Here is a 66,916-nt window from a genome sequence, read left to right on the forward strand (position 1 = left end):
ATCCTCTGGACGCTGGGTTGGATCCAAGCAGGATTAGCCGGGATTGGTCTGAGGTGGGGGCGCCGAGGCTGGCAGCTCCCCAGCCCCCAGGATGCAGCTTCTTTTGGTCTCCTGGGGCCCTGGAGGATGGGCGGGCCGGCCGGGGCCTTCTGGGGCTGCAGGTGGCCATCGGGCCAATGCAGCGGGGCCTGGGGATAGCCTGGGAGAGACTTGGGGCTCTGAGGGGGAGGAGGAAGAGGTGGGTCAAGATCGACAGCACAGAGGAGCCCTCCTGCCCAGCACTGCCTCTGCCCGATCTGCTGCCCGGGCCCCTCGGGCCTCCGCGAGCCAGCCCCCACCACTGCCATCGCTTGGGGATGTGCTGGACCATGGGAGCCGTGGCCCACCTGGCAGAGGTGCTTCTCTGGGTGGGAGGGAGTATGGTGGTGTGGCCATGGGGCAGGTGGACCCACGAGGTGAGAAGGGCCAGGGAGCAGTTGCCCTGCTGAGGCCTGGCCAAGCTCTACCGGGCCATGGGGCTGTCCAGGTGCCTTGGGGCAGTAGGGGCTATCTTGGAGGTGCAAGGGGCCTGGGGTCTCCCATCCCATCCTGGGGATGAACAGGGTCCTGCAGTGTTGGCTGTTTCACTCTCGGCCACTCGGGCAGCCTGCTGGGTACCCCGGCCTCCTGGGGGCTGAACCCGGGGTGGGAAGCCGGCAGGGCCAGGGCTAGGGCCTGGAGGAATGTGCTGGGGGCAGCTTGGGTGCTCCAAGCTGCCTTCCAGGGGGACTGGGGCACCTTCTGCCCAGGCAGGGTGGGCTGCTGTGCTGAGCTGGCCAGGAGGGCCCCTAGGGAGGTGAGACTGAACGAGGAGGCGCGCTGTGCTGCCCGGAAGGCCTGGCATCGCGTCCTGTGGCCCCCGGAGGCCGCGGTCAAGGCTCTCTGCCTCTCCAGCCTGCTCTGCTGGCAGAGGGGGTCTCATCCAGCTCAGCCCTCCAAAACCCTGTGGTGGCCTCAAGGACCTGTGTGTCCCCTGTCCCTGCTGCACCAAGCAGTCACACCTGTGTCTTCCTGAGCCTCGCTCCCTGTGAGTGCGGAGCCTGCGGCTCCTGTTTGCTTGTGGTCAGCACTAGCTCCCTCCTCAGAGTCCCCAGGTGGAGCTGCCCAGGTCCCCTGCAGCACCCACCAGGGGTCCCTCCCTATGTGCCTCTCACAGGGTTGGACACTGTTGAGCATCAGCAGCTGTAGCTCTTAGGGCTTGGGCTTTCTGTAAGCAGGTATGCAGGGCTTGGGGGCAGATACTGACCTGTCCCTGGGCCAGGGCCAGCTGACCCTGGCCTGGACTCCTTAAAGCCTATGGCCCCCTCTCCTTGGACAGAAAAGGGAGATTTGACTAGTCCCTCCGACCTCAGATCTGTGCCCTCATGCTTCTGTGGCCTTGGAGAGTAGACAGTGGAGTGTCCTTGCTGCCCCCTGGGGAGGAGGAGGTTCCTGGGGATGCCACAGGAAGGGGGTGCTGGCTCTCAGGTGTGGCCTGTGGGCATGGGTAGCACCTGCTGGGTCTGCCCTGTGCCTGGCTGAGGGGTCTCTTCTGCTCAGTGGCTCCTGAGAGCCAGGCTAGCCACGGGGCCCTGTGTCTAGCTGTGGGCTTTCCATGCTCCTTCAGTCTGCGTGGTGGCCCCTCAGGGTCCAGACTGACTGCAGCATTGTCCAGGTGTTTCTGGGATGGGCCACGGCCCAGCAGAAAAGGGCAGGTCCCCCCTGGGGTCTCGCCTGGCCCCAGCCCTGGGTGGGCTGCCGCAGCTCTCCCGGCCCTGAGGTCTGTCTCTGCTGTGTCCAGTGGAGCGGTGCATGAGCAGCATGCAGGAGGGGACCCAGATGGTGAAGCTCCGAGGCGGCTCCAAGGGCCTGGTGCGCTTCTACTACCTCGACGAGCATCGCTCCTGCCTCCGCTGGCGGCCCTCGCGCAAGAACGAGAAGGCCAAGAGTGAGTGGGCAGCTTGGGGAGCGGGGGGGACAGTCCCAGGGCTCAGGAGCCCTTCCAGAGCAGCTGCTGGACAGTTGGGTGCCGAGCCCCTGCGTCTGGGGTATCTCTAGACTCAGGTGGCCTTGGAGTTCCACGGTGGCCTCTGGACTGCAGGGCGGGAGGGGCTGGGGCTGCTCAGGGGCAGGGTCCTGGGGTGAGGTGGGCTGGGGGCAAGCAGCCCAGGGGGGGGAGAAGAGCAGCCAGAAGACAGGAAACCAGACCTGAGCCCGGCGCCCAGGGTGGGCCTGGGGCACCGAGCACTGGCCCAGGCAGCCTGGGTGGGAGCACGAGGGGAGATGTGGCCAGCTTTGTGCAGGGGCAGATGGGAGAATCCGGACACTGAGGGCCAGGTAAGAGGCCAGGGTGGAGGGACACTTGGGCCTCACAGACCAGGGGTAGGTGTGTCCAGTGCCTGCTCTGGCTTTGCTGAAGGGCAGTATCCAGGTGTGCCAGGGAAGGGCCTCAGTCTAGTGGTCGCCAAGGACACCACCACCGAGTCCCAGGAGGGAACACGGTGAGGAGGTCCTGGGTTGGATGGCTCCTCCAGACCCCCAGGGGCCAGCATGAACTGTCCCTTGGGTCCTGGGAGGTCGAGCCTCCCGAAGGCTGCTCAGATAGGAGAAGCCCCAGCGGTCTTAGATGTCCACTCTGTGCTGGGCACTGTTCCTGGCACTGGGCTTCCTGTGGGAACTGAGGCGTGGAGCTGGTGTGGTCATGGTGGGGTGGGCCTTTGCTCACCGTACTGACCACTGAGAAACCCAGGAGGGGCAGGGGAGCAGGCAGACGCAGGTCAGGGAGGCTGCCGGGGAGCAGCAGGGGCAGAAACCAGCAGACTGGGCTGGGGCCCCGCCAGCCTCCCCTACCCCAGAGACCCAGCTGGTGCTTGGAGCCCCCCTGGCCATGAAAGCCTCCCAGTGGGGCAGGAGCAGCAGGGGCCAGCTGTCCTCTGAACTGATATCCCGCCACATGCCAGGGATAGAGAAAGGCCAGCAGGCAGCGGGTGGCGGGGGCAGCAGCTGTGCTGAGCCCGGGGTGCCTGGTGCCCAGAGGGGCTGCCTGTGGCCTGCACATCTGGGAGGGTCCTGCCGACACCTGACAGGGCCTGAGCCACGCGGCTTCCCTCTGCACCACTCCACACCTGCCAGGACTGGTCTCAGAGGCAGCTGCAGGACTGAAAAGGAGCTGGCCTGAGCTGGACGGGTGGACGGGCTCCTGGGAGTCCCGAGTCGGCCAGACGCCTCTCAGGAGGGAGGAGGGGCTGCGGGGCCAGAGCCCAGCCACAGGGGGTCCTCAGCCCAGTGTGTCTGCGCTCCTACTCCTGAAAAGGCTGGGGCCCCGCAGGCTCGGGGCGTTGCTGGCGCTGGGCCGGTCCGTGAGCGGAGGTCAGAGCCCCAGGGTGTGCAGCCCGGGCAGGTGAGAGATGCCTGGCCCCTGGGAGGCCCTGACCCGCCCTCCCCACCATCCGCAGTCTCCATCGACTCCATCCAGGAGGTGAGCGAGGGGCGGCAGTCCGAGATCTTCCAGCGCTACCCCGACGGCAGCTTCGACCCCAACTGCTGCTTCAGCATCTACCATGGCAGCCACCGGGAGTCGCTGGACCTGGTCTCGCCCAGCGGGGAGGAGGCTCGCACCTGGGTGACCGGCCTGCGTTACCTCATGGCTGGCATTAGTGACGAGGACAGCTTGGCCCGCCGCCAGCGCACCAGGGACCAATATCCTTGGCCACTGGAGTAGGGACAGAACCCAGGAGCAGACCCTTGACTGTCCACCTGGGTGGGGCTCCTGCCCCTCTCTGGGTCGTTGGAGGAAGGAGGATGGGAGGGGCGCCTGGGCTGGGGTCCTCCCTTCGGGCTGCCTCGGCGGCAGGGTGGGGCGGCGTGTCCAGGCCTGGGACCCTCTTTGGCCCCTAACTCGGTGCCCAAGTGGCTGAAGCAGACGTTCGATGAGGCGGACAAGAACCGGGACGGCAGCCTGAGCATCGGCGAGGTGCTGCAGCTGCTGCACAAGCTCAACGTGAACCTACCCCGGCAGCGCGTGAAGCAGATGTTCAGGGTGAGCCGGGGCGGGCCCTGCCGGACACCACGGGGCTGCCGCCGGGAGGGGTCCCAGGTGCACCAGGGGAGCCGCGCCCGCCAGGGTTCTTCAGCAGAGGAAGGGGAAGGCACTCCCCCAGCTGGGCCTCTGCCAGCTCCGGGGAAGGGGCTGGGCACAGAACACAGGCCCGGCTCCAATTCTGGGCACTCGGAGCAGGCATGCAGGGCCTCAGCCCCCACAATCCCTGGGTCTCAGAATGCCTGGGCTGGGGCAGGGCCCCCACTGACCGAGAGGCTCCGGTGAGCTGACGCATGCTGCCTTGGACAACCGCCTGGTGCTAGACGTTATGAAAATGCACCCCACAGGGAAGCGGAGGCCTTTACTGTGTGTAATTAGTTCTTTCCGGAACCTCTTCGAGCTGAGGAACTCTGCTGTCAGCAGGTCCTGTTTGGGGCAGGAATGGGCTGAGCCAGCGCCAGGCCCTGGGCCCCCTCCCCTGACTGCAGCCTGGAGAGGGGCTCATGAGCTTCAGCACCACGCCTCCCCCCAACACGTATGTGTACACGTGTGTGGGCTCACACATAAGCGTGCTCACACACAAGCACGTCCACGCTCTTGGCCTGACAGCACCGCTCTGTCCGGTTTCCTGTGCTCTCCTGCTAGACAGGTAGTCATGCCTGGCTGGAGTGGGCAGCAGATCTGGCTGGAGTGGGCATGGCAGCAGATCTGGCCCACGTCTGTGAGGGGCTGGTGCTGTCAGACTGCCCACGGAGGACTGCAGAGGCCCCTTGGGGACAGAGACTGCCTGGGCAGTGGGACTGGCGCACGGCTCACGTCTGGTGTCAGCAACCCCCTCCCCCTGACTGCTTGGGGACGGCCCAGCCCCACCCCTTCTGGGCCTCTGGGGGCAGCTCTGGGGGCAGCTCTGGGTGCAGCAGTCCCTTCCTCAAGGTGAGGCTCCTGGGACCAGGCAGCAGAACCCCAGGGGAGCCTCACAGGTAGGAGGAGGAGGAGGAGGGTCGGCCCTTGTTGGATGGGCCTGCTGAAGGTCCAGCTCAAGGTCACGGTTTGACCTGTGGCGGACCTCTTGCGGCCCGTGCTTGCCCACCCTGTCACGAGCACCCTGGGCCTCTGGGCACTCGTGGGCTCTCAGGGTCCCTCTGTGCAGTTCCAGGCCTGGCTGTGCCCTGGCACCACCAGATTGTCTGGAGGAAGTCCTGGGCTGGCAGTGGAGTGGGTAGGAGGGGTCAGGCTCCAGGGCTCTGGAGAGGAGCAGGTGGCACCTCACACCCCAGAACCCACGCAGTTCAGACCCAGTGGCCATTGTCCATGGTGGTCAGCCAGCCGGAGATGGCCCCAGTGCCTGAGCACCTGCTCTCCCAGCCCACCCGTGCAGCAGACCTCTGCTGGTGCTGGAGCCACAGGAAGGGAGCGTGGCTCCAGCCAGGCTCAGGTCACTCTGATAATTAGCATCAATTTGTAAGAAAAAAATCTTGGTATTATTTCCAGCTGCCTGGAACTGCCCAGTCAGAGTGGAGATTGATTAGACTCCAACATAATTTCATTAAGCCCAGGAACGCTGGAATGTGGGGTGACCAGCGCCCACCCTGTGCCCGGCCGCCCAGAGCACCCTTGGCCTACAGAGACCTGGCTCAGCAGGGGGCTGGGGGAGCGCATCAGCCCTGTGGCCGGCAGCAGCACTGCCCAGGGTGGCCATGTTGCTGGGGGTGGGGTCAGGCCCTCTTTTCTTGGGGGGTTGAGGCCTTAAGAGCACTTCACTCACTGCCGAAGGACAGAGCTCTGTGCTCACTGGTGACTGGCAGATGTCCCGCCTGGATTTGAGGCCATGCTGCTCAGTCCAGTGGGCAGTGAGTGATGCTCGCCCTGGGATGCGGCTGCTCGACAGTGGGTGACCAGCCCAGCTCCTCTCTCAGAAAGACACCTCTGGCCTGTAGTGGGCATGGTCTGGCAGTCCCGGGTGAAGCCGTTAGCTCTCAGACTCAGGGCCGCCCTCCTATCTAGGGTCAGACACACGAGGTCCTGTCTGTGCCTGCTGGGCCTTGGGGCCTGTGGCCTTGGGCTGTCCTGGCCTTGGCCTGGGACGCAGCACGGGCACTGGGGTCCCGCTGCACACCCATGTCTGGGCCAGGCCTCAGCCAGGGAGTGGGCAGCAGGGAGCACGAGCCAGGGCCAGCTCGCCCCAGAGCCCTCTCACGGAGGAGGGGACTGCTGGGCTGCCGGGCGAGTATCCTGGCATGGAGGGCTCCTCGGGGACCTGGCCTCATCTCCTGGCCACACTAGGCTGAATGGCCACACAGGGAAAGGCCGTCCTGTGGCTGGCAAACCCAGCATGTGCAGCCGTCCATGGTGATGGGCCTGCCTCCCTTCTGGCCCCACCTGTGGACATGGTCATCGCCTGGGGGATGGCGCCTGTGGTCTGCTCCCTCAGTGCCCACATGGGCTCCTCCTGGCCTCCCTGAGAGCCCTGGATGGGCTACTGAGAACCTAAACCCCCTCAGCCCACTGATGGCTCTGGGCAGGGGACCCTGGGCTGTCTGAGTGCCTGCCCAGGAAGCCTCAGGTGGCCACAGCTGTGGAGGGGCAGACTCAGTGCACTTCCCTCCAGGCTGTCCACTTCACAGAGGGCTGGACCTGGACGTTTTGTGCAGGCCCAAGGATTCCGAGGACCTCTGGATGCTGCTGGTCAGGCACCTGTGTGCCCAGGCCTGGGGTGCCAGGGCCCAGGACAGAGCCTGCCTTTGGGCAGATGGTCAGTGGAGGGCCAGGATTGAGGCAGGAGGCTGAGCCGTGTCCTGGGCCCCCAGACGTCCTGTGCTGCTGAGCACCTAGGCAGGCACGTGTCCAGCCCAGGGCCACCCCAGCCCAGGCCATGGACACTGCCACTCTGTGAAGTGCAGGGTCCCTCTGGCCAAGCACTCTTTGGTGAGAGGGCTGGTCTGGGTGCCACACCAGGGCCCCTCACCTCCAGGCCAGTAGTGGGCTTGATCTGCCCACCCACCCCACCCTGGTCACCCAGGCTTTGCAGGGCCCCAATTCCTAGGGAACGAAGGCCTCAATTCGCCTCTTCCACTGTGGCCTTTCTGGCCTTCCCAGGGACCCCGTGGACCCTGTGGTGCCTTAGGCCTCCTCTGGGCAGCCCAGCTTTCCACGAGGGGGTGCCCTGGTGCTCCGGTCTGCCCTGGGCTGACCCTTGCAGGGGCAGGTGCTCCCCACGCCTGTGGAGGCAGAGAGGGGGCCCCGGTTGGTCTCCCTGGGCTCCCTGGCGGGATTGCTCATGGCAGCCGTGGCGCCTGGGGGAACCCCTCCGGCTTCCTGGGGTTGTCTGGTGCGTCCCTCTGGCTGCCGAGGGCTAAAGTGACCAGCCATTTACCTCTACCCCGGAGACCCGAGTCGGGACGCTGCTAGACCCCGGGCCCTGGCATTTCTGATCGGGGGGCAGCCAGTAGGAACTGTGGGCTGTGGGGCCCAGCCTGGGGTGCAGGTTGGCCCCAGTGTGAGGTGTGGTGACTCCCGTGTGGGGTGGCTGGGGCTGACCAGGGACGGTGGTCAGATCTGTGTCTTCCAGGGTTGGGGGCAACAGGGAGCCCTGTGAGCTGTGTGCCCAGAGGGTCTCTGGCCGTGCTGCGGGCAGGGGAGGAGGGAGGCTGGGCCTGGGGCTGGACTGAGGAGGGGGTGGGCCTGCAGGGCCCCCCTGAAGGCAGGGGCTTGCCTGTAGGAAGCGGACACGGATGACCGCCAGGGAGCGCTGGGATTCGAGGAGTTCTGTGCTTTCTACAAGACGATGTCCACGCGCCGGGACCTCTACCTCCTCCTGCTGACCTACAGTAACCACAAGGACCACCTGGACGCTGCCGACCTGCAGCGCTTCCTGGAGGTGGAGCAGAAGGTGAGGCCTGGCGGGGCGCCGCGTGGCCGGCTGTGTGGCCGGGCCTTCAGCTCCGCTCAGCGTCTGGGCCTGGGGACAGCAGCTGAGGCCAGCAGATTTGCTTCGGGGTCAATTTTCCAGGGTGCAAACCACAGGGGGGCTGCCAGGTGGGCGGGGCCTCCGCCCAGCTCTGTCCTGACAGAGGACCCCAAGCCTCCAGATGGGGCCCACAGCTGGCCCATGGCACCAGCTTCCTGCCGGGTGTCTTGAGGACTAAGTTTTGTGGCCCAGCCTTTAGAACTGCCCCTTAGCCACAGCGGTCAGCCACAGAGGCCCGACTGGCTCTGGCCCATGTCCACCTGTACACACCTGTGTGTCCAGCAAACACCAGATGCTACCTCTTCATCTTGACCCAGGAAGTCAGTCCACATAAGAGACCATACCAAGCTGAGTGGTCCCTGGGAACTGCCCCCCTGGGTCCTGATACTCCCTGGGTGGCAGGACTGCAGGTCCAGCCCAATGGGGCAGAGTGCCCTGTGGGAGGGCTCAGACAGTGTGGGGCCCTGCCGTGCTGGCCCTGGGCACTGTGAGGACCATTCCTGGACCTGCCCTCCTGCCCCCCCATAGCCCCTCTCAGGGAGGAGGGCAGGGCAGGGTCAAGCCTCGGGGCGGCACAGCACCTGGGGACAGCTCAGGCCTCTGCTGTGCCTCGCGTCCTTCTTCCAGTCAGGCTGATGGTGATGGCCACGGGCAGCTGCCCTGGGAGTGTGGCAGGTGGGTGGCAGAGCAGCAGGAGGGGACCCCAGGCGGGGCTCGCGAGGGGCCACTATCGGTGCCCCTCCCCTGCCCCTGCATGTCCTCCCCCCTCCTGGGTCAGCCCTAGGGGCTACCCTGGGCCTGTGGTCCCAGTTCCCCTCCCACCTCACGGTTTGCTGGGCTCCGTCCCATGGAGACCACGTGGGACCCCTTTCCCGTCCTCCTGGCAGGACACTTGGTAGTTGTGTCCAGGAGAGAGAGGCTGGCTCCTGGGGCTAGGTCCTACCGTCCTGGGTGACCCGCTCCCGCCTACCACTGTGGGTGGCATTGGTATGAGGCTGTGGGATGTGACCCTGGACAGCAGGCCCTCTGTCCTGCCCAGATAGGGATGGACAGAACTGACTCTCTCCCTGACCTGAGCTCCAGGCTTCCCAGAACTTTCCCTGCAGCCTGGGGCCCCCTGTCCTCTGGGCAGGTGGTTTGAGCCCTTGGCTTAGCCTCCTCCAACTCTGGGCTTCCCATGGGACATGGCTGGCTCAGAGATCTGGCCCCACTTCGCCCACTCTGCACTGTGGCCTGGCTCCCGGGGACTTCCCAGAACCCCCCTGGGCTGTCCTGGCGGGAGAGCTCCCGGTCTTGACTGACGGCACAGGCTCTGGAGGCCGCTCAGCCTCCGTGCTGGGCCTTCCTGAGCCGGGCTGCATGGCTCAGCTTCCCAGGGGGGTCAGTGGGCAGGGATTGGCTGGAGCAGGCCAGGGAAGATGAGCAACCTGTGCCCATGGGCCCTGGCAGGTGGGGTATGTCCTCCCTCTCCCGTGCTGCCCACGTGGGCCTTGGCTCCACACCAGGCCCCAGGGCACAGCCAAAGACCCCTTCTGGAAGAGACCTATCAGGGAAAGCTCTTCAAAAGTCACGTGACCCTCCTGTCCTCTGGTCCCTGAGTCCCAGGCTGTGTGACCTGGGTTTGTCTCCAGCCCACACGTGTTGCTCCCACTGTGGTCAGTCCTGATGTGACCAGAGACAGGGGCAAGGGGGGTGGTGACGGTGGTGGGTGGAAGGGAGAGCTAGTGATGGGCTAGCCTGGGCTCTCGCCCCTGCTCTGGCCTAGATGAAGGGTGTGACGCTCGAGAGCTGCCGGGACATCATTGAGCAGTTTGAACCCTGCCCAGAGAACAAGAGCAAGGGGGTGCTGGGTATTGATGGTGAGTGGGCATGGCCCCGAGGCCAGGGCACTTGGGAGGAGGACGGGCACTGGAGGGGTGGCCTGCAGGCCTGGACCATGGCTCTGTGCCCTTGAGGTGGGGCAGGAGGTGATGAGAGGGGCTGGGAGCAGCGCTGACCCCTCCCCTCCTCCCCGCACTGTGTGACCACAGGTTTCACCAACTACACGCGGAGCCCGGCGGGCGACATCTTCAACCCGGAGCACCACGGCGTTCACCAGGACATGACGCGGCCACTCAGCCACTACTTCATCACCTCCTCCCACAACACCTACCTCGTGGGCGACCAGCTCATGTCCCAGTCCCGGGTGGACATGTATGCCTGGGTCCTGCAGGCCGGCTGCCGTTGCGTGGAGGGTGAGCCCAGGCCTGCCCTCCCCGGCCAGTCTGGGCCTGGCCGGAGCGTGGCGTCTCCTGTGGGAGGTGGTGGGCAGAGTCTCTGGGCAGGGGCTAGAGTCCAGGGACAGCCCACCCTGCTTGGTGGCTGAGCCCCAGGCCTGACTGGGGTCTACCTGCTGCAGTGGACTGTTGGGACGGGCCTGACGGGGAGCCCATCGTGCACCACGGCTACACCCTGACCTCCAAGATCCTCTTCAGAGATGTCATCGAAACCATCAACAAATACGCCTTCGTGAAGAATGAGTGAGTGGCCATGCGGGGGTCTGGCCCGGCAGTGGGCAGGGGAGGGACTCCAGGGCCAGGGGCTGTAGGGGCCAAGAGGCAGGCCTTGTTTTCGGGTCTGTCTTTGAGGAGAGAGGGCAGGGAAGTGAGTCTGGGGAGAGGGCTGGCTGGTGCCTGCAGGGGCCCAAGAGCCCGAAGGCCAAGGCTGCGCAGGCAGGTGTGTCTGCAGCCCGTTGGCACACTTGGGGCACCACCCCCTGGTCTCAGCCATCCACCTGCGGTGGCCGAGAAGCCACACCGTGTCCAAGCTAAATTTGCTGTCGCTCAGCGGCGGCTGCAGAAACTATTGAGGAAAATCCAATTTAGTTTCTGGAAATAGAAGGCCGCCTCCCTGCCAATGAACTCTCCCCAAGTCCTGGCCAAAGAGGCTCAGGCGAGGAAGGAGCTGATTGAGTGAAGGAGGGAAGCAGGAGCCCAGCTGATTTAGGAAACAGGAATGGCGGGGCCCTCCCAGGAGAGCTGGCCGGCGGTCCATGTCCAGCTGCGGGGCAGGCAGCAGCGAGGAGGCCTCTGCTGGCAGCGGGACACCAGGGACTGCAGGCGAGGAGAGTGCTGCAGGGCAGGTGGTTGGACACACAAGGGTCCAGTGTCTTTGCAGGAACCAGACATCTCTGCAGCACCCTCCCCCAGCATCAGGCTTCTCCCCTGAGGTCCCTGTGTGCCCCTCCACATCTCACCTCTGCCCATCTCTTGCTCTGGTCTGTGCCCTCTTGGCCTGGGTCACCTACATTTTCTACAAGGTCATGATCACCTTTTGTAAAATACAAGTAAAATGGCTAAAGGCAAATAGAGCCAAAGGACTTGGCTGGAAAGTTACGCGCTGTCCTCCCGCTCCGCGCTGTGCTGGCAATAGCCCTGTCCAACAGCTGGTGCGTGCCAGGCTGTGTCCCCTCCTTTATGGAGCACGTGAGGGCCTCGGGCCCCCTAGCCTCCAGTATCCAGGTCTCGCAGTCTGGCCTCTGTTCTGCATTGTTTAGCCGATGTTATTTTTAAACCTTGACTTTTTGTTTTCCTAGAGTTTCTCATTGCCTTTATTTATTTATTTTTCTAATTTGGGGAAGAAGCTCCTGCCTTCTTTATTTGTTCCAAAACCTCCAGCTCCTTCTCTATTAACTCATTGGTTTTTCAAACTTGAGGTGGGTGGCATTTTTTCTTCAGTACCAGGGACTAAACCCAGCAGTGCCTAACCATGGAGTCACATTCCCAGCCACACCCCACTCTCATTTTTAAAAAAATTTTTTTGAGATAGGGTCTGGTTAAGTTGCTGAGGGTCTCACTCGGCTGCTGGGGTGGTTTTTCACTCCCCATCCTCCTGGTTGGGCTGTACCTTGAAGCAGCTGGCAGACCCATCTTCCTGGGCTGGGTGAGGACCCTTCCTCCATCAGTGGCAGAGGTGCCCAGGGCCTCGGCCTCCACCTGGTGCTGGCCTCAGAGCCTGCTCCTCTTGCACTGGGGCCACAGGTATCCAGTGATCCTGTCCATCGAGAACCACTGTAGTGTCATCCAGCAGAAGAAGATGGCCCAGTACCTGACTGACATCCTCGGGGACAAGCTGGACCTGTCATCAGTGAGCAGTGAGGACGCTACCAAGCTTCCTTCTCCGCAGATGCTCAAGGGCAAGATCCTGGTGAAGGTGAGCCGCCTGCCACCAGGCCACAGAGGGCCTCTCACCTGGGCAGGCTGGGCGTCTCCCTGCTGCAGGCAGTTCCGGGGGGGGGCCGGGCCCGGCCGGGCCTCCTTCTCCCCATGGTGCCGGTCCGGTCAGGGATCTCACACCCAGGACGCTTTCCTTCCCACGGCTGCTGCTCCAGGAAGTGCCTGGTCAGAGCGGGAGGGCAGCTCCCTGCCCTGGCCGGCTGCTGCTGTGGGTGCAGGTGCTGGTCTGTCTCCCTCAGCGTGGCCCCTGCTCCCTCTGCCCCCAGGGGAAGAAGCTCCCAGCCAACATCAGTGAGGATGCAGAGGCCGGTGAGGTGTCGGACGAGGACAGCGCCGACGAGATTGACGATGACTGCAAGCTCCTGGATGGGGATGTGAGTGGCCGGGGTGGGAGCCCTCTCTGGCTCTGGTGGCGACTTAGGAAGACAGGCAGCTGAGGGGTGGCCACAGGCAGGGGCCGAGCTGGGTGCCAAGCTGCCCGACTGCAGGGAGGCCTCCCACGGGGGCTGGGGGCCCTGGTGGCCTGCCACGCCCCTCCCCATGAGAAACAGAACCCGTATTCCCAGTGGTGGGCCAGCCCCACGCCTGCTGGGGTCCTGTTTGGGTCCCCGCTTCTGAGTTGACTTGGGGTGATATCCACTACCCACCCGCAGTCTGCTTGGCTCTTCAGCAGGTGGGTGCCGAGTCCTGCCGAGCTGGACTCTGGGTGGCCAGCGGCCCTGCTCCGCCTCCCCCATGCTCAGAACTGGCCCCTCTCCAAGCAGTGCCAACCCCAGGGCCAAGAGCTCCTGCAAGACGAGGCCGCTGGCCCGGTGGGTCCTGCTGTGGCCCTCCGCAGAGTGCTCTGCACCTCTTTCTGCAGCCGGCCTGGCCGCTTGGCCTGGGAGTTGCAGAGGGAGCTCGGGTCTTTGGGGACTGTGGCTGTGCCAGGGCGGGGGCTCTGTAACTGGCGTCTCTCCTCTTCTGTGCCTGGCTCCCGCTGCGGTTGCTGTGCGGCACCAGGACTACTTCTCCCCCAGGGGCTGTTGGAGGGAAGATGTTGTGCAGGAGGCTTCCCGGCCTGGGCGGCTAATTGTCTTAGGAAGCCCCGAGGCAGCAGAATCCGCCCCACCCTGGGCCAGCCTTCGAGTCTGCCCACGATGGTGTGTCCACTTAGTGCCCACTCCAGCAGGACCCCCTCGAGGGGTCCAAGGGCATCTGGTCATGCTGGGGGTGCCCTGGTAGGGAAAGGCACCTGGCCAACCTGGAAGCTCCTCTGAATTCCACCCCTTGCCCCCGTCCACCTCCTCCAGGTTGGTGGAACCTGTGTGGGCTTCTAGATCCTGTGTTGCCCACCAGGTGCCCTGACCTGCTCCCCTGAGGCCCACTGGACGGGGCACCAGGAGCACCTGCTGCATCCCCAGGGCAGTCTGTACCCTGAGGAATCAGATGGACTTGGGTCCAAGTTCTGCCCACTGCTGTTAGCCCACGGGCCCCAGTCAGACAAATCACAGCCTTTGTGAGCTGGGGACAGGCCATGGGGGGGTGCTGGGGCTGTCACCTGCTGCTGCTTGCTGGGCTGGGGATGACACCCAGAGGCCGGCCTCTGGCTCTTGCAGGCCTCCACCAATCGGAAGCGTGTGGAAAACATCGCTAAGAGGAAACTGGACTCTCTAATCAAGGAGTCCAAGATCCGGGACTGTGAGGATCCCAATGACTTCACCATCTCCACACTGTCCCCATCTGGGAAACCTAGGCACAAGGCAGAGGCCAAAAAGGTGAGAACCCGATGCCCGCAGGTGCTCCAGCAGCCAGCCTGGGGTCTGGGTGAGGGCCCAGAGCATGAGGTCTAGACGCCCCCGCATGCGCCTACACACAGGTACCCCTGTGCACACACCTGCACACCTGACCTGAGCCAGACACACCACCCGTGGGTGTACACACACACCTGATCACAGGTGCACCTGCACACAGCTGCACAGGCCTTGCAGGTGCACACCTCTGCACATGGCACGCCTCTGCACACATGAATGCTGTTCCCTGAGCTGCTGTGCTTCTCCTTCGTGGGCTCCCAGAGCTGTTGGTCCTAGTTGGCTTCCTTTGTGAGGACCCCTACGCTGCCCTGGTCCAGGAGCAGAGAGCTGGGGCTTGGGCGGCACTGTTCGTGAGGCTGGGGTCCCGTCCTTCTCGATGCCCCCACTTGACTCTGAGAGCCACAGTCTGGCCGCTGACAGCTTGTGAGTGGGATTGAGCAGGTGGCCCCTGGGGGACCAGGGGCTCCCCTTGGAAGGGAATTTGAGCAATGCCACATTGGTGAGGGTCCCATGAGTGACGGGGGGGCATAGTGGGGTCTTGGACATAGTCATGTCCAAGTGGGCATGGCTCAGCCCTGCCTGGAGCGCTCACAGCTGCGTGGGGACGGCCACCAGTGACCTCATGGAAGAGGGACGTGTTTTCAGGGGTTGGGGTGCCAGGCAGGGTGTCCGGGATGGGTGGTGAGGTCCCTCTTTGGGGGCAGCAGGCCTCGAGGAACAGGTGATCAGCCAAGCTGCCTGAGCACAGAGGCCATGCACTGCTGGACAGTCCACGGCAGCTGGGCAGCTGGGCCCAGAACTGGGTAGGCCTCTGTGGGGACCCGCAGGCCCTCGGGAGGGGGAAGGGAGGGCATCCCCTGGCTGGGCTGGGCCCCCTGCCAGGACTAGTATTTTTGGAGGTGGGTGTTTGTGTTGCGCCCACGGCCCAGAGTCCACTGCGCGGGAGAGTCCACGGGAGCAGAGAGTCCACGGGAGCCGCGGACGCGCTCTGTGCAGGTGGCTCTTGTGGTCCCTGCACACAGTCCTGCCTGACGTTTCCTGCCCAGATGTCAAGGCAGCAGAGTGTGGCCCTCGTGAGGCTCTGCACAGCTGGAGGTTGATGTCACCCTCTGCTCTCCTTGACCACGGAGCACCTGGGGGCACTGTGGCGACATACAGCCCACCTTGGGCCTGGGTGGCCGCAGTGGTGGGGGCTGTGCTCCGAGAGGACTTCCTGGGGGAGGGGAAGGGGCTCGGGCTGAGCTCCGAGGTGGCAGATGGGGGTCCCACCCTGCAGCGTCGGCTGCAGGCTCTTCTCTGTCTTGCCATGACACAGGACAGAGGAGCTGAGACCCTCAGGGACAAGCGGGAGGGACATATGGTGGAGCTAGGAGCAGGGGGACATGGGAGGGCCACAGAGGACTCATTCACCCACCCAGGGAGTTCCAGGGGCCGGGTTGGCAGGCGGAGGGCACCTGTGGGCACTGTCGAGGAGATGGATGGTCCCGCCATGAGTCACTTGGACCCTCTCTTCCCTGGCTGGGCGCTGTCCCCTCTGTATGTGAGGACCCTTGGGGACATGAGGCCCTGCTCAGGGGTCCCTGTGAGAGGGCAGGGTATATACCGGGGGAAGGGGAGAGGACCCCAGCCCCGGTGCTGGACAGTAGCAGGCCTCGCCTTCTGCTGGGGACCGTCCCCAGCTCTAGCAAGGTCCAGCACAGGACCCTCCTCATTGAGGGTGGGCCCGCCAGGCACTGTCTGTAGTGTGGCCCCTCAGAGGGTGGCCGGCTGAGCTGCTTCCTGTGGGGACCTGCGAGGGCCCAGTGTGGGCTGTGGCTAGCTGCCATCGCTCAGGACCACCAGCCACCTCGCCTGGGCTGTGCCCAGATTGGGGTCACATGGGGCTTAGCAGCAGCTGCATTCTGGTGATGCTTGAAAAGGCTTAAAGCACATCAGCCTCAGCCAGCCCCCGGCACACCTGGCGCTCAGCCTCCCGCCTCCATCCGTGGAGTAAGGGAGGCCGGGGGTGAGTGTCTCCAAGGCACTTGGGACAGATAGCCCTGAGCACCTCTGCTACTGTGGACTTCTGGGCAGGAAGCCCACTGACGGGAAGGCTGGGTCAGTGAGGCCCCCGGCTACTCGGCTTCAGGAAGGGCCACCAGACCCAGCCCTACTCCACAGGAGAGTGAAGGAGGGGGACGGGTGCAGCGAGCGGGGAGCTGGCGGGAGGTTCCGGCAGGACTCAGTGGGTGTGCCTGGCTCGGGGTGTGGGTGTGGGTGGGGACCTGCTGTGTTCTCCGTCCTGTCTGACAGGGTGGCCCCGGGGTGGGGTGGTCCAGGCTCAGGCTGCTCTTGGGAGGACAAGGAGCGGAGGGCTCTGCTGTCAGATCCCTAGCAGCTCCCAGCAGCAGCCTTGGAGCATCTGTGAGTGCAGGTGAGCCTGCGTGCAGGGGCATCTGTGTGTGTGCACACGTGTGTGCAGGGTGCACACAGAGGCTCTGTACGGAGCCCTCCCGTGTGTGTACTGCAGGACGCCTGTGGCTTCACTCAGGTGGTCCTCGGAGTGCAGGACCTGCCCCTCCCCACCAAGGTCCCCTGGGCCAGGTGTCGGGATCTTTGCTGCACCCTGGGCACCTCCAGAGCAGAGCTGGGCCAACTTTGGGGGCACAAAATGGACTGGTGGGAGTGGGAGGTGGGGGCTGCAGCAGCCTCAGGCGTAGAGGCACAGCTGGGGCTTCCGGTGGCGCCAGCGGGGATGAGCTCAGGGACAGCTGCCTGGATCTGAGGGCCGGGGCGAGTGCTCCCAGGACTGCGCTCCGGGGTCCCGGTGGGAAGGCCCGTCCTGTGCTTCTGGGACTCGTGGGCATGGACTCTGGCTTTGGGGAGTGGGCCTGGCGACGCTTGTCTAGCCTGGCACTGCAAGAGGTGGGTCAGGACCGTGGGCTGCGGGGACCTCGAGGAAGGCCTGCGCAGGCGGTCACGGCTAGACCTTCCACTCAAGCTGCTTGTCGCGTCGTCGCCCTCTGCTGGACACAGGTTCAGAGCCGGGAGCTCGTGCTTCAGACCACACACTGTTGTGACCGGGCCCACGAGTGCAGGCAGCCCTGGGCCTGGGGTCCTGTTCTCCAGCTCCTAGCCTCCCTCAGGCGGGCTCAGCTCTGCCTCTTCCAGGCAGGCTTCCAGGGCTGCAGGGACCTGCCTGGCAGGTGTCGTCCTGGTTTGAGGCCAGGCTCACCCTCTGTCTCTCCCTTGGGGTCAGAGCAAGGCCGAGGAGGACACGGAGTCTGGGGAGGACGCCGGGGCCAGCAGACGCAACAACCGCCTCCTCATGAGCAGCTTCTCCAAGCGCAAGGTCCAGCGAGGCTCCTGGGCTGGGGTCCCTGTCCGAGCCCACTGTCCTGCCTGCACCAGGTGCTAGCTGTGGCTGGCCTCAGGAGCCCAGGGGCAGGGGCTGGTCTGGGGCAGGTGCCTTGGCCCTTGGGTCACTGCACTCCTCTGGCCCACACTGACTGCTGCCCTGAGAGCCCACTGGAGCCTGGGTGGCCTGGGCACTGCAGATGGGAGAGGCCTGGCAGGTGGGGCTGCTGGGAGCCCAGGGCAGGCCCTCCACGCACCCTCCAGCCTCTGCCCATGGCCTGGCCTGACCCAGGGCTCCACGGGTCACGACTCTGCCCCCCTGCACAGAAAAAGGGCAGCAAACTAAAGAAGGCAGCCAGCGTGGAGGAGGGGGACGAGGACCTGGACTCCCCAGGAAGCCAGAGCCGAGGGTCAGTGCAGTCCTGAGGACCGGACGGCTGCGGGCCCCTCTCTGTCCCCTCAGGGCGGTTTCACTGAGGCTGACCTCTGAGCGCAGTGGGATGGGGGCAGGTGCGGGGTCCCACTCCCAGCCCCATCTGATGCCCGTGGAAGCAGCAGGGGATGAGGCTGTTCTGCAGACCACAGCCAGAGTGGGACGTGCAGACCAGCGTGGTGGCCCCAGAGAGTCTAGCAGGGTTGGGCCTGGACGTGGGCAGGGGCCAGGAGGAGCAGCGTGACTCTGAGGACCCCAGGTCTCCCGGGCCCAGACCCTGCTCCGCCCACCAGTCCCACCTCCCTCCTCCTGAGGGCTCCACCTCGCGCTCTCCCCAGGGAGGGTGTCCGTGCCAGGCCTCAGATGTCCCCACGAGAGCAGCTCCTGCAGGGCCAGGGCAGGCCACCAGGGTTGGCGCCATTCCCGTGCGTCCACTGCTTCTTGTGGCAGCTCTGGGACATGGCACCTAGCAGCAAGGAGCGTCCCTCCCCGCACCCCCTCCCTTCTCCCCACCAGGCTTTGTCCCCTATCCCTGTCCCTCCCACTGTCCCACCCACCCCTCTCCTACCCTTCCACCTCTTCATTGCCACTTCCACCTGGGTGCACGATGGCACCTGCTTGAGACTCTCCTGTGGTAAAACTTCCAAGGTCCCTGCCCGGAACCCTCCAGAAACCCCATGGGCCTCGAGTGCCATTGGCCAGCGCTCATGTCCCTCTCACTCATGCCTGCAAGTGCCCAGGGCCTTGACCTGCCAGTGGCTCCTGGCCAGCCCATGTCCAGCAGCCTGGGTGTGCCCCGCCCCATCCCAGCACCCAGAGTGCACAGTCTGGGGACCTGACGGATTTGCTCGAGCCCTGGAGCCTGACTCCTGGGGCTGGGCCCCCAGAAGGCCCCGAAGGTGGGTGCCAGCCACAGGGCCCTGACCGCTCCTGTGTGCGCCCTGCAGGACAGCCCGGCAGAAGAAGACCATGCAGCTGTCCCGGGCCCTCTCGGACCTGGTGAAATACACCAAGTCCGTAGGCACCCACGACGTGGAGACGGAGGGTGAGGTTCGCAGGTGGGGCGGCACGCTGGGAAGGCCAGCGGCTGGTGTGCCCCGAGGCCTGGACTCACGCCGGCCGGTCTGCACACAGTGGTGTCCAGCTGGCAGGTGTCATCCTTCAGCGAGACCAAGGCCCACCAGATCCTGCAGCAGAAGCCGGAGCAGTACCTGCGCTTCAACCAGCACCAGCTCTCCCGCATCTACCCCTCCTCCTACCGGGTCGACTCCAGCAACTACAATCCGCAGCCCTTCTGGAACGCAGGCTGCCAGATGGGTGGGTGGCTGGCGGGGCAGCAAGGAGGGGCCTGCCTGGCACAGACCATCCCTGCAGCCCAGCCTCCCCTGTTCCGAGGCCTTGGAGAGCTTCTAGGCCTGCTGCTGCTCCCTGAGTGGGTCCCCAGGGGTCCCCCAGGCCTCAGGCAGCCTGGGAAGACAGCCGGCCTGCCCCAGCTCCTGGGGTGTGCGGGACTGGGCCAGGCTTGGGCACTTTCTGCCAGTTCACATGCCCCATCTCATGGCCGTGAGCCTCAGGGCCTGCACACAGAAGGCAGTGGCCGCAGGTGGGGGGACACAGGCATGGGGACAGCTGCTGACCCAGAGGGTCTCCGGTCCCACCCACAGTGGCCCTGAATTACCAGTCAGAGGGGCGGATGCTGCAGCTGAACCGGGCCAAGTTCAGTGCCAACGGCAGCTGTGGCTACGTGCTCAAGCCCCAGTGCATGTGCCAGGGTAAGGCCCAGGGGCTGGGGCAGGCTCCTGCAGGACCCCAGGAAAGTGGGGATGGGTGCCTCCCTTTGGGGCAGCAGAGACCCCAGCAGGGCCAGGAATCTGGAGGTTCATGGGCAGAATTTGTCTGCGCGAACCCTGGTGGGCTGGACCCCGGTGCAGGCCGGGCGTTTTGCAGAGCCCCGTCCTGTCAACCTAGTTTTCTGCCTGGTGTGCTCATGTACCCGCGGGCTTTCCCATGACTCCGCCCTCTCTGCATGGTCTGGGTCCTGCTGGACAGTGTCACTGCAGAGCTCGAGGTTGAGGTCATTAACCCCGACAAGCCCGGCTTCCCGGTTGCCGGTCACCCCACTCATGACGCTGCCCCCACCAGGCCACGGCTCCCAGGGTAGTCTGTGGGAGGGGGCTGCGTGCAGCCTGCGCCCCGGGGTGTGGCAGGCCTCGCTGGAGGCTGTCCCGCTCTGCCTCACACTGTCCCTCAGGCATCTTCAACCCCAACTCTGAGGATCCCCTGCCTGGGCAGCTCAAGAAGCAACTGGCCCTGAGGATCATCAGTGGGCAGCAGCTCCCCAAGCCACGGGACTCGATGCTGGGTGACCGCGGGGAGGTAGGGCAGGCACCTGCAGACGGGACATCGGGGGAGCACCTGGCCCTGGTACCAGCCCTGTCCTGTCCCCAGATCATTGACCCCTTCGTGGAGGTGGAGGTCATTGGGCTCCCTGTGGACTGCAGCAAGGAGCAGACCCGAGTGGTGGACGACAATGGTGAGTGACCTGGGCCGGTGACAGCACCAGCCTGTGCCCCAGGGCCCCAGCCCAGTGCTCCACGTCTCCCCTCCGGTTGGGCAGAGGGAGTAGCCCAAGGGCCTCAGGGTGGGAGCCTGCTGGGGACAACCCCGGCCCCTGTGACCCTCCCCCGGCGGCCTGCAGGGTTCAACCCCATGTGGGAGGAGACCCTGGTGTTCACAGTGCACATGCCCGAGATCGCACTGGTCCGCTTCCTCGTCTGGGACCATGATCCCATCGGGCGAGACTTCATTGGCCAAAGGACACTGGCCTTCAGCAGCATGCTGCCAGGTGGGCAGGGGCCCAGGCTGGGGGGGTCCCGGGGGTCCCGCCCCACCGCACCCCCAGCAGCCCCCATGCATGCTGGCGCCCCACCCCCCTGGCTGAGGGCTCCAGGGCAGGGAGGGCTGAGTTGGCACTGCTGGGGGGCAGCGGTGCCTGATGGAGGGGTCTTACGAGGCTGGACTCAAGGCTCGGGACCTTTAAGGAAATGTGGAGGAGCAGGGACAGGGGAACGTGACGCTGTGCCCTGGCTGCCCAGGCTACCGGCACGTGTACCTGGAGGGGATGGAAGAGGCCTCCATCTTTGTGCACGTGGCTGTCAGTGACATCAGTGGTAAGGTGAGTGTGGCCTGGCGGGAAGGGCTTGTGGCCAGGGGAGGGCTGCTCCCGCTCCTTACCCACCCCCACCCCGGCTGTGTCCCTGGGCTGCTCCTCACCCTCGGCATTGTGGCCTGGAGACCAGCTCTCTGGTCCCCTCTACCTGTGACGTGGGGAGTTGGGGGATGCAACCCCAGAGCCTTCCAGTGCTGAGCCCAAGTCTCAAAGGGGATCTGGGCAGCCCAGGGCAGGTGTGAGCGAAATGTCCTTGTCCCAAGAAGGGAGCCCCTGGGCCCCTCCCTGCCCTCCTGTGTTGCCAGTGCCAGGCCAGCCTCAGTCTCCCTGGTGGCCTTGCCAGGGGTGCCCGGCTGTCTTCTCAGGAGAGGTGAGAAGAACTCACAGCCCTTCCTGTGGCTCTCCCTCCCTGTCCTGCCGGCCCAGGGCAGGGTCTGCCTGGACTTGCCCATTACCTGGCCCCCAGCACATTTGCCCCTGCCCAGACTAGGGCAGGACGAGGGTCTCAGCTTTTGGAGCTGGCTACTCTGGTTCGGAGTGGGCCTGGCATCCTTAGGGTGCTGCCCAGGGCAGCTGGTGCCTGGGTCTGTGACACACAGCACAGGGTCCTGCCCAGGGCCAGCACTGACCTTCTCTCCTGCCATGTCTGCGGGCCCAGAGGCTCTGCCGGCTCCGGCACTCCTGTGCCACTGTCTGTCCGTCTGTCACGTGTCTGCTGTCTCTGCGGCCCTGGGTCCCCTCCCCACACAGTCGGGGCCTCGCCACCTTCACTCTGTCTCTTTGGTCTTACAGTGGGCTTCTCTGTGTCCAAAGTCTACTTTTAGACGTGCAGCCTTGTTAGGAGTCACCAGGTACCCTGCGCGGCGGGACAGTGTAGCCCGCCGCCCACCTGCATGCCAGGCCGCACCCATTAGCATCCATGATTCCTGGTAGCATTTTGGAGACTGTCCGTTCATGTGACATGGGTCATGACATGGTTCCGGGGTCCCCTGGGCCATCCTCAGCCAGAGAGCAGCATTTACGAGGCAGATCCAGGATTGAGCCAAGGCCACGTGCTTCCCCGCTGTCCTGTCTCTCCACCCGCTGCCCTCCTCTGTCTGGAGCTCTCCTGGGCTCCCTGTGCCCCTTCCCTCTCCATCCCTCCTCGTGCTGTGACTTTGCCACTCCTGATCCTGCCAGGGCCTGGGGTGGGGCAGCCTGGGCAGGAGCTCCGAGCAGGAATCCTGGATCTCCTTCTAAATGGCTTCCAGCCACATGGACCAAATTGCACTGGATTTGGGATCTTGAATCAGGAAGCTGATTCAAGTGTGGCCACTTAACTGCCTCTGCCAGAAGGGCCCCCGCCACAGGGGCCCTAGGCCGCCCCGCGCACGAGCTCAGCCCGGCCTGGGGGAGCGGTGGGAGTTGTCGGGGCCTCTGTGGGATGCAGGGTGTTTGGCATGTGAGGATCCTCCTGGCCAGCCTTCTCCAGCAGTGACCCAGGCCGGGGCTGCAGGAGAGGCCTGTGGAGGGACCTTCCAGCCCGGGTGGCCAGGGAGCTGGGCTGTTGTCTGGAGCTGGAGGCCTGGAAGCGAGCCTTCTGAGGCATGGTCCAGAGCCCAATGGTAGGCCCAGGCTCCATGAGCAGAGGGCAGTGGGAAGGCGCCTGGGGATCCAGGAAGGCTTCCTGGAAGGGATGGCCCCTGCAGGCAGGAGCACCCCTGGGAAGCAGGTGGGTCGGGGCCTGTGGTCGAGCAGGCCTTGGCCAGCCCAGGGACTGGCTTCTGTGGATGCTGGTGCCCACGATGGGTGGACATGACCCATGACCCAGGGCTGCAGGCGTAAGGTGTGCTCGCGGGTTCCAGAGTTTGAGGTCTGTCCTTGAGAGACCCCAGGAAGGGTGTCCTCTCAGGCCCCATGTTCCCGCCACCTCCGAACTCCAGTCTGGACGGTGGGGTCCTGCCATGCCGGTGGAGTGGCCACGTGGCCTGCTCCCTGTGGCTCGCGTCCCGCGTGCACTCCTGGCTGGCCCCGGCCCACCGGACTCGAGCTGCAGCTACCCTGGGCTCGGTACCCCAGCGCCAGCTATGCGGCCTCCTTCTCTTGCAGGTCAAGCAGGCTCTGGGCCTAAAAGGCCTATTCCTCCGAGGCCCAAAGCCAGGCTCACTGGACAGTCATGCTGCTGGGCAGCCCCCACCCCGGCCCTCCGTTAGCCAGCGGCTCCTGCGGCGCACGGCCAGTGCTCCAACCAAGAGCCAGAAGCCGGGCCGCAGGGGCTTCCCGGAGCTGGCCCTGGGCACGCAGGACACCGGCTCCGAGGGGGCAGCTGACGACGTGGTACCTCCCAGCCCTGGCCCTGCTCCCGAGGCCTTGGTGTGTGAGGGTCCCAGCGGTAGCAGCCCGCGAGGTAAGGCGTCAGCAGAGAGGAGCCCGGGGCAGGTGCGGCCCCCGTGTGCCCCTGAGGGCCCCGGGCCTGCCGGGATGGCCGCCACATGCATGAAGTGTGTGGTGGGCTCCTGCTCCGGTGTGGACGCTGAGGGCCTGCCGAGGGAGCAGCTGCCCAGCCTGGGGCCTGCTGGAGGGCACACGGCCATCAGCCAACAGCCCCAGGCCCGGGCAGACTTGCTAGGGGGCCCCCACTGCAACCTGGGCCCTCAAGCCACCCCAGGGAGAAGCCACGAGGCCTTCAAGGGCCCCGGGGCCCGGCGGCAGGGTCTAGGCGGCAGCGGCTCCGTGTCCTCGGACTCCAGCAGCCCGGACAGCCTGGGGAGCCCCAAGGTGGCCCCCTGCCAGCCTGAGGGTGCTCACAGGCAGCCGGGGGCCCTGCAGGGAGAGATGAACGCCTTGTTCGTTCAAAAGCTGGAGGAGATCAGGAGTAACTCCCCCATGTTCTCCGTGGGTAAGGCAGCTGCCCCCCGCAGCCTGTGTTTACACCCGGCATGCCTGGGCCATGTCCCCTGCCTTGCTGCCCCTTGCTGTGCTCCTGCATCTCCGCTGGCTTGCCCCGCAGCCCCATCTGCCCCAGCCCTCTCCCTGGAGCAAGAGGCCCTGGCACTTTGGAGGGGCGGGGACCCGGGGAGTTGGAGTCACCAGTGGCCTTACTGAGAGCCTGGAGATGCACGTGGAGGGCTGGGCCTCCGTGGGCCTCAGCCGGGGCTCCCTGGCTGAGCCCAACCCCCTCCTGGGTCCAGGCAGCTTCCAGCCCTCACCTGACCGTCCTCCAGGACGAGGTTCAGAGTCACCCTGCCACAGACCCTCTCGGGTAACCTGTCAGTCAGGGAACAGCCATAGGACAGCATCCAGGTTGTCCCCACGGGCCCTGAATGGTGCTCAGAGCCTTGAAGTGGGGCCTCGGAGTTTGAAAGTGCAGAGGAGCAGGTCCCCTGTGTCCCTGGGGCCCTGGACCTGTGGCTGTCAGATGGCATGGAGCCCTCCAGGTGCACAGCCTTCAGGCAGACAGCTGCTGGCCTGCCCTGGCTCAGTTTGCTGAGCCCCAGCCTCGTGGGAGGGACGTGCACCGAGCCTTCCCCTGCCACCATGCTCCTCCCTCACCTGCCAAGCCTTGCTGTCCGTCTGTCCATCTGCCAGACACACCCCGTGCTGACCACATTCTCCTTTCTGTCCCTGCACCCCGTGCTGCCTCCGTAGTTAGGGACTGAGAGCTGCAGTGCCAGGTAACAGGCCCAGCCCCGCGTGCCCCTTGTTGCCCTGGCCCCAGAAGACCCGTCCTGGCCTGCCAGCCAGACCCCTGTGGACTCTGCACACGAGTGGACACAGGGCCGGGCACCTTGCCCATTGGCCCCCAGCAGCGGTGGGGAGGGGGCACTGGCACTCCGAGCAAGCTGTGTGGGATGTATGCAAATGGGTTGCTGGGGAGGCCCTGGGTGGGGAGCCGGCCCGACTGCCCCTCGGCACAGAGGGTCACGGGACACCATTTCTTGACACGACTTTTCCTCCCTGTCCCTCCCTGTTTCTGTCTCTGTCTCCCTGTCTCTCTCTCCTCTCTGTCACTCTCCTCGCTCCCTCTTCCCCCAGATGCTCGCCCCTTCTCTGGGCAGCGGCCAATCTCCCCTCTGTGCAGCCTGGAAACCATTGCCGAGGAGCCGGTCCTGGGCCCTGGCCCCCCACCACAGGCAGCTGGCCCCACCAGCTCCCGCAGGGAAGGGCCCCAGTCCCCTGCGGGGCCTGGAGCCAAAGTGGCCAGCACACCACGGACTGCTCTGGGAGCCTCTGAGCCCCTACAGCTCAGAACCAGGCATGAAGGGGACCGCAAAGAGCCCCCCAGGGAGCCGCGCCATGGTGGTGCCAGCGGGGCATGCCCAGGGTCCCCTGTCAGCCAGACGCACAGCAAGAGCCACCCCCAAGCCCTGGGTCACCTGCCCATGGTCAGAAGAGCCAAGAGTGAGGGCCAGGTGCTGCTGGAGCCCCTGGGTCCCTGGCGGCCCCTGGCCGGGCCCTCCCCGACCCCAGCCATGCACTCAGACGCCACCAGCAGTGACCGGCTGTGGCAGCAGCTGGAGCCAGGCAGCCACCGTGACAGTGTGTCCTCGTCGTCCAGCATGTCTTCCAGCGACACGGTCATTGACCTCTCCCTGCCAAGCCTGGGCCTGGGCCGCAGCCGTGAGAGCCTCACTGGGGGCCTGCTTGGACGTCTGCCCCCAAGGCCCTGCTCAGCCTCGGCCACTCGCCCTGACCGGCCTCCTGTGACCAAGAGCAAATCGAACCCCAACCTGCGGGCCGTGAGTCAGCGGCCTCCTGTGTCTGACGAGCTGCGACCCCGGCCCCTGGCCCCACGCCCTCCCGGCCTCCACACTCGGTCACCCTGGGGCCCCCTCACCCTGGTGGGCTTGCAGGACTACCCCGAGGCTGCCAAGTCCAAGAGCCTGGGGGACCTGACTGCCGACGACTTTGGCCCCAGCTCTGAGGGGAGCTCCTGCAGCCTGAGCCGCAGCCTGGGCGCCCCGGGCCGGGCTGGGCAGGAGGTGCAGCCGGACGCACTGACGGAGCAGCTGCGCTGGCTTGTGGGCTGCGGGCAGGCTGGGGACATCGCATCACCCACGGCTCTGGGCCCAGGTGGGGAGGGGTCAGTGGGGGGTCCGGGCTTCTTGCGGAGGTCCTCCTCCCGAAGCCAGAGTCGCGTGCGAGCCATTGCCAGCAGGGCCCGCCAGGCCCAGGAGCGGCAACAGCGGATGCGGAGCCTGGGCCAGAGGGGCCCCCCGGAGGAGCGGGGCACCCCCGAAGGCGCCTGCTCCGTGGGCCCCGAAGGCTTCATGGACACACCTGCCCCCTCCAAGGGCGCCCTGGAGCAGGTGTCCAGTGCGGCCGACAGCTTGCTCCTGCTGAGGCTCTGACCTGCTCTGGGCGGCGCCCAGCCCCCACCTGCTGTCAGCTGGGGGCCCGAGGCACTGGCTTTGGTGTCCAGTGTTTGCTCAGGAAATGGAGCAGCCAGGTCCCCCCGCGCTTGCCTGGCATACCCAGCAGCGTGCCCCTGGGAAGAAGGGGCTGCAGCTGCCCGCCAGGGCCCCAGAAGATGGCCTTAGCTGGCCCTGGCGGGCAGTGTTCTCACTTTGAGCGTGGAGATTTACACTTTTAGAAGTCCATCTATACCACATTAAAGTGACCCGGCCCCTTCCCACCATTCCAGCCAGCTCCCACCTGTGGGGTGTGGTGTGCATCTGCTCTGGCTCTCCAGCTGTGTGCGCCTGTCCCTGGAGCGGCTCCAGGTCTGTCCTGGGCCCACCCTGACTGCACTCGCTGCTCTGTGCAACTGTCCTCTTCCCTGGATATCCAAAGACTCCTTGTAAACTCCCCACCACAACCCCAATAAACGTGTCCACGCCAGTTCTGCGTGGGACCCACCCACTTCCTGGTCTTTCTGGTCTGCTCCTTACACGGCCCCAGCCCAGTCCCAGAAGGCTTAGTGCACGGGCTCCCAGGGTGGGACTAGAAGGCCCAGTCCCTGAGGGAACAGGCCTTGCTCTGGGTGGGGGCCCTGGCCAGAGGCCCCAGCTGAGGAGGCTGTTGTGCCTCTGAGCCTCACAGTGTGTCCCTCCCCTGGAAAGCTGCGGTGCATGGGACTGTGCTGGGGCCTGTCCTCCACCTGCCCCCAGGGGAGATGGATGGGGACAGGAGTCCCAGGGAAGCCGGGCCTCAGTGTCTGCTGTTCCTCGAGACGTCACAGCCTGCTGCTGACCCAGGAAGACCACCTGGCCCCCAACAGGAAAAGCACGGTCTCTGGCTGGGACCCTTGGGAAAGTGGGCACTGGGCACAGGGGCTGCAGTGTCGGCTGGAGACCTCTGAGGCGGGTATCTCTGCCCTGTGTCCCTTTGAGCAGGAGACGTGGCCAGCCACAGGGGCTAGTGCCAACTTCTCCCCAGCTCAGCAAGGCCTGCCACACCCTGCTTCCTCCAGAGCTCCCAGGCCTGGCCAGTCCTTGACCTCCTTGACCCTGGGGGCATCTGCTGTGGGAGCTGAGGTGCCTGGAGGGTGTCCTGTCTGCCCGGGGCCAGGGAGGAGCCTGGCTGAGGAACCTGAGCTCTTCAGATGGAGGACAGGACAGGGCTGGTATGGCCACTGCTGTGCCAGGCTGTTGACCAAGGTCTTACAGTGAGGGGTGGTGGCCACCCGCAGGGAACAGGGCAGGGGGCTAAAGCCTTTCTGCTCAAGATGGGAAGAGTCAGGTGGTCACTGGGCAGGGACTGTCGTTGGCATGCAGGACACTGGCCCAGGACAGCCCTTCCATGCAGAGGACACAGGAGGCCCTGGGTAGAAGGTGTGCTGGAGTGTGTCCACAGCTTGTGCCCCTCAGCCTAAGGCCCTCCAGGCTGCTGTCCACTTCCCCACCTCCTCCCGAGGGCCCAGCCTGGGGAGGTAGGAGACCCGGGAGCCATCAGAAACCCCAAGGAGTCAGTAGCCAGCTTGAGCCAGGCAAAGGGGGCCTCCGCAGAGGGCCATCTCCCCATGTGGATGTGCTTCAGGACCCAGCCGGGCAGAACCCCATGGCTAACAGGGCCAGGCTGTCAGAGGGCAGGAGGCCAGAGGCCAGAGCTGAGGCCTGGGGAGCGCTGACCTTCGATGGGGTCAGTAAGAGGCTCCAGGCAGCTTGGCCTGGTGACTTAAGACCCTCTGGAGGAGCTGGGAGCAGGCAAGGCCTCTGCCCTGGGGAACCAACTTCAAGATGGGCCTGGATGTCACTCAGGCTGCCCAGTGACACTTGCTGCCCCCTGGTGGCCATCTGTGAGCAGCCAGGTCTGGAGCTGGTCCACAATCACCTGCACATAGGGCTGGGGGCCAGGGTGGCGTCACTGAGCACTGGAGTCACACAGCAGGTCTGGTGGGGCCCACACTGAGTCCCAGGGCAGAACACAATGGTGGGAACCTGGATGGCCACGGGACACCCCTGGGCAGCAGGCCCTAACCCCAGGCAGGGAAAGGAGGTGGGGCAAGGCTCGAAGACACCTGGCCTGGCCTCAGTTTGGGTGTGCCCGGGCGTCTGCCCTCAGACCCCTCCACACAGCTCTGTCTGGGCTCTTCCTGGCCTGGGGTCCCACTGGAGCGTGAGGGGAGGCCGTGAGGGAGGCAGAGCGGCAGTCATAGCCAATGGCAGCCGCTTGCCTTATCCCTGGTGGGGCCCATTTCCCAACCTGGGGGTCTGGCAGAGCGGGCAGTCGCTCAGGTCCAGGAGCGGCCCAGCATGGGAGGCCAGAGCCCAGGGGCCTGCGCCCACCCCCACTGAGCTTCCCTGCTGTCCTGGGCACCCTGCCTGCAGTAGGCTGGGAGGGTCTCTGGCCACATCTGGGCGAGCCCTGCTGAGGGAGGAGCCCCGGCCTTCAGTGCTCCGGATGCCCTGGGCTCAAGGCCACAAAACCCAGAGGGAGCTCTGCTCTGCCCTGGCTCCCGCCGAGAGCCCTCAAGAGCCATAGAGGCCATGGCCTCCTCCTGGCATGCTCTTGAGGCAGGAGGCTGCTCCGCACCTCACACTGTCCACAGTCCCCAAGGGCAGTGGGGTGGGAGGGACAGTGAGTCTGCTCCCTGTGCCAGACAGGAAGAGCGGGGACCAGTGGTGGAAGTCAGAAGCCGTGGGGAGCTCAAGCACTCAGTGCCCAGCACCTTCCCGAATGGAGGAGAGGGGTCAGCTGAGCCCACACCTCTTCCCGCCAGCCCGTGTGCCCAGGCGCTGCACCCCAGCAGGCACATGCGGAGGTATTCATATATTTATATGTGTGTGTGTATATATATATATAAAAGATTATTAACAGTTAAATACATTCCACTTGGAGCGTCTCGAGAGACACACGTGGCAGCGGCTGGCACAGCAGCACAGTGCGGACACTTGGTGGGCACAGGTCCCTGCTGCACTGAGAGCCTCTCCAGAGGGGCCAGGCCAGGCATCTGGCAGAGCCCGGCCTCACTCAGCTGGGACCTCGTACTTGAAGATGACGCTGAAGAGCTGGCCACCCAGGCGCTCGGCCAGCCAGGCGTTCTTGACCACAGCCAGCTTGAGGCTCTCACAGCGCAGCGCTGCATGGTAGTTGGTGTGCACGGCACGGCCCATGCCCTCGATGACCACCAGATCCGCACCCCGCTCCCGAGCCAGCACGGCCAGTCCCTGGTCCAGACGGCTTCAGGGAGGAAGGCACAGCAAGATCAGGCCAGGGCCAGCCGAGGCCTGTGCTGACCACACCCAGGAGTCCCAGGCCTGCTTCCCGCAAAGGCAGCGCCTGGCGAGAGCACTGGGAACCCTGTCCCTACTGACTGGGGTCTGCCCGGTCGCTGCCTCCCCGCCAGTTGCTACTATTCCACTTGGACGCTGCTGCTGCCAGCCACCCTCCTGAGCTTGGCCATGAAGACCCCAGTCCTTCCCACCCTTCATGCATCCTTCCTGGCTGGCTCCCAGGGGTGCCTCAGCTCCAGGGCCAGCAGGCACAGGAGGCACTGCACATGTCCAGCCAACCCATAGGGAATATGGGGCGGACGCTCAGCACCTGCCTGAGGTTGCTGAGGCCCAGAAACCAGCATGTTCCTGGGGTTGCCTCAACCTTAAGCCCACTGACCCCAAAAGGTTCCAGGCAAACATGGCTGCCCAGGTCTGCAATTGGGGCAGGGGACAGGCAGTGCTGGCTTCTGCTGCCTTGCAGAGCCTGGCAGGGAGGGAGGGCCACTGGGGTTACCTGAGGTCGAGGCACGGGGAGCTGGAACCCGTCTGCACCAGCAGCAGCCGCTCCTCTTGGAGTGCAGAGCTGTGGGTCACCAGGAGGTCACTGCCCAGTGATGTGGCAGACAGGCACTCCCCCTGTCGACCTCCCAAGACCCGCCAGACCCGCCCCTTGCCAGCTCAGGCTGCAGCCGGCACCTACGTACTGGACAACAGGGTCCACGGCTGCAATGCGGTCGGCCACGATGAGGGACTCGCTGTAGGTCACATCGTTCAGGGCGGGGCCGGAGTTGCACGCCAGGATAACCTGTAGGGCCACACTCTTTGGTGCCTTGGCCGGGGCCCAGCCTGCAGCCAGCCTGTGATCCTGTGTTCACCCAGGTCTTCCCTGTCCCAGCGCCAAGAGGTCAGCTGCTGAGGAGCCGGGCCCCAGAGTGACCGCACCCGCTCCGTGGCCTCTGGGAAGGAGCAGACGCCCAGCGCAGAGCTGTGCTCCAGTGTGCCCTCGACCCTCCCTGCCTCTGGGTCAGGGTGATGTCATATTTTTCCCCCGTCCAGCACCACAGCTTCCCAGAGGACTGTGGGGCCATCCCTGGGTATGAACAGATGGATCCAAGGCCCTGGGTGGGGCCAATCCACCAGAGGCCCAGGCCCTCCTGGCCTCACTGCACCTACCCCACAAGAGCGAGCGGAGAGGCCCGGGGAAGGGTCCCACCCACACGGCCTCCTCACTCACCTCTGTCCCTCTAAAGAGTAGCTCCCTGACAAAGGGGAAGACTCCCAAAATGATGTCTATTCCACTGTTATCTGCGAAAATTAAGGCACATTTATGAGGGGGCCCCTGCAAGACAAAACCAGGACGTTCAGTTGGGAACAGGCGCATCAGAGCCTTCGACACCACTGCACTCATGCCCCTAGGGCGGGGCCCGGGGCTGGTCCCGGCACATGGCAGGTGCTGGGACAGGCAACCCCAGGGGCCCCGCTTCTTCCAGCACAGCAGGCCCAGAGGACTTTTGTGTTAAGGCCAGCTGACCTGAAAAGTGGTGGCTGCAGGTCAGGCAGGGAGTGGGGACATTTGACATGAGGTTCTTGGCTGCGGGACTGTGAGCTCTAAGAGGCGGGGCTGCGTGCACTGCCTGCGTCCTGGGCTAGCCAGGGCAGCTCCACACCCACCTTCCAGGGCCCCATGCCCTCTCTGACTACCCACCTGGGTCCCACCTGAGGCCCCAGGCTGGCTGTCCCCAAGGGCAGAGGCAGAAGGAAACTCCACATACCTTTAATCTCTGAAGCCACTTGTTGTAGGAGTCCACGAGCCAGGGTCGCTCTGTGTGGAGAGAGGGGAACATGGTATCAGGAGGAAGCCGGGAGACGCTGGCCAAGGCTCCTCCAGGGACAGCTTCCCCACCCCTGAGCCCAGACACAGCAACCACTGAGGGATGCGCCCAGCCTGACGCTGACGCAGCACCCAGCACAAGAGTCCCTACCTTGTAACTTCCTCTTTGCCTCTTCAAACCCAAACTGGGGATCAGACTCAAGGACACTAAATGGAGAAGAAAGGGAAGAAAAGAAGTTAGGAAAATGTAACCAAGAACTTGGGTCCACGCTGTTGAAGGAGCTCGCCCAGATGAAGCCTCTCCAGCGCGAGCAGGCCAGCTGCCCCTGACCCTAAGCAGCACTTGCCAGGGCCTCGGCCACTAGCGGGCCCGGGGCCCAGGAAGCGGCTAATGACTACGGTGAAGCCGACCCAGGTGGAGCCCCAGGAGCAGAGGCAAAGACCCTCTGTGCTCCAGAGGGGAACGGCGCCAAGGCCCCCTACAGTAGTCCCAAGACTCTGTACTCTGACCACCGAATGTATCAACCTCAAATTTCAAACAGAGGCCCCCAGGTCCCCAGGGTACATGCAGGTGGGGAGGGCACAGCCTAGCCCCAGGCAGCACCCTGCCCCTGCTGTGGAAGTAGGGCTGGGGTGAGGCCCCTAGAGCGGCAGGTAAACGATCTGAGCCACTTCAAGACTGAAAAGGAAGTGGCCAGGCCAGGCTGGGGACACCTACTCAGACACAGCCTTGGCCCCCCAGTCGAAGACATTCCCTGCCAGCAGGCCCTTCACCAGGGCCAGCTGCCTCTCCTCCCAGCCCAGCGAGTCCAGGGCGCGCACCACACCCTGGAAGCACTTCAGCGCGATGCCGTTTTCTTTCTGCTTCACCTGTGGAGAGATGAAACACCCAGGCTGAGCATGGACATGCTCCGCGGCCAGAGGCTCCACGCCGACTCAGCAGGGCGGCTGAGCAAGGGGACCCGCTGAGGAAATCAGGGCACTGGCCAGCCAGAGCCCGCTGCAGATGCAGCTCTGAGCTTCCACACTCAGGCACATGTCAGGGCCGTGCACATGTCCCCGCAAGCCTGAGGCCCAAGAACACTTGGCCTGAAACCCTTGACTCCGTGGTGCAAGGCGAGTGGGGGAGGAGACACACCTCCTGGCCAGGGGGTCCAAGGATTGCTGGCATGCCACAGCGTGGCCCCACACGCAAGTAAGCAAAACTGGCACTATGACAAAGCCAGTTCTGCAGCCTCGGGAGCTGGGAGAGGAGAGGCCAGCGAGGGGGTGCGGGAGGGGGCAAGGGCAGGGCCCATTCCCACCCCGTCCCGAGGGTAGGCTCCAGGGGCAAGTGCTCCCTCAGAAGGGAGGGCTCGCCCAGCCCCATGCACCTGCTCGCTCTCCCTTCGCACCTGCCCACAGCCCGTCTGGCTGCTGGGTCAGCCCTGGAGTCACCCAGCTCTGTGGGTGTCCGCAGAGCTTCCTGGCAGGTCTGCTGAGGTTGGCAGGCAGGATGCTGCCTCAGCTCCCAGGCCCTAGTGGGGCTCACCTTGGAGTAGGGGTCTGGGAAGCTGAACTCGTTCAAGCAGTGCTCCCGTGTGTCCAGCAAGCTACGCACCGTCAGAGTCCCGTAAGCACTAGGGACAAAAGCAGGTAGAGTACAGCTGACCATGGTAGTCTCATAAGGTCTAGGAAGCCCAGCAAGACCCAAGCTCAGGCCACAAGGAGTGGCCCAGGAGACCACATCATCTGGGCCACCTGGGCTGGCAGGCCAGTGGGGACCCATGTACGCAACGGTGTGGCCACGTTCTCAGAGGTGTCGTGGTCACCACCAGATGATGGCCACTTACAAGGGCTGGTGTCGAAGTGTCTGCAGCTTGCTCCAGTACTTCTGCCGGAACTTCTCGGCCCTCTCAGCAGCATCTGCAGATTCAGGCTGGCTGGCCACAGCACGCTTCACCACCTGCCAGGCATGTGGTTGGAGGTGCCTGCCCGACCCCCGGCAGGCCCCTCCACAGGCAACCCCCTGGGGCCCATCCGCCCTCCCAGTGCAAGACCACGGCATCAGCAGCAATAGTGGCAGCATCCACCTGCGCGTTCCCCTTCCCAGCCCTCAGGGACCGACTGCCAGGCCCGTGGCCTAATTCCACAGCCTCAGCTTGGAGCTGCCCAGGGTCTGGGGCTGGTCCTTTATGCAGGGCAAAGCTGTCGTTCTGAGGCTCTGTGGAGGGGTGGGCACTCCCTGTGCAGCCCCCAGGGCCCAGGTAGAGGAGTCGAGCGCCTGAACTGGGTGCTTGGTCCCCACTGCCAAGAAAAGAGGCTCCTGGTGGGCCTCCGAAAAGTGGAAAAGGCACAAGCACCCCCTGCCCCGGGTGCCTGTGAACACAGGGCCAAGGGGCAACAAGACTGGCCACCAAGCGAAGCCCAGAGCCATGTGCAGCCCCATGTCACAGAAGCGGGGACATCTGTCAAGCTGCTTGCTCTCTGGAGACATCATGGCTAGTGACAACAAGAGCCATAGGGGCCACCTCGCCACAGGGCACTCATGACCCCCATGCAAGCAAGGAGTGGGGTTTGCCTGAGGAACAAGTCGCCCTTCCCACGTGCAGCTGAGCAGGTCGGGCAGGTGGAGCGCTTCTGGGAAACACTGCCCACCCTCCTCCACCTCCTGGGCACCAGGACCTCGAGGCTGGAGCCAGCTGAGGCCCAGGCCCACACGGGCCGCCGCTGCCAGGGGCCTCTGGTCGTATCTCGTGCGCTCACCCCATCCAGGGCCTCCTCAAAGCAGGTGAGCCAGTACTTGCGGGCCAGGGCGTCATCAGTGAGGTCCACCGTGTCAGGCACATAGGAGGAGGGGTCCAGGAGGAGGGGGAGGTTGACCAGGGGCCTCTCCAGCCGGTCCATCTCCAACAGGTCAAACTGGAGCACAGCAGAGAGGACGGGAATGTCAGGGAAAGGGTCAGAAAGACCACACATGCTTTCTCTGGAGGAGCAGAGAGATCGGCTTCTTGACCATCTCTGGGCCCCCTGCCCCTCCCCAAGCTGCCCAGCCACCTGGACAGACTCCTTAGACTCATCCCCAGGCTTGGCAGTGTGGTAGGTCTACCCCAGAAGATTTCAGGTCTGCTCCCTTCCCACATCTCCTCCCCTGGCCACACTGGGAAGCACAGTGCCCTGGAATGACCACCTGGCCACCAGCTCTCCTGAGGTCATGCTGGGCAGAGGTGAAACAGCTGCCTATAGCAGACAAGGTGCCCGACACTACTGCGTGACACAGCAGCTTTGTCCAAAAGACCATCCTGGGGACACGGTGTGGCCTGATGGTGACCTCCATGCCCAACCTTGTGATGGCACACATCACCTGCTGGGAGCCAGGCCTGTCTCTCTCTGCTGGAGGCAAAGTGGCCCCTAACAGGGCAGAGCAGCAGTCATATTCCAAGCAGGGACGCCTGGGCAGTGGGCTTCACAAGAAGTACTTCGGAAACACAGACATGTGCCGTGTGACAGGGTTCAGCAGGAAAGAGTGAGATGTTTGGAAAACATGAAACGGAGATGCAGGGACCACCCACACCGACCTCCGCACTCAGCATCACCATGCCTCTGTGTCCTGCTGTGTGTGCCCTGCAGTCGAGGGCTCCACCTGCCTTCCTGGAAGAGGGTGCAGGCCCTGATCTGCTTCTGGGAATGAAAACCCAAGCACCCGTGTGTGCCAAAGGCTGGGCAGCGCCAGCGCTGACTGAGGCTGCTTGCCGTCTGCTTTGTGCTACTGCAGAGCCAAGGGGCAGGAACTGGGGCAGCTCGTGTTCAAGCCGCAGTCCTGGCCCGTATCCGGCCACGGGAAGGACTAGCATGGCGCAGGGCGGGGGAGCTCTCTCCTGTGAAGGCCCGCTACGGCCAGGCACCAGGAAAGACCCAGGTGCACCCCTGGAGGAAGCCATCTCTGCAGCCAGCCGGTGACTCTCCACCAAAAGCACCTCAGATGGCCGACAGCAGGCTGTCAGAGGTGTGCGTCTGACTAGCTGCCTTCACTTTTCCAACCTGTCTTTACCACTCAGCCCAGGGTCCCAAGAGTTGTGAGTCAAAAAAGGAACACACCAATTGGGACACTGTCAGCCTGACTCCCAGGAAGTGCCGGGTCCTGCCCCAACAGCCACTAGCTGGCCCAGGCCCCATGGGGTTCGGCAGGGAAGAGTGGCAGTCCCAGGCACGGTCATACCAGGCTCAGCCCCGTGGGCACTTGAGGGATGGGAAAGCAGACTCTGTAACCCACAGGAAACCACCAACAGGGAGCAAAGGCCAAAGGAGCTGCCCAGGAGCGGGGCAGTTCCCCAGACCCTGGCCTACCTCGGGCCTGCGGCAGACCTGTTCCCCTGCCTTGGGGAGAGGACTTGCCTCCCTGGCCTCGGCGGGCCCTGCACACAGGGGCTGGACATGGCTCCCTGCTCACACGGGCAGTCTCAGAAATCAGCCCAAGGTCCTCCTTTTCCCTCAGCTCAACCCTGTGCGCTGCTGGCTAAGCTCAGTCTGTCATGACAGGCCACAGCAACAGGGGTTTCTCTCTGGGACCTCAGAGTGGCCAGCACATGCTGCCCAGGCAGGCCCTGGTACTCACGGTGCCGCTCCTTGTTCGCTGTGTAGGGCACAGCTCGGGGGAGGTGCTCATCAGCCCAGAGCTGCCCGCATAGTTCTCTCCCCAGCTGTACTGGTTAGGATCTGCAAAAGCGAGACGCCGGGTGTGCGTTAGCCTTGCCCTTGATTCAGAAGGAAAGAATGGGGAGGAACAAGGTAAATCACGTGCCTACTGGTCTAAAAGCACCCACTCCTGAGGCTTCCCAAGGCCTCTCCCTGTCCTGCCCAGGCCACCCTGACCTGGAGCGCAGGCCTGGGGCTGCCCACGGAGCATGGGGACGTTACTTACTGTCTTGCTCGGCTCCTTTCAGAAACGCACCAATGGCACCCAGGTAGCCTTCGTGCCTCAGGAATAGCGCCTGGACTTCTCCCTGCCATGGCCCAAGCCCCCATGTGGCCAGTCAGTGTCCAGAGTCAGTTCTGCTTTAAGCCACTGCACCTGTGGCCCGACCTCTGAAAAGCTGACCAGCCAATGGTCTGCGTATGTGAGCGGCAGGGGTGTCTGAGCCGCCTAAGGAAAACTAACAGCCGCTCAGCTGGTCTAGCCTGGAATCAGCCTCACCAGGGGGACTAGGTGGGAGCCCTCAACAGGTCCTTGCACCACCCAACCCCAGCGTGCCACCCTGTGGCCACTGGGCAGTCCCCACAAGTGCTGTGAGCCTTTGAGCCAGTGCGAAGCCTGCTGGAGCGAGGGCCATCCCTTGACTGCCTACCACTGGTGAGGTGCTCACACTCGACCTGCAAGACACTCCGTGAGACAGGGGCAGGACGCAGCAGAGGCCGGGCTGTGGGCACCAGGCTCCTTGGTGGCTCATCTCCTGAGGACCCAGCTACCAGGGCACCAGTGCAGCCTATCCCTGCTCCTCCACATGGTGCCCCTACTATCTGTGCAGCTTCTGGTCAGCACAATGCCATTTTTTGAGACCCTAGGGATGGGTTAAGACTGATTGGGACAAACCCGGTCCAGGGCAGTGGTCCAGGGAGGGGAAATGAGTCACAGTCACCTTGGAGAAGAAGTTAATACTGTAGGTGATGGTGCGCATGGTCACAGGGTGGCCTCGGATGAAGAAGCCCCCAAAGTACACCCTGTCCAGACAGTGGAGCCTTGCGTATAGACAGGCTAGCTGCCCAATGTCATTGCTGATCATGTGCAGCAAGCTCTTGGCCATGTCTTCTTTGGAGAACTCTAAAAGAGGGACAAAGGCAGGATGCTCCTCAGGTCACTGGGCCCAGGGTGTGACGGGAGCCCCACTGGGTGTGGGAGGCACGGTGTGGGGTAAGCAGCAGGGAGTTCTGGAGGGTGAACTCGAGCTGGACAGGACCCAGGTCACAGGTGCCTCCCCCTGACAGGGCCAGAGGCCTGCCCAGTACCTCTGTCAGCAGTGGCCGACTTCCCGAAGCTGCTTGCAATGAGGTTGCCACTCAGCCCCAGGGTCTGGTGGGCCCCTCCGTAGATGTCCTGTACCAGCATGTCCACATTGGCATGTTGGCCCTTGGAGGCCAAGTGCAACAGCTCATCAAACTTCTGCAGAGGCAGAGCAGAGTAGTGAGGTCCCCGTAGCAGGTGGGATGCTTGCTACCCCAGAAACCAAGTTCCTAGAGCAGGCAAGTCAGGTCAAGCACTGAGAGCCCTGCCTCAGCACATGGGCCTGGGAGGGTTGGGGGAGAGGCGACCTGGGTGCTGTGACCACTAGCTGAGGGTGCTTTGGCAGCCCCAAGCTTTCAGAATGCAAACGGCTCAGGCACAGGGTCCCAGGACCTCGTAACAGTCAGAGCGAAGGCCTGGAAGGAGCAACCTGGCCACAGCCTTCCCAAGAGGGGCTGGGAAGCGCAAGTATCCAGATCCAGTCGAGCCTCTATCGTCCTGAATACCTTTGTTTTGGTGAGGAGAGCCCCAAGCCCCCAGAAGGTGCCGCCTCCAATGGAGCTCCCACCGATCCACTCGAACCTGTCCTCCGTCTCCACCTGGAGCAGAACCAGGGCGGTGCGTCAGCAAGCAGACCCTCACCAGGCAGGCCCTGAGCACTGTGGTCAGGGCTGGGCCTGCCCCTCCTGGAGAGCTGCCACAGGGACCACGCTCTCGGCGGCAGAGTCCAGGTGGCACTGATGTTGGCAGCGGGGGCTCGACTATTCCACCCGCAGGGCCTGCGAGCTGGTGGCCTCACTGTGGCACATCAGGTCTGCCCCACACCCAGTGCTGCCTGTCACCACGCATTTCCCAAAAAGCCGCTGCTGCACTGCCCACTGGTCTGTCTGGGGAGTCTCACCTTCACGATGGAGACTCCAGAGCCAATGTTGACCAGGAGATAGGGGAAAATGTTGGGGTGGTTTGTCTGAAATCGGAACTCAGGGTCGGAATCTTTCTGATACATGAAGGCCTCTTGTGGGATGTTCTTCAGCACAAAGTTGCACCCCTTTATCAAGCAGGTCATCACGTCCTCCTTGTCTACTCTGAAAAGGAAAGAGCCCAGTCGTCTGAGGCAGTGCCAGTCCCAGGGGGACACCTGTGACCCTTTGTCAAGGATCCACAGTGCATCTGCCGGACAACGGAGCCGAGCAGCCACCCTGCTCAGGAGGTCCCCCTGGCGCGCTGCGCTCTGGCTTCCCACCCTCCGGGCAGACTTGCTTTTGGCAGCAGCCACCGCCAGGCAGTGCCACACACAACACCAGCTGTGCCCTACGCCAGGCCCCTTCAGCTGGGCCACACCACAGAAGTCACCGTGGTGCATGTCCCTGCCTGGGCCCCACTTACTTCAGCCGCAGCTTCTCCTCGATGAGGTCTTTGAACTTGTATGCCCCACCCCCGGTCGCCTGGATGACCTTCGTCTCTGTGTTGACCAGGTGGTCTTTGATGAAGTCCAGGCAGGCTTCAATGTAGGTGTTCTCAAACTTGACGAAATGCAGACGAGCCGTGATCTCTTCCTGGACCGAGATCTCGTAGGGTGGCTCATGGTCCTGCTCTGCATCCTGCACATAAGTCACAATCTGCATGGGGTGCAGCACACAAGCCCCCTGGTCCCTGAGCATCCCAGCCCCAGCGGTGCTGAGATGGAGGTGGTGTAAAGTGGGAGATGCTTGATGTCAACAAGGGGCCCAAGACCTTCCAGCCGCCCAGCCACGAAGGATGCTCCCTAAGGGGCAGGGCAAGTAATGCTGCCAAGGTGTGAGGATGGCCTGAGGCCTGAGCCTAAGCTACTCCATCTTTAAAACTCCAGTTGAAACCTGCAGTCTCACCAGGCACACCCAGAGCCCTCCATGTGGCCTCAGACAAGTCACTTTCCCTCATCCTGATAAACAGAGGGAAGCCCCGGCAGGCTGTCCTCGCCTGATAACGAGGGAAGGGGAGAAGGTCAGGGTGGAGACCCCCAGACCAGATGTTTCCGACCCCAGGTAAATGATGTCACTGAGAAATCTGGTGGTAGCTGTTAAGGACTGAAAGGGGGGCCAAAAGTCCCCAAATCTAGTATAAATAATAGAGCTGATGAGCAGGGATTCAGCCAGCCAAAACAAGGATGCACTTGAGCTGGGGGCCTGCTGAGGACCATCACTTGTCATCCTTTCTGATCCTCTGTATGGTCCTCACCACTCTCAAACTCTACTGCCTCGTCTGGACCTTGGTGAGAGCTGCAACTTCTCCCTACGACCCTCTCCTCAACCAGCTGTCCACTCCACGCCAGAAGCCTGCCTTGGTTCCAGACCTGATCACCGCAGTCTGAGTGAGTGTACATCTGCTGGACATAAAGCCTAAGGCTTAAGACTTTTGAACTTAGCACACAGAGGGAATGTCTGTCATTAGCCTGTCGTGATTAAGTGTGTTCACAGTGCTCAGAATTAATCTAGAATTGTATGCTGTGAATTGATTATGTCTACTGCAGTGCCTAGCATTAAAAACTGTCATTTTCTTGATTAAGAATTTATAGAGTGAAATTGTATTGAGTAATTTGAGTGAATACAGCATTGAAAGGGGCAGAAGAGCGTGGACATTCTTTATTTCTCCCCTCAACTGCATACGTCAAATTTTGCCCCCTCGACACACAAGGTCAGGAAGAGAAACTGAGCAAGGAGTGGGGGGGTGGGGACACAGACACCTGCGACTTGCAGGACAGCTGAGGTGCCTCTGCGAGCAGCAAAGTGTCAACCAACAAGCAGCAACAGCACCAAGCCAGGACCTCAGCAAGCAGCCACCCCGCCCCATGGTGCCACCTGAGCCCAGGCAGCCATGGCAGGCTCACCTTTCCCGAGTGGTCAAAGGACCTCACTTTGGCCACCTTGTGCTGCACGGTTGAATAGTAGGCCAGCTTGGTCAAGGATCCACCTGCAAGGGGCAGAGTCACAAACTAAGCAATACTCAGAGCCAGGCGGAGGGAACCTGGGGTCCGACCTCCCATGAGCTCTCCTGGCACTTCGACACTTCAGTGAACAGCCTCCTCCTGGGACTGGGGTCTTGGCAAGGCATTTGGTGCTACAAGAACTTAGAACCTCTATGTATTTACAGAACAGGGGAGGGGAAAGAACTACCAGGATGCTGGGGTCGGTCCCTCCCTGTGGGCTGTCCCCCAGCATCCTGACCCCTTCTGTTCCCTCTTGGATGGGGAGTAGGAAGCCAAGGCCTCACCTTGATGGGCTTCTCAGGACTGGGCATTGGGTGGAGGGGGGACTGTGTTTTGTAGAAACCAGCCTGTCTGCCCTCCCAGTGCCCTACAGTTGATATGAGTTAGAACTAACACCAAACCAGGATCTGCAATCTGGGAGTTTGTACTAACTTTTGATGAGTCTCTTAAAATGTATTTCAACCCCTTTGCATCATCTGTTTCTCTCTTTTTAAATTTGTTTTTAGTTGTTGGTGGACTTTTATTTTATTTATTTATATGTGGTGCTGAGAATTGAACCCAGTGCCTCACACAGGCTAGGCAAGCAATCTACCACTGAGCCACAGCCCAGCCCCATCTGTCTCTTAAAAACAGTGTATTCAGAGGCGAATCAGGCCAGTGTTCTAGTGAGACTCTCTGAGGCCCAGACCAGAACTGGGGGTTGGGGGAGGGGTCAGGAGGCTCAGGACCTTGAGCCAGTGGAGATTAGGCTCATGCACCTGCACTAAAGCAGGCATGGGCTTGTCTGTGGCAAGGCACAGGACGGGGGGCAGGCAACTTGCAGCAGACCGCCTGCGGTGAGCTCAGAGGCCGTGGCTGGGTGTTGTTAAAAGGAGAAATGTGGCTTGCAGAGACTTTGGTGTTTCCAAATCTGTGTGCTGACTTGAGTGTCCTCCTGTGATCCCTTAGTATTTTCTCAAAACAGCCCTTTGTCAGTGACTTTAGTTTTCTTTCTCTCCTGGTGAGGGCTTTTGCCTCATTGCTGTCAAGGTGCCATAAGAAATGCAGTAAAGGTCACTTTGTAGCTGGTCTGGTCTTTTCATTTCTGCTCTGGTTGCTCACGGGCCTTCAGATCTGTGAGTAACCTATAACCTGGAGAGTTCTTCTCTGCCTGTAAGGGCAGCTGAGCTCATCCTTTTTTTTTTTTTTAAATTTATTTTTTAGTTTTTGGTGGACACAACATCTTTATGTTATTTTTATGTGGTGCTGTGGATCGAACCCAGCGCCCTGTGCATGCCAGGCGAGTGCGCTACCCTTGAGCCACATCCCCAGCCTGGGCTCATCCTTAACAGTGCCTTCTCTGGGACCCTTTGTGGCTTCCCCTGAAGTGTGTCTTGGTGGACAGAGGCCTCGTCTGTTTCCCAGTTTCCTGGTGTTGAGCTCAGCGTCTAGTTGCATGTAGCACTTAGGAGAATTTGGAGACTTAGAGAGACTGGCCTGTGGAGTCTGACTTCCTTCAGTGACTTCAGGGGCTTGGGCTGGCTCCACCAGAGCTAGGAGCTGCTTTCTGGCCCTGATCCCTACCTGTTGGTGAATCCTACCTCCTGTCTGCATGCACCTGAGAAAATGTTCCGGTAGTGCCAGGCCTGCTTGTTAGGACGAATGGTCAAGTGTGAGCTTCTTTAAGCAAAAGACTCCTGGATGTGTCAGCCTACATCTTTGGGTCATTATCAAAATCAGAGTTTAAAATTTCCTAAACACCTAGTGATAGCCAAGTGCACCCAGAGGCAGACATTTCCCTTTCTGCTTTAGGGTTTCATGCTGGGAGGAAACTCTTGTACTCAGATTGGCTAAGGACCTGAGAGGAACAGAAGTACTAAAAAAAAAAGATGTTCCAGGGGCTGGGGTTGTGGCTCAGTGGTACAGAGTGGTAGAGTGCTTGCCCGGCATGTGTGGGGCATTCCATCCATTCTCGGGTCCCTTGGAATCAGAACCCAGGTGAGGTTTCCCACACACTGTGAGTACCAGCATGCAGCTGGGCTGGCTGGACACAGAGACGTTTGCTCACTGGGGCTCTCGAGTCCAGCCCCAGGCTGGCAGCAAAGCCTGACAACTGGGAAGGAGCATCCCAAAGGTGCAGTCACCCATGACCTCTTCAGCACCAGAGCCACAGCTTCTGATCCATTCAGGCCCAGGAACTATTCTCCTGCCAGGGCTTTCCACTTTGGGCAGCAAGGAAGGGCAGGAAAGCAAGGTGCACACCACTTCCTCGGGGCCCCTTCCTGCCCAACATGCCCCCTAGGAAAGCCTCCCCACAGCCTTCAGAAACTTAGTGAAGTCAAAACTTCAAGGACATTTTCATAAACAAAGTGTCCCTGTTGCATCCAAAGAGGAGAATCAACCCAGCTGACGTTGGTGTCCCCATCCAAGAAAGGGAAAGGGCTGGCCAAGAACACAGAGCAGCTGAGTTTCCTGGATCCACAGACTTGGGTGAGGGAAGAAGAAATGGGAGAAGCCTGTTGTCACACAACACTGCTGACAAGCACTCTGGCTTCAGGAGTGTCTGGGCAGAGGACCTCCACCATGAGCTGTGACCCCCTCTAGCTGCAGTAACAAGGGTCTGTCCTCACAAACAATAAGCTGTCCTTTTAAGACCAGACTCAGGACCTGTACCCTGGGGGGAGCTCTCAAAGAGCAGAATGAAGCCCAACCCTACAAACATCCCCTAGGAATCCTTCTGCCAAGAAACCCAGGGCCTGGCCTTGGGCAGCAGGACCTTCCACAGGCCTTCCTGAAGTGAGCCCCGTTGTTCCAGCTGTCCCCCAGTGACACCTGCAGTTGATCTCGATAGCTTTTCAGATGCATTTAGTGGACTTGTTCCCACTGACAGCACCCTCACCAGTGTAAGTCCACAGAGCCTTTCAGGGCATATGCCCAAGTGGGGAGAAGCTCTTGGAAGACCCAGCCTCTGGAGGGCTCGTCACTTCCAGGCCCAATCAGGAGTCCCTTCAAATGCTTCTCCCGCACGCACTCTGATGTCTGCCCTGTCAAGCCCTCCGGAATCACCACCCCTCGTGAGCACACCACAAGGTGAGCAGTCAGGACAGGTCATTGCGTTGTACTTCCCTGGGGGACTCCTCCTCCCAGGATAGGGAGAGACTGATGCGCCAAGCCCATGATTCAAAGTGACCAGAGAACAGAAAAGCAATGAATGCTCTCAATGCCCCAGATGCAACAGCTGCGGGGGTGGGAGTCCGTCTCTGACCGCCCAACTTTTGCCAAGAGATGAGAATTCGGCGGCACACGTGTTCTTTCCAGGATTTTCGGAGTGGCCTCCGGGGACGGCCACAGGACGGCACAAACTGTCCTGCGCGGTCCCTGGGGGCATCCACAGGGCAAGAGGCCTGCAGCAAATCTTCCAAGGCCTCAAGAAGCCCCCGACGGCGGCGAGGGTCGTCTGGGCGCCAGTCCTGGCGGCCCCTCGCCCACCGGGTGACTCCGCGCACGGCAGGCCTCGGAGGCCAGGCGGAAGGCGCGAGCCGGGAACGCCAGCCGCCGGCTCCCCCCGCCCCCCTGCCCCCGCCGCCGCAACCCGCCCCCCGCGACCCCCGCGCGGCGCCTGCCGGGAGCGCAGTGCGGCCGGTGAGCAGCGCGCAGGCGCCACGCGACGCGGCCCGAGAGGCAGCGCGGCCCGCGCCCCCGCCCTTCGTCCTTCGCCGCCCCCGCGCCCGCCCGCCCGCCCGCCACGGTGGCCCTCGCCCCGGCGCCGGCCCGCCGCTACCGATATCGATGGCGAAGCGCTTGGCGTTCTCCAGGTTGCGGAAGATCTCGTCGGGGGGCAGCGTAATGCTCTTGTCCAGGCTGTCCCCGCTGCTCCCGCCGCCGCTCGCTCCGCACTCCGCCATTTTGAAAGTGCCCGGCCAGCCTCATCAGCCATGGAGATATATGCGCATATATTTGACTGCTAAACGCCCCCGCGCATAGATTATGCTAATGAGGTCCAGGCCACGCCCCGCCTGCCTGGGCCGGAGGGCCAGCAGGGGCCAGTCCTGCCTGGGCCAGGGTCTGAGAGGCCGGTGAGGTCTGCAGAGGGGTGGGCCATTGTCTTCCAGAGGTGGAGCATCTACAGAACATCTGGAATGTTCTTTTTCTTTCCTCAAGATGGCCAGATGTTAACTCCAGTGTTATAAACCCTCTGAGACCACTTCCAAGAGGCCACCTGGATCTGGTGCTTGCCTGTGTGAGCTTGGCCCTGCAGGTGTTCACGGTGAACGGGTCCACGGGTCTGTGACCGTCTCTTTGCTAGGGTGCCCCACCCCTGCATCCAGTTCCCCAGAATGTGGGATCTTCAGTGCTAAAGTCCCACATGAACTGGGAGAGTTGACCCTGACATCAGGAGCCCCCTGCCAGAGTGGCTCATGCATTCCCACCTGGGGATGGCATACTCTTAAATGGCAATCTTCAGAGAACAGGGAGGCTACCCAGAGGAGGGCACCTTCTGGCAAGGTGGTTTCTGGAAGGAACAAGCTGAGGAAACAGCCCAAATGGAACAGGGGTACCTGTGGAGGCAGGGTTTCAGGGTGAGTCACTGGGGGCACCTCAGAGAAGGGCGTTACTCAGAGGCCCTGGTGTGTTGGGAAAGAACCTAGTGTTTGGAGGCAGACAGAGCAGGCCTAAGGTGGCTTCACTTGCCTCTGGTCACGGTGGGACCCAGGCATGCATTCTGGAGGACTCCACGGGGTGGTGGCCTTTTCTCCTACCTTCATGTACAGCGGCACATTCATTAAACCCGCAGAAGGAATAGGGACCTCCCATCCTCTGCTCACCACAGCCACAGATTGGGCAGGGACCCCGAGAGGCACTGAACTAGCCTGAGAGGTGCCCCATTAGATATTCCCTCCAGAGTGGGTAGGAGTGAAAGGTGGAGAGGGGTAGAAGTGGTCAGTGGGAAGGGCAAGGGCAGGGCCCACATCTGACTTGTCATTCAGAAAATATGTGGAGACGTTGCTCCTTCCTAGACTGGTGGCTTTTGGTTCTAGGGTCTTGCAGACTCACAACAACATGTGGTGGCCTGCCTAAAAATAGGTGCCCTTCTGAGGCAGAGGATTGCCCCTGGTAGGTTCCTGGCTAACACTGCATGGTTCTGCAGTCAGCTGGTTCACAGGGAATCACCTGTGGACTAGCCAAGCCTCTTTTGCTGCAGCAAGAGGTCTACTGTGGTCCTAGTTTTCTGTGGACAGAGCCCTCTTTGCCCCGAAACCCCACCCTGCAGGGAGCCAGCGAGGGCAGAAACATTGAGTCAACAGTTCTGCAGGTCCCAGTCTCTCTGGCCTGCCCCTCCCCTGCCTCTCTACCTCTCCTCCCTTCCCTGCACCCCTCCTCCCTCTCTCCCTCAGGACCCAGCCCTTTTCCCTGTGTTCAGAAGCCCACTGGCAAGTGCTCCTCCCCGCTGTGGTTGCATATGACAGTAGTGCCCACTCCCATTCACCGCTGAAGACCTGCCCCCCCCCCCCCGCCGTGGATGGCAAAGACATGCGAGGCACAGACAGTGAAGAATGACAGATTTTATTAGAAGCTTTCAGAGCAGTCCATGGGCTCTCACATGAGGAAGAGTTTAAATTCTAAGTACAAAATCATCCCGCGGTGCACCCACCCACACAAAGGAATCCTTTAAGGATCACAGTGGAGACCCCTCTCCCCAAACAGCCCACTATGAGCCTCCACCAGACATCCAAGCCATGTGGACTTTAGAACCACCACATCGTGGTCCAGGCACCCACGCAGGCTGAGTACTTCCTATGAGGATACACCTGGAGTTCCGCCTTCACAAAAGGCAAGCGTGCCCACGGCACGGCCTGCCTGCAGGGGCCCTGCCCAGCAGCAACAGGCCCTGAAGAAAGTCCTCTACAGGATGGGGCTTCGGCAGGCCCAGCCCCTGACCCTACAAATATCATAGAACCCCGCAAATGGGGACTTCCCAGAAGTCACTTGCTGAAATGCAAACACAGAACAACCCCTTGGGGTCAGATACTTGGCAGAAAATGGGCCCTGATTGTCCTAAAATGACAAGGACATTGCACACACATTCTCTTGAGAATGACCCTCCTGCTGGCCTGCCAGCCTGGGGAGGGAGCCTTCCGGAGAAGGGTGCGTTCCATCCGGGGGCCGGACTGCGGCTGGGAAGGTCTTCCCTACACTCTAGAGGAACGGCTCGCCCTCTGGTCCTAGACCGGGCGGCCCCTCAGTCGCCCGGTCACCAGGGCCGCCAGAGGCCGCAGGCGGGTTGGCGCGCGGCGGCGGCGGTGGCCGCTGCCTTGACCGAGGAGCGCACGGGCGGGGCGACGGCGCTGGACGCCTGGGGCTCTTTAGCAGGCGCCGTGGACCCGGCCGAGGGCCGCTGGAAGTGGTAGAGCAGTTTCATCTGCGTGTCGCTGGCGGCGTGCAGCGTCAGGAACTGCACGGCCTCCTGCAGGCACCACGAGTAGCCCTCGCTGTAGTCCTGGTGTAGGCTCTTGGGGCCCGCGGCCGCGGCGAAGGCTGCGGGGATTCAATGGGGGGACAAGGCGGCTTGAGCCGGGCACGGGGGCACAGGGGCGCGGCGGGGAGCAGGGCGCGGGCGCGTGGCTCACCTTTGCTGTGCTTCAGGTAGCTGACGGCCATCTCCAGGATGTCTGCCTTCTCCAGCTTGGAGTTGGGCTGGTGCCGCGCGAACTCCTGTTCCAGCAGCAGTTTCAGCTGCTCGATGCTGCTGTTGATGCGGTCGCGGCGCATCTTCTCCACCACCGGCTTCCGCAGCTGCGGAAGGAGGGGGCGTCAGGCGGGCAGGGCTAGCCGGGACCGCGGGGGACAGGACCGCGCGCCGGGCGGGCTGGCACTTACTCGGTTCTTCTCCTTGGGGCTGAGCAGCTCCACGGCCACAGTGCTGGGGGCCATGCCTGGCGCGGAGCAGGCGAGCGGGCGAGCGGGCGAGCGGAGCGGAGCGGGCAGAGCCAGGCGTCCCGGGCTGGCGCGGACACGGACCCGCGCGCCGGCCCTATATAGGCGCGGGCGGCGGCCTGGCGCCTGGGGCCCGGGCGCAGCGGCCGTTCCCACACTCGGCGGCCAATGGCGGCGCGGGCCGCACAAAGGCGCCGGCCCATTAGCGCACGCTAAATTGCCTGTGAATTGGCGCGGGCACAATGGGCGCTCCCCGAGGAGCAGGTGGGCCGCGCGGCACAATGTCCGGGCTGTGGGAACGCGCTCGCCCTCATTAGCATCCCGGGGCCTGATGCTGGGAGCCCCGCGCCTCAATATGCTGCCTTTTCCCAGGCCGCGGGGAGGAGGAGGGGGCAGGAAGGAGCGGCCTCCTCCCTCCCATGTCCTCCCCTTCCCTGGCGACTTTCTACTGCTGGCTGGCAAAGGCCACAGGCGCAGATAGGGGAAAGCTTTAGAATTAACAAGAGCAATGGCTTTCAGGGATGGGCACCCTCCCTGACGGGGACCTGCTGCCTATGCAGAAGGGAGACAGAGGGGACCACACTCTCCTGGACAGGTGCTTCTGTCACCCTGTCCACAGGCCTAGGGTAAGAGCCAGGCCCATGCTCTTAGGCTCAATCCTTCTGGCCTCTGTTGCCAGCCCCCAGTCTGTCACCTGGGGCTTAGAACTTTCCCAGAGCTGGAGTTGGTGGTTACATCTCCCCTGCCGACTTTGGGCAGCTTCAGGTGGGCCAGGGTTTGTGCATACAGCCTGGCACAGGCGGCCCCCAGAAAGTGGTATTTGGGCTGCTGTGGAGCCAGCAGGTGCTCCTCAGGGTCCTCTCCCACCCGGGAGGCGTGGTAGGAGTCCATTGCAGAACCCTGGAGCTCAGGAGGGCGCATGGCCCCCACCATCTCCAGGAGGTCGCCAGCCGTTCTGCATGGTTTGTGGGAAGGCCTGTCTGCATTGGCTCTCTGCACAGCGGGGGCACTAGGATGGGCTTTCCTCAGGCGTTTTGCCAGTGGGCAGGTTGGGGGTGCCAGGTGGCAGACAAGATCAGCCGAGCTCCCTGGATCCCCTTAGGATACGCTGGTAACCCTGGTACCTGGCCAGTTGCAGTGGCAGCTTTGGGACAACTAAGCACAGCCTGGACCCTGCTAGAGGAAGGACACCTGGGAGCACCACCCCTTCCTGCATCAGTTACTGTCCCCTGATTCTCCGTAGCCAGGAGGAGTCCCATTGTCCTGCAGGAACTGAGGGAGGGGTGGGAGCCTGGGCCTTCTCCTAGAGGCAGATTGGGACCCAAAGCAGTCCGAGCAGGAGGCAGAGCCCAGCCCTGGGGGCCAGGGGTCTGTGTCAGGACACTCCGGCAGAGTTTAATCCAGGAGCTGGGTTCCCTGGAAGGATGGCAGCCACATCCGAGTGTGGCTGGGAACTGCAGGCCTTAACGAGGGTCTAGTCACAACCCTCCTCTGCCCTGTCTTGGCAGTGACCTGCACTACATGGCCTGCCCAGTGGGCTCCAGTAGTCCCTCAGCCTGAGGACCATGTGGTTGCTACACATGGTCCAGTCCAGGGTAGCAGAGGAAGGGTTGGCTTCCGGCCAGTGCTGGTGGCCTTCCCACGGGCCAGCTAGTCACCCATCAAGACTCACCTTCCCCCAGACTTCCCATTACACACCCCCCTGAGCAGGTGGGGCCCTCCCATGACACTCTGGCCCTTGTTTGAAGTGAAAAAGCAAAGGGCACCTGGCGAGCCCAGGACGGGGTATCATGGCCACATGACCGTGCTTTGGCTTCTGCAGTCCAAGCCCTGTCAGCGACTGGCATTGCGGGGTGGCCAGGTGGGCCCCACAGGCTTCAAGGGGAACCCAGTGAGGCTCAGTGGGGCCATTTTGGCAACTAAAATGGAGTTCAGGTTAGGTGGCAGCCACATTTGGCATGTCCTGGGTAGGGGCTCCCTAGGGTGGGCTGGGAAGAGGGAGGGCAGGAGGACTTAGTCCCCTGTGCGCCTGTCACCTACGTCCTGCCAGCCCAGGGCCCAGCACCGAGGAGGTGCTCAAACAAGGGCCGAGGGCTTCAGAAACAGTGGAGCAGGGTGAGCCTGGAGCCCAGCCTGCCCTGGCCTGAGCATCCACCCGCTGGAAGTGGGGTGGACCCACCGCCTGGCTGCTGCCTGCAGGGACCCGGGCTGTGGCCGGGATGGGGGAGCGGGGGCATGCAGGCTTGCTCCCCAGGCTGGAGGGGCTGTTGGCCCGGGCTCTGGTTCCCTCCTTGAGCTTGCTCCTGTGCCCAAATGAGACGCGTGCCAGGAGATGTGGTCCAGCCCCCACCCCACCCCAACTGCCCGCCCACCCGCTGTGGGCCAGGACAGCGGCCTGCCGGAGGTGAGGGTGGTGGGTGGGCCCGGGTGGGGGCTGCCTCTTCTCCCCTCCTCCTCCCTCCGCTGGACTGGAGCGGCTTTGATCCTATTTTCAGCTGTGGGAAATATGAAATGAATGGTGTCAAGTCCCAGCCGGATGAAAGGCGGGTTCCCTCCCCGAGTGCGGGCCAGATGGCAGCTCGGGCGGCCTCCGAGGCACACGCCTGGCCTTTGTGGGCCGTTTAACACTGTGAATGGGGCCAAAGTGTGGGAAACTGGCTGGGCTCCTGGCTCACACCATCCATGTGAGTAGCTGGGGAGGGGGAGGGCCAGGGCTGCTCCAGGCTGGCGGGCTTTGCCCCGCAGAGCACTGGGCGGGGTGGAGGGCGTTGGGTCCTCTGCTTCATCTGCTCCCAGCAGCTCTGGATGGGAGGTACTTTGAGGAGGGAGGGAGGGAGGGAGTTTGTCCTGCCTGCAACTCCCAGAACCCCCACCCTGGAAAACTCAATAAATTTGAGGGCTTCGGTAGCTGGGGTGGGTCAGGCTGTCTGGAGTTGATGCCCCTCTCACTTAGGGGTGCACTTCACTGTGGACATACATGGGACCTCCTGGCAAGACCTACTAGTCCAGCACAGGCATGCTTGCATCCAGCATTGAGGACCCAAGCCACCTTGCACAACCCACAAGACAACACCACCCTTTTCCCAGGCTGACTGGGGAGGTCGGGGGAGAGACCCTAGAAAGGCACCCAGAGGCTCTGGAGACCAGGGGAGGACTTCTTGTTGGTGGGAATGTGAAATCATGTAATGCTGTGATAGACAGTTTGGAGTCTCCTCAAAAAATTACTCATAGAATTACCAAATAAAGGATGGGGATATGGCTTAGTTGGTAGAGTGCTTGCCTTGCATGCACAAGGCCCTAGGTTCAATCCCAGCACCACATTACCATGTAATCCAGAACTTGTATTTCTGGTTCTGTACCCCAAAGAATTGAAAGCAGGAGCTCAAAAAGATATCTTTACACCCATGTTCATAGCAGCATTATTTGCCAAAGCCAGGAGATAAAACAATACAAGTTTCACTGGTGAGTGAACAGATAAAGAAAATGTATTATAGCCATACAGTGGAACATTACACAACCATTAAAAAGAAGGAAACTCTGACACCTGCTGCAACATGGTTGGACCTTGAGGACCTTCTCCTCAGTGTCCTGTATGATTCCATTTGTGGGAAAGACCTAGAGTCACCAAATTGACAGAAAGTAGAATGGTGGCTGGAGGACTAGAGGGAGATGGGGAGCCAGTGTTTAATAGGGACAGTTTCCACTTGGAAAGATGAAAATGGACATCGGTGAGGGTTGCGATACATCGCGAGTGTTTTTACAGTGCAGAGCAGCACTTAAACCAGGCACGGAGGTGCACAACTGTCATCCCAGCAACTGGCGCAGTGCGTGGAGTAGGCGGGGCTACTGGGCCGTGGAAGTGCTGCCCTCCCTGGCCTCTGCCCCTGGACCCCTGCTCCTGGTTCCCAGTGGGGAAGGTGAGGAGCAGGCAGACCTAGGAGGGTCAGAAACCAGGCTCCAGGCTTCTCTCCTCTGACCCAACAAACCCGAGCTTGGGGACAGTAGGTAGAAACTGCCTGAAAGGGGCGGAAAGCCAAGTTCCTCGGGGGGGGGGGGGGGGGGGGAGGGGAGGCAGGCAAATGGCTCTTCTCCAGATTGTGGGGACAGTGTCCCCCATGTACAGGGCCACTCCACGGTAGAGTTGTTCTGTGAGGTGTGCCCTGCCTGGGCTCTTTGTCAGCACCCAGCTGCTTGCAGCAGGACAGGCCGGAGGCGTGGGCCCTTCCCCAGGTGGACTAGTATCACTCACCCATCCCCAGTGACAAAGGACAGAGGAGGCAGGAGGCATGTGGTAGTTGTGTGCTGAGTCTGCCTGGGCCTAGGACGGGCTCCGGGCAGGGGCTGCATTGGGGAGGGTGTAGGAGTCCCGAGTTATTGCACGTGTGCTAGGCCTGCCCGCGGAACACAGACCTATGGCTTCTCGGGCCAGCCTGATGGGGCTGAGGGCTCAGAGGTCAAATGGCTGGCCCAGGCCCTGTGTGCTGCTGGTCAGCCAACCCGACGGCTCCCAGTACAGACTGGCTACCTGCAGGAACGATGCCCCTACACAGGCATGCGGGCCCTGAGAGGTGGCTGACGCCATGCAGGAGGGTGGGCTGAGTTGGAATGCACAGCACTTGCTCTCCGTCCTTCCTGAGCGGCAGGGGGTGGTGGGAGAGGAAGAGGGTGTGGGGCTAACATGAGGGGTGCTGTTGTCCCAGCCCCCACCCCAGGCACACCCTGGAGTGGGACTGAGCGGAGCTGGGAGCCTGCACTCCAGATGGCGGGTGGCCTGACGGAAGGACAAAGGGTAGCCACAGCGCACAAGCGGCCAGTGATGCACGCGCTGCCCTTTGTCACCAGACCAGGCTGCCCGGGGCATGGAGTGTGGGAACTGTTGGTTGTGTGGCCCCATCCCGCTTGGGGTGCTCTGTGGGGTCCTGGAGGAGACACCCAGGCCCTTCTCTTCCCGGCCCCCTGCTGAGTACCTGCACCCTCCCCTCTCGAGAACCAGACTCAGGAGCTGGGTCCAGAAGTGGGGTGGTTCTTGTCTCCCCCAACTCCCATTCCTTTGGATAGCAGAGGCCTGGGCCCACGGGCTGGGCAGAGGACAGGCCTGGCCATGCACTGGTGGACAGGGGAGTGCTGAAGGGGCTGGGGAGACCCTAACAAGTAGGAGGTAACTCAGTGGATGCAGAGTGGGCCCACCACAGAGTCACAGCAGCGACTGGCCACGACGAGAGGACAGCCCTGAATGCCAGCACCATTAGGAGCCTGAATTCGGCACTCTTGCTGGTATTCCCTTAAATGAGCATTTGCCACTTGTACAATGTTTTCAAAGAGCTCCCAACACAAACACACCCCTGTACACACACGCACACAGCACTCAGAGACAAACACACCCCATACTGCAGCTCCCCAGGGAGCACACTGGCATCCGGGGGCCTGGGCTCTCCTGGCCTCAGCTCAGTGGGCCTTGGCAGGTAGGACTCCCTGAGGTGGGAGGGAGAGGGAAGCTGGGGACAACCAAGGGGTGCCCTAGGTGGGGTGGCACCTGAGGGGGTCCTTAAAGGAAGTCAGCGCCTTCCAGGTGGAGTTGCAGGAGCCCCTTCCAAAACAAGAGTGGCAGGTCACAGGTCAGGAGAGCAGGGACCCAAGTCGCCAAGTCTGTCCAGAAAGAGGCTTGAGAGTGTGGCTTTGTGCACATGCGTGTGTGCTCACCTCTGTGTGTCCAAGCACTGGTGCCTGCACATGTGTGCTCATATGTGTGAGTCTACACACACATGCACGTTCAGCTCAAGGCTTGATTTGGCCCCTGTTCCCTGCTCCCACCTCCCGGAATGCCCAGGTCGGCTGGGCACCGTGCTACTTCCACAGTTCCCAGGACCCTGCACGAGAGTGGGGAAGCCCTCCTCCCCCGGCACCACCTCTAGCAACATGTATTTATTTATTTATTTATTTTTATTTTTATTTTTATTTATTTTTTTTTTTTGAGAGAGAGAGAGAGAGAGATAATTTTTTAATATTTATTTTTTAGTTCTCGGCAGACACAACATCTTTGTTGGTATGTGGTGCTGAGGATTGAACCCGGGCTGCACGCATGCCAGGCGAGCGCGCTACCGCTTGAGCTACATCCCCAGCCCCAAGGTATTTATTTTCTGTGGTGCTGGGGTTTGATCCAGGCCCTACACACACTAGGCAAATGCTCTACCACTGAACTACATCTCTCACCCCTTTTTTGTTTTGAGACAAGTTCTCACTGTAAGGCCTTGAATTCCCCCTGCCCCAGCCTCCAGAGCAGCTCTGTTACGGGACGGGGCTATCGTGCTGGCAGCGGAGGCAGGGACTTAGCCTCTGCTGTGTAGGTGGGGAAGCTGAGGCTGTGAGGGAGGAGCAGCTGGCCTGCTGGCTCCCGGCCTTCAGCTTCTCAGCTGGTAGCTTGACTCTGCTTGGGGGGCTGCTGGGGGGCTGTGACTGGAGGTGACCCAGTCAGTCCCTGAGGATGCCCGAGCCCCAGGATAAAATACAGGTCACAGGGGGTCTCTTGGGGAAGGAGCCCTGTCTCTGCACCCTGACATGGAGGGATGTGCTGTCAGAGGGCAGGCTGCAGACACCCCACCCTGGGAGGAAGCTGGGCAGGCCCTTTTCACAGTAAGTCAGATGAAGCCAGCAACTCCTGACCCCCAGCCCATGCAGAGCCCAGGGAAGGCTTCACACCTGCAGGGGTGCTCTTAAGGACGACTTTCATCAGACCCACTGTGCAGAGGAGGAAACCGAGGCTGCCCCGGAGAACTTCACCTCGGTCAGCTGCTCGGCTTTGTTGGGCCGCCACTTCCCAAGCTTCCAGTTTCCAGGCTGGGAGCAGGTACCCGCTGAGACCACATCCCTTGAGCTTCCGCCTCCCCTTCCAGACCTGCCTCCAGCCCCCAGGGCACCCTCAAGAGCCACACAGTGCCCAGGCAACAGCCTCCCTCTAGGAGGCTGGCTGGGGGGATGTGATAGATGTGGGTTGGTTGGGTCCAGCGGCACAGCCTGCTCCCACAGTTCCTCTGGTCGCCCTGACCCTGCCTGGAAAGACACAGACTGCTCTTCCTGCACTGGGGCACGGAGCTGGGGTGCAGAGCCTGAAAGGAGCTTGACTCTGTGCCGTTCCTCCACAGCAGATCTAGTTTTGGAGAGGCCCCAGGATCAGGCCTTGGGTGGGCTTGTGGAGGAGACAGGTCCAGGCAGGGCTGGGCTGTACCTTTGCTCTCTCCTGCAGAGACTGGTGAACACATTCGGGGGCTTCCTGAGCCTCAGTTTACATGCAAGATGGGCTTTTTTTCTGGCCAAGGCTCACCTGGGTCTCAAGGAGCTGGCTCCAGGTAGTGAGGTGCTGGTAGTAAGGTGCCCTCAGGGGTGGCTGAGAAGAGCCCCCTGTCATTTCACCCACTTGACCTCAGCCCAGAAGGATCATGTTCAGCTGAGCTGGGCTGATGGCCCAGGATGCCAGCCATCCTCACCCCAAACAGCTGCTGTGGCCCAAACAGGTTCCCCAGTCCCAGCACTGCACAGAGCACCTAGCCAGAGCCACCAAGTTAAAGGACAGGTCCTCTGCCCACCTCCTGCTCTTACACCACCCTGACCCTTGAGGGTGAGGAGCCAGCTTTGAGGGCTCAGCAGGGAGGGCCTCATTTTCCAAGGTCCACCTGAGCTCCGTCTGGTGTAGTGGCTGCTGCAGGTCGCAGGCCTGCTACTGGTGGGTATGATTCAGGGAGTCCTGAACCCTTCTCCCAGGAGCTGCTCTGAATTCCAGGGTCAGCTCTTGCTCCCGGGGTGCAGAGGGGGACAGTGATTCTGCTCTCAGAGCTGAGGTGAGGGTGATGAGGACAGTCACCTCCTAAAGGCTGCTCCCTCCTCAAGACCCCTTTGCTTGTCTGGCTTCACCTGGGGCCTGGGACTTGGGACCGGGCAGGACACCCACAGCAGCCTCAACCCCAAAGTTAAGCATGTGCGAGAGCCCAGGGATGGCACCCAGGTTGGCGGCCACAGCCCACTGGCCTGGAGTTTGGGCCTGGTGCCTCCAGGTCTCATGGGGCTGGGGTTGGCATCCCCTTGGCTCTGTCCAGGGTGCTCCATCGGCTCCAGGGGCAGCCATGAAGCTGGGACTCGCGTTTCTGAAGCTCAGAGAGTCTCCTTCTGCCTGTGGGGGTGCCCCACGCACTGCAGCCCGAAATCCCAGGCTAGACTTGAAAATTCCCAGCTTCTGCCGCCAAATAGGGTCCCAACTTCCGGAGGGACTGGGCTCCAGACCCCAGGGATGCAGACGCCAGCCTCCATCAGCCTGGCCTCCAGGGCCTCAGCTTTCCCTGCGCACAGCCGGCTGCCCCAGTGGCCGCGGGGACACGCGGGCCCCGTGGGGTGGGCTGGCGGCGCGCGGAGGCGGCGGTGGGAAAGCCGGAGGCGCGGGCTCTCTGGGCGCGCGGATTAGGGCCGCCGGCCCACGTGGCCGCGCCTGGCCGCCCGCCCCCCGCGCGCCGGGGCAGGGCCGGGTCGCCGTCCCAAGCTGGTTAAAAACCCCGCGGTGTCAGAGAGCAGCTCGTTCCCACCCCCTGAAAGGCAGACGAGCCCTTTATTGCTCTATTATAACGCGGAGCCAGATGGTCTTTTGGGAGTTGCCCCCCGCGCCCCCCCGCCGCCGCCCCCACTCATTCAGAGGCAGGCCCCGGCACTAATGCCCGGCGCAGGCACGCTTCCCGCCCGCATGGTGGGAACCGCGGCCGCGGGCGGGGCTCACCGGCCCCTGCCTCAGTGTCCTCACCTGTCCAGTGGGGACAAGGGTCGGCCCCTCGGAGGTCTGGGGAACCAAATGAGTTGGTGCAGGTAGAGCTTCCAGGCAGGCGTGAGCACGGGCCCCTTGGTTGTCCTACCCACCCCCGAGATGGCTGGTACATTTTAAGATAACAAACACCCAAAGCAGAAGAGTGTTTCCTGACTTGTGAAATGAGATGCAACTCAAATGTCAGCATCCACAAATAAGATGGAGTTGGAGCAGAGCCAGGCGGTTCCCCAGGGCCAGTCCACATCCCCTTCTGTGGCCGCTGGGAGCTGGTCCGTGTGGAGTGGCCACCTCTGAAGGCTAAGCATCATCCTGTCCACTGCACCGGCAGGCAAAGAGAGGCCCAGAGAATTCGAGGCGAGGCTGCCAGCTGGGGGCTGGAGTGGACTTTGGGTAGGGGTAGGTGGGCAGCGTCAGCCCTGAGGAAAGGATGGAGGGTGGGCTCACTCCTGTGGGCTGACCACCCCTCACATGGCCTCAAGCACTTCTCACAGGGCCCTGGGAAGGCAGATTCCTAAGGAGAGGCAGCCCAGTGCCCTCCCTGCTGGACGGGCAGGGGTCACCTTCCACCCCAGCACTCCAGCTACCCGTGGGCTGGCCTGGCATTTCCCAGCCTGGGTGGGTCACTGGAAGTATCCATAAACAAATATGCTTTTTTTTGGGGGGGGGCGGTGGCAGAATCCAGGGCGAGGAGCAGCTCAGAGGCAGCAATGAGGGCTTTGGGTAGCAGCAGCCAATGGCACCTGAATGTTGAGCCTCAGAGAACCAAGGACCCTCCTGTGGCCCACCAGTTGCCTGCAGGAGGGCTGAGAGGCCCTGCCCAGCTGTGGGACTCCAGCATTGGAAGTTCCCCTTTTTTTTAATCCCACTGGCCTGCAGAGTGTTGGAGCCCCCAGTGCAACAGGCTTGGCGGACTGCCCCCACCCAGCCAGTCCCCATCTGCCAGAATCCGAGCTCTGCCAGCTGTCCAGCATGGGTGGGAGGACCCTCTTGCCTAGGAGCCTCTGCCATCTAGGTGTTGGGGGGACCCAGGAGATTGCAGATGGGTATAATCTATCATCTGTGTGGAGTGGCCACCTCTGGAAGCCCAGCATCATCTTGTCCACTGCACAGGCAGGCAAAGAGAGGCCCAGAGAACTCGAGCCTGAGAGAACCAAGGCCCTCCTGTGGTCCATCAGTCGCCTGCAGGCCTCATGTCCCCAAGGAGCACTTATCCCTGATCTCCCAGCCCCTCCCCTGATGCCCCCTAGGACCCGGACCCTGCCCAGCTCCAGCATAAGGGGCCACCCCTCATCAACACTCTCTTGGGACATGGCACCCACAGAGGCTCCCACGTCTGGCAACCCCATTGCCACTGTCCAGTCACAGCCAGCTATTGGGGAAGGGGGTTTCCAACCCATGTTGAAGGTCACCTCAGTGAGTCTTGGTGGTGGCCAAAGGGAGGACCCACACTCATGACCCCGCCAGAACTGGTGCTCCCTGCAACCACAGGCAGGGGTCTTCTGGGACCTGAGCTGATGGAAAGAGTGGAGGGAGTTAGAGGCCAGTCAGCTCTGGGACCACAAAGGCCGAGCTTCAGAGGAGGCCGGTCAAGCCGCCCACCCTAGCAGGGCAGTAATCGCTCGTGTTATTAAGTAGCTACTGTGTGCCAAGTACCCTGTGCTCTGGTCTGGGGCTGGCATGGCGTTGTGGAGGGAATGGGTGAGCCACTGGGCAGCGGAGGGGCTCTGAGTCCAGCTCACTCTGGTTACCCCTGAGGTCTGTCAGTGGCCCCACCTTCACCTTATCCCCAGATTGAGGAGGGTCTGGCCTCAAGCAGGGGAAGAGCGCGGCACCCCACAGGTGACACACTCTGGCCCTGAAGGTCCTCCAGTAGATCCAGAAGGTCCTGCTCCCCAGGAACCCGGGGCAGTGTCCAGCACTCCCCACACCCTGGGCAGTCCACCCCACCCAGAGGAGAGTGGCAGCCCTCAGCCGGCCTTGGGTCCTGTTTCTCTGTGTGAGGGAGAGGAGGGGGCCTCCGAGCTGTCCATGGCCATGGAGCCTGGTCAGTCTGAAGCCACACGTAGGGCCCAGAGTGCTGGGCAGAGCTGCAGGCTGCCAGGGCAGCGCGCCCAGTGCTGGCTCCTCAAGCTTTCCAGGCAGCCGCCGCAGGCCCGCCCCCCTTCCAGAGGGGAATTTGGGCGGGAGGCCTGCCCAGGGTGGGTTCCCACACCCCGCCCCCTGCCAAGGACATTCATCTTGCACAAAAGGCGCGTGTGCGGCAACAAACTCCTTTGCCATGGGGCTGCCTGGGCTTTGTGTGCTGAGCTCGGGGCCCCAGAGGCCATCTGGGGAGCAGTCGTCCCAGTGGGCGGGGTGGGGGCTCCCCTAGGCGGCCTTTCAGGCCCCCGGGAAGCAGCTCCCGGGCAACCGCACTGGGGGCTGCACATCTGGCCCTCCCGCGCCTTCCTGTTCCCACAGCCCCGCTGTCCCCTCTCGCGGGCCCTGGCATGGCTAGGTGTGAGAGGAGGGCTAAGGGACACCTGCCTTCCGCCCCATCCCTGCCACAGCAGAGCCTGGTGGGGAGGGCCGCGGGCACAGGGCTGTGGCTCTCTGGGGTCAGAGTCTGCAGCTGTGAAATGGGGCTGTACCAAGGATTCAGGGTAGACTGGGTGCCCAGCGGCCTGGGCTCTGGAGTCCCAGCCAGGCACTGCCAACGCTCTGCCTCTGCCTCCCTCTGCCTTCCGTTTCCTGGCAGGTCCACGTTCGGGACTGCCTGGAGTCTGACCGAGGGGTCAGGGCAAGGCCAGAGTGATTCCAGGCAGTGCAGGGTGGTCCTGCCCCACTCAAGACTCGGAGCTGAGAGATGTACATCCTGTTCAGCTAGTATGCAGTAGGTGCTAAATAAGTTTGCAGTTCCCTGCCAGGCCTCCAGCCCTGAGCACCTCGTGTCTGACCACGGCCCAGGACCTGCCTGGGGTCTTCCTGGCTGTGGACAGATGGCATTGGGGGTGGGTGGAAGAGAGCCCCCGGGAAGCCTTTCTGCTGAATGCCCCCACCCCAGGGCCAGGCCTGGAGGGTCAGGCAGCCCGGGCTTTGGGCAGTCCTGCCTGCCCTGGTGGGCCTTTCTGAGTCTGGGCCAGTGGGGTGGTGGAGCAGGGAGCAGGGTGGCCAAGGGACTTCTGGGGCCAGAGCCTGGCGGACAGGGCCTCTGTGGGGTGCCTCTTCCCCCATCCTGGCTGGGCGGCACGGTCCTTGAGAGGGTGTCCTGCAGGCCCAGAGATAATCCCAGCTTTGAGAGGCTGTGAGAGGCTGGCTCAGGGACTTTCCCACAGCCCCACATAAAGGGCTGGCGCCAGCTGCTCTCCCACAAAAGGCGCCTGGCCATTCAGGGTCTCCAGGTGGGCGGGGCCAGCGGAGCAGCAGCCACAGGCTACCTGGCCACCCCCAAGCCAGACTCAGTGGACAGTGCGGCGCCTCCTGGCCTGCGGGTCTCACTGCTGGCGCACTTCCTCGCTCCCAAGCCTCGCCTGTCACGTCTGCCACTCACTTCCACTCCTACCCACCCAGCCCCCCACCCTGCCCCTCAGTGTGAGGGACAGAGAGGGACATGATGAGGCTGAGACCTGGGGAAGACCTCCTCCCTCATCTCAGCTTCTTCACTGGAGATGTGGGACAGCACTGCCCCTTTTGGGGTCAGTGGAAGAGGCTCTCTGAGGCCAGCTGTTTAAATCACCAGGTCATGGGAGGGGCTGGAGTGGAGGGCTCTGGGGTCCCTGCTCCCAGGAATTTGGAGCATCTACCATGACCACCTTAGAATATGAGGACCAAAGCTGGGTGTGTTGTGCACCTGCAATCCTAGCTACTCTGGAGGCTGAGGCAGGAGGATCACAAATTCTGGTTCATTTTAGCAATTTAGTGAGATTCTGTCTGGAAATATAAAGGGCTGTGGGTGAAGCTCAGTGGTAGGGCACTTTGCATGTGCAAGGTCCTGGGTTCAAACTCCAGCACAAAACCACAACCACCACCACCACCACCACCAGCAGCCTGGAGGAGGAAGGCAGAGGGGGCTCCCTGGAGGAGGTGGCTGCTGGGGCCTGCACTATCAGAGGTGCAGGAGGTGGGTGGGAATCTCTGGGAGCCACAGTTCTAGCCTCTCCTGGTAGGGTCTGGTGTAAACGTCCCATCCCAGACATTTCTGGGACTGTTCTGTCACTCTGTAGCCTGACGGCCTCTGTGGGGCGGCTGGGAAGACCAGTCAGAGGTGAAGATAGGTCAAACGGCCAGATAGCGGGCGGCCGGCGGGACGCCGAGGGCGGGCAAGGAGCTGCTCTGGAAGCAGGCCCAGGGATTACCACTTCCCCTGTTCTGGCGCCTGGCTGGGCCACGGGGACCCCCTGCGGGGTGTTGGCGGGCTGGACTCCTGGCAGGGAGCCTCGCAGACAGTGACCCACGTGTCCCCAGCCGGCTCCCCATTCCCGCACCTGATGGGGGCGGGGCGCACTATGATCCCAGCTCAGCTGGGGAGGGGGCGTTGTCTTTCCCTGGCCACCGATTGGCTGTTGGGCGTGAGAAAGCGTCCAGGCACGCCCCCAGCCTCCTCGCGGCCTCCGGGTCTATAAAGGCGCCTGACCTCGGGCCGCGGCCGCCTAGCACAGCCCTCGGAACCCGACGGCGACCTCCCTGTGGTCTAGTGCCGTGGCAGCTCGGGGTCCGCGGGCACTCCTTGCCGCCTGCTGCCCCTCCGGGCACCATCACAGCTTGATCTGGCCGAGGAGCCGCGTCCCAGGTGACCTTCGCGCCCAGACTGGCCGAGGGTGGTGGTCAGGGCTTTGCCCTGACTGGGCAGGGTGCGCGCCCGCGGGCCTCCTGCTCCTCTAGTCCGCGGCTCGGCCGGCCCCCTTCCCTCTGTAGCTGACCGCCCCAGCGGCGAGGCCTTCTCACCCTCCCTTGCACGGAGTGTGCCCAGGAAACCGAGGAGCGACTTGCCGAGAGACCTGGCACGCCCTGATAGCGCGCGGAGCAGCCTCTGCCGCAGGGAACCCAGCGGCCGGCTGGTGAACACAGCGCCAGGGCCCTGGAACCAGAGGAGAGGGCCTGGGACAGGGCTCCTCTCACAGCAGCGATTTTGCTCCCCACCCGTTCCGTGCCCAGCGTCAGGGCAGGGGCCGAGCCGTGCATCCTGGGTGCAGTGCACAGCAGTTCTCAAAAGGGCCATAGACGTCATACTGAAGGAAGGGGTCGGGGTGCCGGGTTCTGTGTGCTGGGAAGGCTGCAGACTGTCTCTTGTGCCTGCAGGGGGAGCTGGGCCAGGCCCTCCAGGAGGGACAGGTGTGGGGAGGCCCCGGCACAGCCTTCTCAGCCAGGCCAGGGGCTGGTCAAAGGTGCTGTGCTTTATGTTAAAGCGGGGCTGGGTGGGAAATACAACGCCGGGGGCCTGCAGAGGCTGTCTGCTGGGTATTGAGGGCTGTGTGCATGGTGTGTGTCTCAGAGTTGTAGCACCACGGAGTTTGAATAAAGATGCTGATCTGCAGCCTCTGCCTGAATCTCTGGCCCTCACTGAAGCTGCCTGCAACCTCTGAGGTGGGGAACCCTGTCCATACCCTAGTGGCCCTGTGCCAAGGACTTCCTGGGCTGGACCCCTGCCCTGCTGGCCTCTTCCTTGGTCTTGTAGTGAAGGCCCAGCACCATCCCTGGATCCTCATGACCAGGAAGACCCTCAGGGAGGCTCTGAGCTGGGGACCATTCTCTCTCTCCCCAGGTGTGTTGGAGGAGACTTACTTGACCCAACACAAGCCCCACATGTCTCTTCCTTATTCTCTGTGTCAGCTCTGCCTTCTTCAACCTCCTGGCCTTGCCCAGGGTCACTGTTGACTATCAGGACCCAGGGTAGCCCTTGCACTTCCCCCTGGGTGCATTGGGGGGAGTCGGATGTCCTTAAAGGTACCCAGAGAGTGGGGCCCATCCCATCCCCAACACTGGAAGCCCCACCCAAGGAACTCCCAGACTGACAGCTGGGGAGCCAGGGCTGGGTTTTGCTGCCCCCTGGTGGCTCCTGGCCTGGTCCTGCAGCCTCCACAGCAGGTAGGACCTGAGGTCTGGAGTCTCACATAGAAGCTGTAGGTGGACTGTCCTAGGGGTCTGGGTCCAATCCAGCTGCACAGTTCTCAGCAGCCACCAGGGGTCACACTCTGGCACCTGGCTGAGGGTGGCGGAGGGGATAGCAGGAAACCCAGGTCTGGGCGGGTATTTCCGCAGATTCTGGGAAGTTGGTCTGGGAGGCAGAGACCCAGACGGGAAGTCATCTGTCTGGGAAAACCCCAGATCCAATGGAGGTCCCCGGGCAGCTTGTGCCCTGGCTGAGGCTTGAGGCTCGGCAGGGGCAGCAGTGGGTGACCACCCGAGCTCTCTGTGCCTTTGTGCCAGGTGGGCTCCAGCCCGCAGGGTCTGAGCTGTACCTTCTTAGTTATGGGTGCCTCACATTCACCCAGTCTCCTCCGAGGGCAGGGCAGCCTGGCAGGCATCCTGTGCCCCTTATCCAGCACACAGGAGGTGCTCCATAAATGGGGGCTTGATAGAGCATGCTTCCTGGAGCCCCAGGAGCCCTGGACTTAAGGCGAGGCCCAGCTGGTTGGGGGCCTCCCGTTTCCCCTTGAGGTGGGGGTGGGGACAGACATTCCACAGAGCAGCTCCTCCCCGACCCAGCGACACCTGGGGCCTCTGGTCAGGGCCAGGGAGGGATTGCCAGGGTCAGCTGTGGCTTCTTGAGCTCTCTGCTTTCCTGGTCAATAGGTGGTTGGTCATATGGAAGGCCAGTGGCCCCAGGAAGCTCATCTGCCCCGGCAAGCAGTCCTGGGGTTCCTGATGACAGATTTTTTTTTTTTTTTTTACTGGTACTGAGGATTGAACCCAGCCTTGCTTATGCCACCTACAGCCTCAGCCCTTTTAATTTTGAGACAGAGCCTTGCTAAGTTGCTGAGGCTGGCCTCCTGAGTCACTGGGGTCATTGGTGTGGTCACCAGGCCCAGTCTGACAACATATCTTGTTCAGGGACATTCTGAGCACTGGTGCTTGGGGACCTTGCTGGGAGCCCAGGATCCAGGCCTGGGGATGAGCGGAACAGGCTCGCTGCAGGGTGTCCCCAGGGCCCAGGACTCAGGCGGCTCTTCTCAAGTCTCATAGCACCCAGTGTGGGGTCTGGTCCTTGTTCTGGAAGCACTGGACATGCTCATGGGGTAGGCTGGGCAGAGTTGGCAGGCCCAGGTGAGTGGCCAGCAGGTCCACTCACTGGAACAAGAAGGGAAGGGCCAGAGTATCCCCAAGGCACCCCCTGCCAGACTCCGTCCACTCAGCCCACAGAGGAGATGACCAGCTGTCTGGCACCTCCTATCTGGACATTCTGAAGCCCCCTGGAGAGTGTGGCCACCGCACCGTCCAGCTCCAGAACTTTCTCATCAGCCCTGCTACAGCCCCACCAGCCTCCCTGACCTCTGTGTGCCCTGTGTGTCTGTGGGCCTCCTGTCCAGGGCCCCCTGGGAGTGGGGTTGTACAGCATTTGTGCTCCTCACAGTCACATGTGGTGGGTGTCAGTGTGTGACTCCTGTGGGGACGTGCCACGTGTGCCACATGTGGGCAGATACTGCGTTGCTGAATCGGTGGGCACAGGGCTGAACTGAACACCAAGTCTGTGGCTGAGGGGTGCGAATGGGCTGTGCAGCCAACCTGAGCCCCTGACGGGGAAGTTGTGTGTCCCCCGGGGCTGCCTGGTGGCCAGGCCTTCAGGGCCATGCTTGCTTGCCTATTTCTTGAGAAGGCACCATATTCAAAAGATGTGGAATTGAAAGTAGACAGCCGCTGGACTTCCCTCGACCTGCCTGGGCAGCTCAGCCAGCACTCTGAGGACTCAGAGGCACATGTTCACGCACAGGCTGCTTTTCACAGGCATCAAACGGAACCTGCCATCTCCTGCGTGGGTTGCATGTGTGTTTGACGGTGGATGCCCGTGTGCACGAGTGTGCGAGCCCCTTAGCCAACCACCTCGCCAAAGCTGCACACCTGTCAGCAGGAGAGGGAGCGCTTGGGTGTCTGGAGGCACTCTGCTGGAGGGACCCCCGTGTCCAAGCCCTGTCCTCAGGGAACTGACATCTGACAGTATGGACTGAAGTGTCCTCCCCCAGTTTCCACCTTCACCCCAGGTGCCTGGAGGTGGGGCCTGTGAGGAGGGCTGAGGTGGAGAGAGGCTGTTGGGGCTGTGGGCGCCCTTAAATGAAGCGAGGGCACACGGGAGCACCAGGGTTCTGTGAAATGTGTCCTGGGCGGGCAAGGAGGGGCCTCAGGAGAACCGGCCCTGCACACCTGCAGCTGCCAGGGCTGTGGCCATAAGGTCTGGTCCAGCTGTCCCGTCTGTCTGTGCTGTCCGCTCAGCCCTCCCAGCCAGTGCCCAGCCCGGGCATGGACCGTGCTCTGTTGCCTGTGCCCTCTGGCCTCACATAAGCACAGCCCGGCTGCCTGGCGTGGGGTGTCCTCACTGGGTTCCGCACCCAGATTCTTGCGGGGTACTGAGCATGCCCACAGCTCGCTCTTCCCTTACTGCTGAGGGTCAGTGGTTAACCCGTCTCTGGGCTGGCTCTGGGGAGGTTTCCAGTTCCCGGTAGTTAGGAATCACTGCAAACTCCTCCCACAAGTCATTCGCCTGCTTGTTTGCATACAGAGGAGGGGAATTGCTGGCTCAGACAAAGGCGGGTCCGTGAGAATTTGCCAGAACATGGCTAAAAGCCGCTGCACCTCTTGACATTCCACCAGCGGCACCTGAAGGCTCCCCGCGCCACACCCTTGTGACACTCGGATTCTGATGCGTACAGGGGTGTGTCGAGGTGGCTTTGATTTGATCTCCCTCCTTGCCAACGATGTGGGGCCAGTGTCCTGAGCTCTCTCTGTGTCTTCTTCAACCTTTTGCCTATTTAAAAAAATGGTCTGTTTGGATCTGGAAAGGCCCTCAAAGGCCACATGCCCAAGGCTCGGTCCTCAGGGTGGTGCCCAAGGGAGGTGGTGGACCTTTAGGAGCTGGGACCCTCTAGGAGAGGGTTGGGTCGTGGACATGTGCTATAGAAGGGTATGGAGACCCCAGCCTTTCCGCTCTCTCTTGGCTTCCCCTGCCACGTGGTCATCCCATGAGGGACTCTCACCGCAGACCCAGAGCAACGGGGTCAATCGACCATGAACTGAAGCTTCCAGCCAGAAGAGAACTTTCCTCTTTTTAAGATGATTATCTCAGGTATTGTATTAGAGTAATGAAAGTTGACTAACATCTCTTCTCATGGAGCTGTAAGAGTTTGTTAAATATATATGTTTTTGGATACAAGATTTATGGACTGCATTCCCCTGCAGTGTGTGGTCTGCCTTTCATTTCTTTAATATCATACTTTGAAGCCCAGAAGCCCAGCTCAGCAGTGTTTCTGTTGCCACTCACTTGGGTTTGAAGAAAGTCTATTTACTTGCAATGAAAGTCTGCAGGCGACGCGGCAGCTTCTGCTTAAGTCACCTGTCTTCCTCTAGCTCCGTCCTGGACCAGCGGGCGCACCATGTGCAGAATTCCCAGGCCTTGTGTGGCCTCTGGGGAAGTCCCTGCAGCCTAGTCTCCTCTCGGCTCTGGGTGTGCCAGTGGCCTGAGTGCTGTGCTCAGCGCTTGCCTGTCTCCTGCCTGGCTGTGCATTCCTGTATTTGTCCTTGGCTGCTGGTGGTGGGTTTCTTTGGTCTTAGAAAAGTCACTGCTACTGTTGTTTCAGGTGGTCTCCCTCCCTTCCTGGGGGGCGGCAGAGGGCTCCAGGCCCACTGGTGTTCCACGCCCCACCTTGTCCAGGGGCTCCTCCAGGACCTGCTGCTTCTTCTTCCTTCTATTTGAAGTTCATTTTGGACGGTTCTCTTCCTCCACACTGGCCCATGTCCTCCTGGATGTCCACCTGCTGTTGGCAGGTGGAGGCCTGAACAGGGGAGAGGGAGGGCTGTCCTGAGAGGCGGGGGCTGGGGAGAGGTGAGGAAGGTCAAAGGTCACATGCTCCCTGGGGCCAGGAGGACTGGTCCTGGAGAAGAGGAAGGTCAGACAAAGTTGGGGGGCGGGGTGGGGGGGTGCAGACAGCAGGCAGTAACGGCAGGATGCTCAGCCCTGCTTCATGAGCCTCATCCTGGACCTCCTGCCTCCGGAACCACAAGATGATAAACAGCGCTCGCCAAGCCTGGGGGCTTTTGTTATAGCAGCCATCAACAACACGTGTGCACACTCAGACACTAATTTATGCATGTTTACCTGTCTTATTTATTTTTTGTTTGGTTACTGAGAATCGAATCCAGGGTGCTCCACCACGGAGCCACACTCCCAGCCCCTTTCATTCTGCATTCTGAGACAGGGTCTTGCTAAGTTGCCCAGGCTGGCCCGGAACTTGCCATACTCCTGCCTCGGCCTCCCGAGTTACTGGGACGGCAGGTGTGAGCACCCGGCTCAGCGTAACTTTCATTTCAGGTGTTAGGAAGTATCACCGAGTTCTTTTTAATAACTCCCATTTCTCTCATCCTGTTGACCTTTTCCTTCAAAGTCTGTTTTAATTGTTATTTCAGGGTGCTTATCTGACAGTTCCATCATCGCTCTCATTTCAGGCCTATTTCTGCTGACATTCGGTTACATTTCCCTGGGTTTTAGTCTGTGGGTGGCTTCTGTGGTGAACGCTGTTTTCTTGTTCTGTTAACCTGGGCCCAGGGTGGAGCTCCATTTAAAAGATGACATCAGTTAGCGGCTCACCTTGATCTTTTGTGGATTTTTTTTTTTAATAAGTTTGTTAGAGCAGATCTCC

At 62.3% G+C, this 66,916-nt stretch overlaps 3 protein-coding genes across 4 annotated transcripts; 1 reads left to right on the forward strand and 2 right to left on the reverse strand.

Moving 5' to 3' along the window:
• The first annotated feature begins 1,815 nt into the window (after positions 1–1,815).
• Plch2 (phospholipase C eta 2) lies at positions 1,816–26,299 on the forward strand. 2 transcript variants are annotated; one of them, XM_026380512.2, is made up of 21 exons: positions 1,816–1,966; positions 3,474–3,716; positions 3,927–4,057; positions 7,776–7,946; positions 9,790–9,883; positions 10,055–10,258; positions 10,423–10,543; positions 12,044–12,215; positions 12,505–12,612; positions 13,837–13,995; positions 17,240–17,362; positions 17,695–17,777; positions 18,748–18,845; positions 18,935–19,117; positions 19,465–19,572; positions 20,052–20,176; positions 20,249–20,333; positions 20,499–20,645; positions 20,896–20,975; positions 23,058–23,355; positions 24,984–26,299. In XM_026380512.2, the coding sequence occupies exons 1-21, from the start codon at positions 1,831–1,833 to the stop codon at positions 26,297–26,299; spliced, it is 4,185 nt and encodes a 1,394-aa protein (XP_026236297.2). In that variant the 5' UTR covers positions 1,816–1,830. The 2 variants fall into 2 exon arrangements, with proteins under 2 accessions (XP_026236297.2, XP_026236299.2); XM_026380514.2 differs by having other exon boundaries at positions 13,837–13,980; positions 17,270–17,362.
• Positions 26,300–29,154: 2,855 nt separating this feature from the next.
• On the reverse strand, positions 29,155–44,449 carry Pank4 (pantothenate kinase 4 (inactive)). The gene is made up of 19 exons (XM_026380504.2): positions 44,139–44,449; positions 40,280–40,362; positions 38,800–39,014; positions 38,315–38,498; positions 37,920–38,012; positions 37,419–37,572; positions 37,052–37,233; positions 36,337–36,418; positions 36,031–36,131; positions 34,182–34,337; positions 33,269–33,381; positions 32,968–33,055; positions 32,155–32,306; positions 31,588–31,643; positions 31,378–31,427; positions 30,840–30,944; positions 30,310–30,410; positions 30,120–30,188; positions 29,155–29,570 (listed from the first exon to the last, which is right to left on the reverse strand). The coding sequence occupies exons 1-19, from the start codon at positions 44,260–44,262 to the stop codon at positions 29,357–29,359; spliced, it is 2,322 nt and encodes a 773-aa protein (XP_026236289.2). The 5' UTR covers positions 44,263–44,449; the 3' UTR covers positions 29,155–29,356.
• Positions 44,450–46,610: 2,161 nt separating this feature from the next.
• Hes5 (hes family bHLH transcription factor 5) lies at positions 46,611–47,290 on the reverse strand. The gene is made up of 3 exons (XM_026380494.1): positions 47,237–47,290; positions 46,987–47,152; positions 46,611–46,894 (listed from the first exon to the last, which is right to left on the reverse strand). Exons 1-3 carry the CDS (start codon positions 47,288–47,290, stop codon positions 46,611–46,613), a joined length of 504 nt encoding a protein of 167 aa, XP_026236279.1.
• Positions 47,291–66,916: the final 19,626 nt, after the last annotated feature.

The sequence above is a fragment of the Urocitellus parryii genome, chromosome 11 (genome assembly GCF_045843805.1).
Source record: "Urocitellus parryii isolate mUroPar1 chromosome 11, mUroPar1.hap1, whole genome shotgun sequence".
Lineage (NCBI taxonomy): Eukaryota > Metazoa > Chordata > Mammalia > Rodentia > Sciuridae > Urocitellus > Urocitellus parryii.

Coding starts and splice junctions, on each gene's coding strand:
- Hes5 (XM_026380494.1), bottom strand. CDS start 47,290: ATGGCCCCCAGCACTGTGGCCGTGGAGCTGCTCAGCCCCAAGGAGAAG. Junction 47,153..47,236: donor GCCCCAAGGAGAAGAACCGA/GTAAGTGCCAGC, acceptor CTCCTTCCGCAG/CTGCGGAAGCCGGTGGTGGA. Junction 46,895..46,986: donor CTACCTGAAGCACAGCAAAG/GTGAGCCACGCG, acceptor GAATCCCCGCAG/CCTTCGCCGCGGCCGCGGGC.
- Plch2 (XM_026380512.2), top strand. CDS start 1,831: ATGAGCAGCATGCAGGAGGGGACCCAGATGGTGAAGCTCCGAGGCGGC. Junction 17,363..17,694: donor GCAGCTTCTCCAAGCGCAAG/GTCCAGCGAGGC, acceptor CCCCCTGCACAG/AAAAAGGGCAGCAAACTAAA. Junction 20,334..20,498: donor CCGAGTGGTGGACGACAATG/GTGAGTGACCTG, acceptor GGCGGCCTGCAG/GGTTCAACCCCATGTGGGAG.
- Pank4 (XM_026380504.2), bottom strand. CDS start 44,262: ATGGCGGAGTGCGGAGCGAGCGGCGGCGGGAGCAGCGGGGACAGCCTG. Junction 37,234..37,418: donor GTCGGCCACTGCTGACAGAG/GTACTGGGCAGG, acceptor TCCCTCTTTTAG/AGTTCTCCAAAGAAGACATG. Junction 31,428..31,587: donor GGCAAAGAGGAAGTTACAAG/GTAGGGACTCTT, acceptor CTCTCCACACAG/AGCGACCCTGGCTCGTGGAC.